General features: G+C 44.8%; 2 protein-coding genes across 5 annotated transcripts; both read right to left on the minus strand.

The window, feature by feature from the left end:
- Positions 1–1558: 1558 nt before the first annotated feature.
- Positions 1559–9450, minus strand: WAS (WASP actin nucleation promoting factor). 3 transcript variants are annotated; one of them, XM_087813565.1, is made up of 12 exons: positions 9289–9450; positions 8797–8937; positions 7405–7491; positions 7202–7304; positions 7048–7089; positions 6902–6955; positions 6068–6242; positions 5014–5056; positions 4659–4812; positions 4048–4457; positions 3702–3816; positions 1559–1614 (listed from the first exon to the last, which is right to left on the minus strand). In XM_087813565.1, exons 1-12 carry the CDS (start codon positions 9418–9420, stop codon positions 1559–1561), a joined length of 1512 nt encoding a protein of 503 aa, XP_087669691.1. In that variant the 5' UTR covers positions 9421–9450. The 3 variants fall into 3 exon arrangements, with proteins under 3 accessions (XP_087669691.1, XP_087669690.1, XP_087669689.1); XM_087813564.1 differs by having other exon boundaries at positions 4048–4303; positions 4661–4812; positions 9289–9420; XM_087813563.1 differs by having other exon boundaries at positions 7405–7551; positions 9289–9420.
- Positions 9451–49166: 39716 nt separating this feature from the next.
- On the minus strand, positions 49167–58511 carry WDR13 (WD repeat domain 13). Of its 2 annotated transcripts, XM_016218414.2 has the most exons (11): positions 58399–58511; positions 58024–58103; positions 57108–57348; positions 55605–55714; positions 55355–55485; positions 54450–54757; positions 53415–53595; positions 53180–53321; positions 51497–51615; positions 49801–51097; positions 49167–49505 (listed from the first exon to the last, which is right to left on the minus strand). In XM_016218414.2, the coding sequence occupies exons 2-10, from the start codon at positions 58062–58064 to the stop codon at positions 50913–50915; spliced, it is 1458 nt and encodes a 485-aa protein (XP_016073900.1). In that variant the 5' UTR covers positions 58065–58103; positions 58399–58511; the 3' UTR covers positions 49167–49505; positions 49801–50912. The 2 variants fall into 2 exon arrangements, with proteins under 2 accessions (XP_016073900.1, XP_016073901.1); XM_016218415.2 differs by lacking the exon at positions 49801–51097 and having other exon boundaries at positions 58024–58465.
- Positions 58512–67035: the final 8524 nt, after the last annotated feature.

Here is a 67035-nt window from a genome sequence, read left to right on the forward strand (position 1 = left end):
GCAGCGGGAGATTTCTAAAGGTACAAAGCTAGCTCCCATTCTCCATACCTACAACCTCACCGCCCCAGCTTCCCCTACTGCCTGGCTGTTTCCCTTCTTCCCCTAACCCCCCAACCTGTATCCCAATGGTTCCAAATTTCTTCCACTGCTCTTGAAGATGGAAGAAATCTGCCCTCTCTGGATTCTCCCTCACCTTTGTCTTTCTCCCCTCCTCCTCTTCTAAAGGTAGGCTACCTGAGATCTTCAATACACCAGATTTCAGAAATGGGAAGGGGTAGGCACCTCGATTCTAGGCTTTAATGTGCAAGGGTTGCTAATGACTCCATTGGCAATGCTTTAAACACCAGGTACAGTTTTGAGCTGCTCCTGTTTTCTGGAGGGCAAGTCCTGGAGGAGAAGGAGGAAGAGGAGGAAGAGGAGGAGGAGGGGTGACCCAGTGGGAATCCATGTTACATAATGTTACCCCCATTGTATAGATAAGGAAACTGAGACTCAGAAGTGTGGCATCTTACCTGGGTTCTAGAGCAGATCTATCTGATTAGTAAGTCTTTTCCTCTTCCTCTGCCATTGGCCAGGACTTGGTTTAAACTGGGAACTGTACAGAAACAAATTTTAATACTAAGAAGGGGATTCTGACCATTAGGATCTTGTGTGAGTTTTGTGCATGGAGAGTGGAGGAGTCTGACCATTGAAAGTTCTCTTCATTGAGTATTGTGTGAGTTGAACAGTTTTTTAAAAATAAATAAGTGAATGAATAAATAACTCTCCCACTCGTTCACCACACCTGGCCTCATGCCAAGCTTTTCCCCCAATTTAGGGCTTTTGCATAGCTCTTCCCTCTGCCTGGAATGCCCTTCCCCCAAATATTCACCTGGTTGACTCCTCTCTCTTTAGGTTCAGCATAACTACCACCTACTTCAAGCGGCTTTTCTAGAACACCTTATCTGAATGTCATTTCCCCTCAGCACACAGCACTTATCATGATCTAAAACTATCTTTTGTTTCTACTTGACTCCTCTTTTCTTGTCTGTCTCCTCCCCTGGAATGTCAGTCCCTAGAATGTCAGCCCCGCTAGGGCAAGAATTTTTGTCGACTTTTTCCACTGCTTTATCCCCAGACTCTAAAGTAGTGCCTGACAATAAATATTTGGGGAAAGAAAAAAAGGGCAGAAGGAAACAAAGAAATACAGGCTAAATGACTGAGGGAACAAGTGAATGAATGAATGTATATGTGTAAAGCTAAATAAATGAAATAGTATAGATGAATAAAAGGAACTTTTGGAGAAAAGGACCCCAAATTCCCACATTTAGAACATAAACAGATTTAGAGAAACAAAAAGACAGTTATTTTATTTTTGTTTTAAAATCTTTGACTGAGAACTGAGAAATTTTGTATAAAAAAGGGCTATTGCTAAGGCGACTAAGGGCCAGTCAGAGATAACAGCATTGGAGGGGTTGGTAGGGAAGAAACGCCTTGGGGGCCTGGAACCCAAGAGAAGAAGGCCTCGAGCAACAGCTGCCAGGGGATCAGGTGCAAAACAGGTGGGGATGGTGGTAACTCAGTCATCCCATTCATCATCCTCATCGTCATCTCCGGCCTGGTCCTCCCCTTCATCTGAAAGGGGACAGAAAAAGTGGAACTCAGATGGACACGAGGATTCACAAGCCCTGGAGAGGGGGTTTCCTAGGGATGGAGAAGTCAGGACTCGGGGTCCTGGGGTGCTAAGGTCTCCTGCTAGGAAATCAGATCTGGGGCCTGTGCATTGGCTAAGGATGAGGCCCCCTCAGAGGAGAGAGAATTAGGGTTTCTGTTTGGGACAAGATATAGCTGGGGTCTGGGTTCTAGTTGGAGTTGAAGTTAATATTATTGTAAAAAATGTGTGGTTAATTGGGATATTATTGTCACACAAAGGATTAACATTAACAGGTTTGTCCCTTAATGGGGTGAATTTAAATATTATTAGCAAGGGTGGGCTAAATTACAATGTTGTTTCATAGTGGGTTAATGTTAATATTGTTGACACATAATGGTCTTAATAATATCATTGTCGCCCGGCCGGGCATGGCTCAGCGGTTGAGCATCAACCTAGGATCCAGGAGATGGAGGTTCGATTCCCGGTCAGGGCACATGCCCGAGTTGCGGGCTCGATCCCCAGTCGAGGGCGTGCAGAAGGCAGCTGATCAATGACTCTCTTATCATTGATGTTTCTATCGCTCTCTCTCCCTCTCCTTTCCTCTCTCTGAAATCAATAAAGATGTATTTAAAAAAAAAATAAACTGTAATTGAAAAATAAATTTAAAAATTAAAATAATAATAATAATAATATCATTGTCAAAAGATATGAGGTTCAGCCCGGCCGGGCATGACTCAGTGGTTGAGCATCGACCTAGGATCCAGGAGATCGCTCTTCGATTCCCGGTCAGGGCACAGGCCCGGGTTGCGCTCCCCAGTCAGGAGCAGGTGATCAATGACAACTTTCTCATCACTGATGTTTCAACTCTCTCTCTCCCTCTCCCTTCCTCTCTCTGGAATTAATAAAGATATTTAAGGGGAAAAAAGATATGAGGTTCAACCTGGCCAGTGTGGTTCAGTGATTGAGTTTCCACCCATGAACCAGGAGGTCACAGTTCGATTCCGGGTCGGTGCATATACCCGGGTTTCGGGCTAGATCCCCAGTAGGGGGCATGCAGGAGGCAGCTGATCGGTGATGTTTCTCTCTCATCTGTTTCTCTTTATCCCTCTCCTTTCCTCTCTCTCTAAAAATCAATAAAAACACATTTTTTAAAAAAGATATGAGGCTCATTAAAATATTGTCATACAATGGATTCATGTTAATCTTGTGAACACACTCTGGGGTAATGTTAATATTATTGTCAAAGTTGGAGTTAATTATATTATTGTTACATAATAGGTTGAGGTTCATATTATCCTCACATAATTGTCATATAATAACAATATTGTTGACACATTAGGGGATTCCTGTTAACATTATTGCAAAAAGATTGAGTTATAATATTATCATACAATGAGTTAGTGTTAATCTGTTGACACATGGAGTTAAGGTTAATATTACTGTCAAAAATGGGGTTCTTTATAATATTATCATCACATAGTGAGCTAATGTTTATACTACTGAACAAATGGGATTAATGTTAATAGTGTGGACATACTGCGTCATTAATGTTAATATTACTGTTAAAGATAGAGTTAATTATACTATTGTTACATAATGACAACATTAACATTGTCAAAAAGGAGACTGATATAAGATTCACGTTATCACTATCAACAGATGGGGCTAATGTTACTATTGATGGAGACTGTTGGGGTTGTTGTTTTTGTTTGTTTGTTTTTTTAATCCTTACCCAAGGATATTTTTTCCATTGCTTTTTAAAGAGAGCAGAAGGGGGAGAGAGAGATAGAAACATTGATGTGAAAGAGACACATCAATTGGTTGCCTCCCACAAGTGCCCCGACCAGGGCCAGGGATTGAACCTGCAACCAAGGTATGTGCCCTTGGCCAGAATCGAACCCAGGACCCTTCGGTCCACAGGCTGACGCTCTAACCACTGAGCCAAATCAGCTAGGGCTGTTGGGGTTGTTTTTAGGCCAACACTAGCCCTGGGAAACAGGGTCACTGTCCTGGCAGGATGGGCTCTAGAGAGGGCAGCCCAAAGGTGGTGGGGAAGGCAGACTCTCACCTGAGGAGTGGATGGCTCTGCTTCTCTTCTGCATTACATGCATCAGGGCACCCACCAGTCCCTCTGAGCTCTGAGGTGGCGGCTGCAGCCCAGAACTCTCTGAGGCACCAGGGGTCTGCAGCAAGCAGGGCACAGCACAGAGAGCTCAGGGCCTGTGAGAGCACTTCTCACCCCTTCCAGTCCCCTTCAAGGCTCCAAGCCCGCCTCTCCGCATCAACCTCCCAAAATCACTGAACCCCAAAATCTTGGGACCCCATCAGTCTCAGCCCCAGACCCCTAACACCCTTATTTGCACAGTACACTCCCGAGTTCCAACCCCCCAGTCCTCTATCCTGCTGGTCCTCACCTTGTTCAGCTGAATTCCCTGCCGGATTTGATCCAAAAGGGCCCCTCGACCTCCAGCAGGGGCCGAGCCCCCCACAGGCCCCAGAGTAGGAGGGACTGGGGGAGGGACTGGCCCATTCCCAGAGAGGGGTGGTGGTGGTGGTGGCGGTGGTGGTGGTGGTGGCAGAGGCGGACCCCCAGCTCCTGGGAGCGGAGGGGGTGGTGGCCCAGAACGTCCTGTGGCTGGAGGGGGTGGTGGTGGAGGGCCCCCTCGGCCCGGAGGTGGGGGTCCCCGGGGAGTTGGTGGTGGCGGCGCACCTCCCAAAGGTACAGGGGGCAGTGGACCAGAACGACCCTTGTTACTCCCCACAGCAGGGGGCCGGGGGGGTTGGTTCCCTCCTCTGGATGGCGGTGGGGGTGGTGGAAGCGGCTCTGAGGGGGGAAAATAACACATAGCTATTATAATTTTCTTCCAAGCCTGGTTTGCTCATTTGTAAAATGAGTATCCAACTGGCCAACTCCTGATTCAAACAGTAGAGGGGTTTCCACGAGGACTAAGTGACTACAGTGTATCTTTTGGAAATCAGCTACCAGGGTTGGAGAAGAAGAGTGTGTTCAGAAGAAAGGACTCACCCTGCCGCCTCATCTCCTGCCGCACAGCTTCCAGCCCGCCCTGATCCTCAATGAAGTCATAGATAAGTTTGGAGGTCTCAGCATCAGTGAGCTGGGCCTCACTGATTCCAGCCCTAGAAAACAGGCTCCGCAGATCCGGGTCCAGGTTGTTCACCTGCTCCGGAGGAAAAAGTCAGAGGCAGGAGTGGGCGAATAAGGTGGGGAGGGAAGGGGCATGGATTATCACGGGGTCCACCCCAGAGAAGGATCTGAGAGGGGTGTGGGAAGGGTGGGGTCTGGGGGTAGGTCTGATCGCTGGACTAGGGAAGGATAGGTGGGAGATGAATGGAGTCCAGGGGACTTCAGAGTTACTCACGTCAAATCCATTCTGGGGGTCCCACCCCACGTGGCTGACATGTCTAGGGGAGGTGAGGAGACCCCAGTGAAGCCCCACTGTCCTTCCTTCCCTTCCTAGTGAAGCCCTCCTGCCCTCTCCTGCCTAGAGGGACTCTGAGGGACCAGAATTAATGAATGAGCCATAAGTGAATGAATGAGTGAATGAGAGCAGTAGTTATGGAATTAGAAGGGAGTCCATAGTTTGTGGTGCCCATTTGCCATTTCATCCCTTTTCCACCATCTATCTACCCATCCACTTGTCCAACTAGCCATCCACATTCACCTGTTAGACTACTGATCCATCATATATTTGTCTCTCCACTTATCTGCCCACACACATCTGTTTACCCATTTGTCCATCAATCTGTCCTCACACACTTGTCTATCCAGTTATCCATCTACCCATGTGCCCACCTTTCCATCCATCCACTCATTTGTCTCCATTCAACCACACACTTCTGTCCATTTATCCACTGAACTGTTCATTCATCCACATATCTGGCCATCTATCCATCCCCATCCACCTTGTCTGTGAACCAATCAGCCTATATATTCATCTGTCCATACACTCATTCACTCACCCATCCTTCTATCCACCCACTTTTCATTTACCCATCCTCCCATCCATCTAACCACCTATCCATTTATTCCCCAACCCACTTATTCATTCATTCATTTCACTCCTGCATCCATCTATCCATCTACTTACCCACCATCCCACCCAAGTTAGGACTAGGGTGAGGCAAGTTAAAGGCCTAGGGTACAAAATTTAAGAAGGCACTCACTCTCAGTGTCATGAACTGCACTTGCATGACCTTGAAACTGACTGTCTCTGTTAAGTTTGCAACCTTGGTGCCTCACTGCCTCTCCCTAGTCCCGGACTTGCACCCACCCACCCATCCACTCATCTACCCACCAGCCCACCCATCCATCTGCCCATCCTTCCATCCACTTAGCTCTCCTCCTGTCCACCTGCTCATCTGCTCCCCCCCCCCCCCAAGGCATCTATAGGCCCACTGGAAAAAGGTTCTCACTTGAATCCACTGGGTGCACCAATATCAGCCTTTCTGATCTTTTTCTTCCCTGAGCGTTTCTTATCAGCTGGGCCAGGCCCAGGTGCTGGGAGTCCACGGTATCGTGAATTCGTGATGTCCGGGTTCTGGATGTCCACTGTCAGCAGCCCCAGGGACAGTGGGCCAGCTGCTGGGCCTGTGGGGACAATAGGGTGACTAAACCATGGACCCACTTACCTACCAACCAAAGCATAGGGGCAAGAAACAGAAAAACTGTTAGGGAAATCTCTGTGAGTTTGATGGTCATGGAGGGAGTCCAAGGGGGTTTATGGAGAAATGGATGGGTGGTTCTCACAAACCATTCAAACATTCACTGATTAATTAATTTATTCATTCACTCATGCTTATCACTTAAGTATTGACTCATTCATTCACTGGCTCATTAACTAATTAATTTGTTAAATTAGTTGTTCACTCATTCATTCATTCAATCATTACTTTCTTTGCTGATTGAAATTTTATGTAACTTTTTCATTTGTTCACTGTTCAGTGCATTCAATTCGATCACTCACTCATTTACTCTATTTACTCAATCATCCCTCCATCCATTCACCAACTTATCCACATACCAATTCACCTATGCATCTATATATCTATCTATATTTTCATCCTCCCATCAATTCAACCCCTTACTCAACCATTTATCCACCACAAATCCATCCACCTACACATCCATTCATCCATCCACCCACCCACTCATTCACCCACTTGTCCCTGCACCCACCACATTACTCATACACCCACCCACTCCCCACCCACCTGTTCATCCAGGAACAAGGAAGAATTAGTACTCACCCCCTTGATCTCCACCTGGGTGTGAGGGCAGGGGTGGAAGCCCTCCTCTTCTCTCTGGGAAGATGGAGTGGGTAGAGAGCTCTGACAACTCTGCCACAGGTTCCTGGGCTAGCCTCTTATTACCCCTACTTGCCTAGAGGACTCACCTTCATTGACTGGTGCTGGTGGGGGGGGTAGCTGGCGTCTGTCTGTAGAGAGACAGGTAGACAGGAGATCAGAACCATAAGAGGGGCTTTTACAGCTCCCCACTCTTTCACTCACCTCTACCCAACTTTCTTTCCTCCCCCAAGGTCTCCTTACCTCCACTTTGCCTCTGATTCCTTTTTTGTATCTTCTCCTGCACCAGGGCCTGGAAGGCCTGGGCCTCGCTCTCATCTGCAAAGTTCAGCCCCACTTGGCAGTCCTGCACACACTTTGGAGTCAGCAGCCTTCCAGGACCTCCATACCTTTCCCATCTCCTCCCCACACCCCAAATGAGGCCCAGGGGTTGGGTAGTCACTTACATCTCCAGCAAAGGTGTGGAAGAAGGGGGTGGGAGTGGAGTAAATCAGCTGTGAGTACAGTTCCTGTTCCCAGAGCAGCAGGCCTGCCTGGAGAGGTAGGGAACACACTGGCACTGAGGCATGCCCTGGGTGGCAGGTCTCTGTTATCTGAGCAGGGAACATGGTGTCCAAATTTGGGGCCCCAGGATCTGATTTGGGTATTTCCAACTCAGCATCAGAGAGTTGGGGATCTAGGGGTCAGATGTGGAGGGTTGGGTTACAGTATGGGAGTTAGACACCACAGTGAGAGATTTGGATTTGGGGTTTGGGGCCTTAGGTGTAGGACTGGGGAGCTTGAGCTTGAGGATTTTGGACTCCAGTCCTAGGAAACTAAGCCCATTCTAGACCCCATCCCATATCCCCCCTTATAGAGGTCTTCATTTGGGCAAGTAGGGCTCCAGTATTGGGAGTTGGGCTTGAGATTTGAAGTTCAGACATACAGACTTGGGAGTTTAGGGGGAGGAGTTCAGCCAAGATATGTGCATTTTGAGATTTGTAGAACAGAATTGTGGCTTAGGAGTTTAATTAGTATTTGATGGTTCTGGAAGGTTGATGTGGTTATGCTGGGTTCATCTTTATGGGTTTAGAAAGATGAATTTGGGGTATGTGCCAGAGAGTTCAGGTTGGGGCTTTGTGGAAGAAATTCAGGAATTCTGTGGTCCATGTTGTGAAGTTAAAAGGATAGATTTGGGCCCAGCTGGATGTGACTCAGAACTTGAGCATCGACCTAGGATCAAGGCGATCACCATTCGATTCTCGGTCATTGCGGGCTCGATCCCCAGCCGGGGGGCGTGCAGGAGGCAGCTGATCAATGACTCTCTCATCATTGATGTTTCTATCTCTCTCTCTCCCTCTCCCTTCCTCTCTCTGAAATCAATAAAGATATATTTTAAAAAATAATAAGGATAAATTTGGAGTTCAAGACTCAGTGGCATATTCAGGTTTGGGGTTTGGGGAACAGATTTATGACTAGGAGCTAAGTAAACATCTGAGGTTCAGTAGTTTTGATGGGGGATTTCTGGGACTCAAAATGTTGAATTTAGAGTGGATTTGAGTTTCAGGTAAAAATATAGTGGGTTTTTTGGGTTGTTTTTTTTGGAGTTTATGGAACAGATTAGACTTAGGCAGTATACTAATATGTGTGGGGGGGGGTTATAGACATTGACTTGGAGACTCTAGGGTCAGTCATCACAGACTTAGAAAGGCAAACCAGAGTTTGACATCTGGATGAAGTCTTTGGTCCTGGGGCCCAGGGGTTCACTAATCTGTCCAAGAACTCAGGGCTAGGGACACAGATCTAGGCTTGCAGGCTTAAATGGGTTTGCATGTGTGGCGGGGGAGGGCGAGGATCACCTGAAGGTTGTAGAGGCGGATGAAGTAGGACTTCTGGGGGTTATCCTTCACGAAACACACAGCCCCACAATGCTCCTTGGTCCAACGCTCAGCTCCAGGGGGCAGCGCCAGGTACAGCTGAACAACTGTGGTGGCCAGTGTCTGGGAGGGGAGAGCAGGGGGTGGGGGCTCAGTGGAGTCTGGGAGGGGAAAACCAGAGGGTCTGGGAGCCAGACTTAGTCCTTCCTTACCACGGCTGTCGTGGCCCCAAAGGAAGAGCCGCAACCAGAGAGAAAGTGAATAGGCATGGAGACCTTCCTGGGATTGGTGAGTGGGGGTAAGTGGATTCTAGGAGAGGAGATGATGAAGAGGGAAAGGAGGAGAGGAAGAGGGGAAGAAAGAGGAGGAGGAGAATGGGGAAGATGAGGAGAGAGGGAGGATGAGGAAAAGGAGGAGGAGAGGAAGGGGAGGAAAGGGAGAAAGACAGGGAGGGCCAGGAGGTCCCCAGCTCACCCAGCATTTCCTTCCGAGCATCTCGAAGACTCGCTGGTTCTCATGGTCTTGGAGGAGGGTGGAGGGTATGTTCTGCTGAGCCGCCTGTGTTCCGCGGCCCCCAGGCCTGCCTCCCACAGGGCCCCCACTCATGGTGCCTCCTGCCCTTGTCCTCTCCGGCTAGGCTCTGGGTACAGGGTAAGAAGAGGAACTTCCGCAGTGAGCAGGGGAACAGGAAGTACAAAAAACCACAAGAGAAACAAGTCCTTCAGAGGCCCCTCGATGGGCCTGGGCTCCTCCTCCCTAGGACAGACTTGGACCCTCTGCTCTCAGACTGGGGCCCTCCTCCATTTGACTGGGTAGACCCATCTTTTGGATCAGCTCATATCCTGTTCCTTCTTTCTTACTCTCTGGAGCCCATCTCCCTCTGACTGGCTGAGATCCTCCTCCCTCTGATTGGCAGCAAGAGCTAGGCCTCTACCTCACTTCTGCAAGGCACTCTGCGGTCAGTCGTGGGGCTGAGCAGCCTCCTTCCTCCCCACAGTATCCAGTTAGCCTGGGGAGCCTGAGGTCCAAGGCCCTTAGTGCTGAAGGATTACTGTGCTAAAACTTTTCCTTTAATTACACAGTGAGTGGCGGGTGCCTGGGATCCCACCCCTCTTCTGAGTGGCTCACTTACCCATCCCTTACCCCTGCCTCCCCACAGCTCCCAAACTACTTTCTGCTTATCATCCCCTTTTTTGAAGAAAGGAATTTTATAGCATCTGCAAATGCCTAAACAACATCTTGTTTCTTTTTCATTGCTTTTGAACTTTTAAAGTATGTAATCTTCAGAGACTTGACTTTCCCCCCACTCAACATTCATTTTTATCTAACAAACATTCATGTAACACTCAACACGTGTGCCAGGCACTGTTCTGACCCCTTTGTAAATACTGACTCACTTAATCCTCATAATAGCCTGTGGGAACCACACTATTACAGTGTCTATTTGACTGAGGGAAGTGAAGGAATGGAGGCAGTGGTCGAGTGATTTTCCCAGTAGCTCCCAGCTAGCAAGTGGGAGAGCCCAGATTGCATGCCAGGCTGGCTAGGTCCAGAGGGCACACTTTTCATCACTATGTTCCACACCTTCTCTTTGCCTGTTACTAAGATTTGTATTAGCCTCTGCTACATTTGTTACTGCTATATAGTGTGCTATTGGGTAACTGTACAACCTGTTTATTCATATTCTCCTGTTAACAGCTATTTCCGGCTGCTGCTGTTGGGAGCAATGCTGCTGTGTTCACTCTTGTACACATTTACTGGTCCACACAGGTATGCATACTCTCAGGATGGGAGTCAGGGGGTTGTAAGGTTTGCATATCTCTAACTTTACCAGGTAATGCCAGACAGTTTCCCCAAGTGAATGCTAGCTCAGTCCCCCACTCTTCCTTGGGCCTCAGTCTCTGGTTTGGGGACACAAAGCACTCAGGCACACATAGAGCAGTTTGGGGGTGCTGAGTGTGTCTGAAGTGTGACCGAGATTCCTGGACACCTGGAGGGAAATGGCACATCTCAAAGTGGGACCCACAGTCATGCCTGGAAACCTGATTATCTCCCCATGCTGGCAGGTTCAAAGCTTCTCTCCTAAGCCTGAGTCTCAAAGCCACTTCTGGTGTGGCAATTCCAACCTATCTCGCACTTATCCCCACCAACTCAGCTTATGGTGCCTCCAACTCACCAGGCAATTTCCTACCTCCAGACTTGGGGCACTTCCAGACTGTCCATTGGGACCAGCCGCTGCTTTTTCTTAAAAGGCCACTGCAGCCCGGCTGGGTGTGGCTCAGCGGTTGAGCGTCCACCTGGGATCCAGGTGATTGGGGTTCGATTCCCAGTCAGGGCACATGCCCGGGTTGCGGGCTCGATCAATGACTCTCTCATCATTGATGTTTCTATCTCTCTCTCTCTCCCTCCCCTTTCCTCTCTCTGAAATCAATGAAGATATATTTTTTAAAAATAAAAATAAATAAAAGGCCACTGCATTTGTTCATGTTAACACTGTTCATTGAGCTCTCACTTTGTGCAAAGCATATCTCCAGTATCTGGCACAAACTAGACACTCAGTAAACAAAGGAATGAATGAGGGATTAATGTCTAATTGATTTAGTGTTTCTGAATTTTTTCTAAGTGCCTTTATTAATTCATTTCATATTCACAGACGACGCCATGACGTAAGCACAACTGTCACCACCATTTTACTGATAGGGAAGCTGAGGCCCAGAGCTTAGCTAATTTGCCTGAGATCACATTTGCCTGAGATCAGAGCTTGTGGAGCTGAGGCTAATTATGTAAGTTCTTAAATGTAAGTGCCATGTAGGGGCCAAGATAAAATTCTTCTGCTACTTCTCTGTGTCTTTTGTTCTCCACCTTCCTGCTCCTTCTTTCTCTGCCCCTACATCTGTCCCCTTTATGTCTACATCAGGGGGCCTTAAATCTCTGCTACATTTGCTGGCTCTTTTTAAAATTAACATTTAAAAGTATATTTCCTGCCCGGCCCACATGGCTCAGCGGTTGAGCATCGACCTATGATCCAGGAGATCCCGGTTCAACTCCTGGTCAGGGCACATGCCTGGATTGTGGGTTCGATCCCCAGTGGGGGGTATGCAGGAGGCAGCCAATTAATGACTCTCATTGATGTTTCTATCTCTACCCCTCTCCCTTCCTGTCTCTGAAATCAATAAAGATATATTAAAATAAAATAAAAGTATATTTCCTTTTCTTACTTCTAAGTAGCAGATAGGTTTAAAATTTATATTTTTCTCTAAATAAAAAACCTAAAGTAGATTTTTGTTATTTCAGTCCCTAATAGAATGAGTTTCTCCATCTTGGAATATAGTGATTTATAATCATCTTAATGCCATTTTTTATATTATTCAGATTACTGAATTCCTGTTGACCTACATTAATAATTTGGAGCTGGTTTATTTTACTTTTATGTGTCCCCATTGACTCTTGCTTTTCTGCACTGAACAACAGTATTTAGGGATACATTGAAGTGATAACCTCAAAGGTAATTTGCTCTCCTGGGTCTTCAAATAGATTTAAAAAGAAGAACAAAACCTTGCCCTGGCTGGGTAGCTCCATTAGTTAGAGCACCGTCCCGATACACGAAGGTTGCAGGTTTGATCCCCAGTCAGGGCACATACAAGAATCAACCAAAGAATGCATAAATAAATGGAACAACAAATCGAAGTCTCTCTCTCAAATCAATTTTTTTTAAGACACAGAAAAACAAAACCTTAATCCAGCCTTTCCTGTTGTCCTCAGCAGGAGAGTGGGTCGAATACAAGTCAGGCCACCCACCACAGCTGGGAGCAGGTCTAATTTACTTCTTAGTAATCCAGTGAGTGTCCAGGAACACCAAGAACTAGGATACACCCAGTAACTTACACCCACCTGATGCTCTCTCACTACCTCCGCCAGGAGTCACCAGATGCAGAGTCACTTCTTGTTTCTATCTTGTGCTTATTTGGCTTTATTTATTTATTTATTTATTTATTTATTTATTTATTTATTTATTTATTTATTTATTATTTTCTTAATCCTCACCCAGAGATATTTTTCCATTGCTTTTCAGAGAGAGTGGAAGGGCAGGAGGGAGAGAGAGAAATAGAAACATTGATGTGAGAGAGACACATCAATTGGTTGCCTCCCACACAGGCCCCAACCAGGGCCAGGGATTAAGCCTGCAACTGAGGTACGTGCCCTTGGCTGGAATTGAACCTGGGGCCCTTCATTCTGAGGACCGACGCTCTAACCACTGAGCCAAACCAGCTAGGGCTATTTTGCTTTATTTTGAGAGGATATTGCCTGCAAGATTGACTGCCACACCTCAAGCCCTGAGTAGGTAAGAAGACACAGTCGGTGATAAACATGGGGGTGTCTTCCATACTTCGGTCACACCTATGTGATTGAGTCCATGGAGGAGACTTACACAGGTAGGGTCCTACTGCTGTCTGCTAAGATCAAACTGAGGCCACGATGGCAGAATTTCTATTGCCACGTCATCCTTCTCCTCCCTTTACTTTCCTGCCCCTCCTGGTCCTCCGTACCCCTGACTGAGGGGTGCTTCCTGGGAACAGACCCAGCCTAAGGAAACAGCAGTTCTCAACCCTCTGACCCAATGCTCCGTTTTAATAAGAAACATCTAGGGAGCCTTCCTTTTACCATCCCGGAATGATATTCACGTACCTTACAAGTCTTGGCGATGTGGAGCTCTCCCTTAGCATCTCAGGCCCCTGCCCATTCAATGCTGAGGCAACTCCATCACTCTGACAACCAGAGTCTGCCTACCAGGCATTCCCAAAACACACCCCCAGGGCAGGAAGGATCAAGACCCGTGTCTGTCTTGTTCATTGCCATATCCCCCACCTCCCTAGCACAGGGCCCTGCATGCAGAAGTTCAACCAATATTTGTTGAATAATCATTGTACAGTCTAGATTTCTATGATGTAATTTACTGGCCTCTTCCCACAAGGCTTCCCCTGTCATCTCTTCACCCCCACACCTGGGGAAAGGGGAAAGAAAAACTCAGAGTGTGCAGGGGCCATCTCCTCTCACAGAGGTGTCTATACTGTTCACTGATGCTACAGGGAAATGGATGCTTTAAGGGCCCTTAGGGGAGGTGCTGATTTCTAGTCCTGGTGGGATGGAATGAGGACAGGGCATGCACAGAAAAGCAGAGATACCTGTAGAAATAAGAATTGCTCAATGGTTATAACCACAGATTCTGGAGCCCTACAGCCTGAATATGGCACTTACCAGCTGCTTAAAGTCTGGTAACCTCTCAGTGCCTCAGTCCTCTTATCCATAAAGTGAAGATAGTAATAGCAGTAAAGATTGTTGTGAAGACTAAATGAGATAATTCATGTACAGTGATCAGTACAGAGTTTAACACGTTATAATTATGTATTGTCGTTGTTTTTATGAAATAGCTAAATTGGATAAATGAACTATCATCCCTTCAGCCTAGCATTTTCTGTTCCCCCATCCTCTCCTCACCCTCCTCCATCAGACTTTCAGGTCCCACCACCATTGGCAGACTGTCAGAGACCCAGAACACATGACCACCTTCCCACTACCCTTTCTCTACTTCCCCCTGCTGCAAAGCCCATCTCAAAGACCTATTCTGTGCACCAGCCCATCCAGATTCCTCCAGGGCTGTGACACGTTTCTAGAGCCCTCCCTGCCAACCTCAGAGAACTCACCCATCATGTTTCCTACCCTACTCCCTCCACCTGCACAGGAAATCACTGTGCCAGCCAGCCCTCTCCTTCTCTTCTAGGCTTGTGGCTGCTAGCCAGGGAGCCAGAGGTCCTCTCTTAGTCCCTTCACTACCCACACCCTCAAAGTCACCACCAACTCTCTGTAGATGGGTATTCTCTATGGCCCTACACCCCAATCTGTGTGACCCCAAATGTCCATTCCCCAGCCTGTGACACCAGAAGTATCCACACCCAAGTGTGTGACCATAGGGGTATCTATTCCTGAATGTGTGTGACCCCATGAGTATCCAAACCCTTGTATGACTCAAGGAGTGTCCACTTCCCAAGGGCTGTCCACACCCTTGACTATGTGATCCCAGGGGTGTTTTTTTCTTTTCAAACTAAAAAATAGTGTTATTAATTCTGGTGTCTCCGCAGGCAGTGCAGGCCCAGAGGCCAAATCAGCCCATGGGTTTGACTCTTAGGGTGTGGCTGGGAGGCTGCCTGCCTCAATTTGGTGAGTCTAGGCCCTGGACTAGGGATGAGAGATCAGGAGTCAAGGTAAGAGGTCTGGGCCACTCAGTTATGGTGCTCTGGTTTAGGCAGCCACAGGTCAGGGTTCAGATGTGGAAGCCAAGGCCTCTCAGTTCTGCGGTCCAGCAGAGAGGGCCAGAAGACAGGTCCCAGTTACTGAGTCCTTCCTCTTCCAGAGGAGAGTAGGCCATTCAGTACTGATGGTCTAGCAGGGGCTCAACGGCCGGCTCTAGCGCTTCTCAGCAGGGTCAGGCCAGTCGCCCAAGCCCACATGGGCATGTCACTCTCAGGTGCACAGCTGTCCAAGCAAGGAATGTGCTGAGCTGCCGAGGGTGTGTGTGTGTGAAACATGGGTGCTGATATTGGGGCTGAGGTCTAGGGGTGCTTGAGATTTGGGGGTGCCTCCTTTGGGGCTCTCTGAGGCTGGCTCCGCCCTCAGATCCCCCAGCCCCTTCCGATCCCCCAGGCTCCACTTCCCACTGGGACCTTCAGAACAAATCAGGGCCAGGGGGCCTCAGTGGAAACAAGCAAAACAGAGGCCAGGGGTGGGGCCGGGGGTGGGGCCATGGGGGTGGGGGAGAGTCCAGGGAGCTAACCACTGCGGCAGAGGAGAGGGGCGGCCATCACCTGAACTGCTAAAGAAGTGTCTCGGGCGCCCCAGCTAGTGCCTGGTGGGAGAGGTTGGTCCCTCCCTGCCACTGTCTGCTGTGTTCTCAGGTGTGGGGTGTGCTAAGGGGGAATTATTGCTAAGGGAGGTCAAGCCACTGCCTCCACCACAGTCAAAATCGTTCACGTTCCCACCACTATTGCACCCGGCGCCACAGCCCTTAGGAAGCCCCTCCCAGCCGTGCAAAGCCAGGGGGCAAAGGCGCCAGGCTGACAGGTCCACCCCCACAGCGCCCGCATCCCAGGAGTCTTAACGCTGCAGCCTGGAACGGACCACAGCAGGCACGGGGAGGGACGCAAAAGCTAACAGTCCCCCTAGGAACGCACCACTGGGGAGGGGCGGCCACCTAGCAAGACCATTTTATTTGTGGGCGAGGAATACGACGGCTGCGCCACCCCTAGCGGGGAATGTCGCAATCCCGGTTGTCCCAAGACTCGCTACCCATCCTCCCGACTCCCACCCGCCTCGGCGGGTCTCTCCGGTCGCGCTCCCGGCCTCTCTCACATCCGCCATCTTAACCGCTCTCACCGCCCCCGCGAGGGCTCTCAACCAACCAGAGCGGGCAATAGGCTCAAGGATAGGAAGTACCGGATGGCCATTGGGAGCTCTGATTGGTCGACGGCCATATTCTCGTCCTTGCCATTCTTTGAAGCTACCTGGCCTGGGAGAACAACTAAGGTAGCCCCGCCTCCACTCCCGTGCGCCGGGCTCCCATTGGTCACGGGTTCTGGGCATGCGCAGTGGATGCCAGACCAGTGTGGCGGGCAGTTTGAAGTGGGACTTTGCGGACTTTGGGGACTTGGGGTGGTGAGTTGAAATACCGCCCCAGAGGGTCAGATTGTTCACCTGTAGAAGGGGCAGAAGGTGGTGCTTACTGCTGGGAGTTAGTGAGATCGCACACAAGGGCATGGCACCCAGTCCGCTGGGTGGTCCAGTCACACTCTTGTTACAAACCCAGTTCGGTTTTCGTGCCTGCACCCAGTGGTTCCTGCGTTCGTATATTCTCTAGTTTACGCAAAAAGTGTTCTTTGAGTTTGGGTTTTAGGAAAACTCTCGGAAGCTATAATAACAAAATTAAATCCTGCTGCAGTAGGACAGGCACAGTGGGGTGTCTGCTTTCCCAATACCATAAATCATAAAGTGAGCATCTTGTGGTCTTTGGATTCAATGTACTAAAATTATTAATTTTACTCCTGATCTCAAACTTTACAGCAGTTAAAAGCCCTAACGGTGAAGCCTTTGACAGAGTGTGTTTAAAAGAACACTTCTCCCAGTTTTCAGTGCACAAAGTGATGGTTATGAAGGATTAGGCCTGGTCAGACCGGACAGGGTTCCTGAAATTGACACGTGTTATTTACTATATATTGTAGGTGATATAGTCAGTTACCTCTTTTAAAGTTTGCAATTTTTACATTATATATAAAATGTGTTATAACATTTATGAATATTTACAAATAAATACATGATTTGTAAGGATATAGATATAGATGATATAAATGGAGCAGTGGGACCCCATTTAACTGCCCTGGATCAGTCACATGCTGAAAGGGAGGGGACTGTTGGTAATTCAACAAGGTGCCCCCAGTTTTAGGAAAGCCTGCGTCCTGAGCCCCCTGCCTTCAGCAGGCAAGGCAAATTTGGCATAATTCTCTTGAAAACTTCAACTTTATGCCCAGGGATGCCTCCGCTGTTGAAAACAAGCGGGCCTTAGTATCAGCTCTGATCCTGAGGAAGATTGTTATTTTAAATGTGTATGAGTGCTTGGGATGCTAGGTGAAACAAATCAAAGGTTCAGTTGATGTGTCATCACTGAATTTTTTTAAAAAATATGTCTTTATTGATTTCAGAGAGAGGAAAAGAGGGAGAGAGAGATAGAAACATCAATGATGAGAGAGTCATTGATCGGCTGCCTCCTGCACGCCCCTGACTGGGGATGGAGCCCACAACCCGAGCATGTGCCCTGACTGGGAAACAATCTGCCATCTCCTGGATCATAGGTCGATGCTCAACCTCTGAACCACGCCAGTCAGGCGTCCCTGAATTTTTTTATGGTGACTGGGTTTGTAACTCAGGGGCCATAATTGGTGAAGGGTGCATTGTTTTGTTTGAGATCTTGGCCTAATGGTTATGATATGGTATAACCCAACACTCAATAAGCTACATAGTTTCTTTTACAGAAATCCACCCAAAAGTGATACAAATGAAGAACACAGAGAGAAACAAAAAAAAAAATTATCTTTACCTTATGAATAAAAGGATGAGTCTATTTGAATAAAATAAAATGCTTTTTAAAAAACTTCCAATAAATATAGCTTACATTGTATGTCTGTAGACCTTTAAATTATACAGATTTCATCATCATCATAAACCCCAGTTTAGACCTTTTTTTAAAAAAATGTTTTTATGGATTTCAGAGACAGAGGAAGGGAGAAGGAGGGAGAGAGAGAGAAACATCAACAATGAGAGAGTTACTGATTGGCTGCCTCCTGCAGGGCCCCTACTGGGGAGGCCTGTAACCAAGGTCTGTGCCCTTGGGTGGAATCTAACCCAGGAACCTTCAGTCCTCTGGCTGACGCTCTAACCACTGAACCACACCAGCCAAGCCCCAGTTTAGATCTTGATTACAGACAACTTGAAGAGAAAAAGAGGGTTGGGGGTTTTTTGTGGCTAAGTTTGGCAACTATGAGAAAACACAATGTGTGTTTACAGTCTTATGATCAATGGAACTTTCAGAAAACTGGGTGATAAATATGTACATATACATAGTATTAGCATAGTTTATGTGAGTGCTACAAGTTGGTCCGGAAACTTTAAAAATTTATTTATTGCCAGTGATGGTCTTCTTCTATATTTGTCTTTCTTTCTCTCTCCCTTCCACTCTCTCTGAAAGCAATGGAAAAAGTATCCTCAGGTGAGGATTAAAAAAAAAAGGTAAATGGTGTAAAACATCTTATAATTGGTTTATAACTAAATGCATTTGGGTAAATTGTTTGCAAAGATAATGTTGTAGACCAAATTGTGTCCCTCTAAAATTCATATGTTGGCTCCCTAACCCCTAATGTGACCCTATTTGGGTATGGGGCCTTTAAGGAGGTAACTAAGGTTAAATGAGGTAATAAGGGTGAGGTCCTAACCAATTAGGACTGGTGTCCTTATAAGAAGAGGAAGAGACATCAAAGATGGTTTGTGCAGCTCTCTTATCCAGCAGGGGTGTCTATTTCATTTCCTCATCCCTTGAACTTGTGCTGGCCTTGTGACTTGCTTTGACCAATAGAATGCAACAGAAGTGCTGCTATATGACACTCAGATCCTTCAGCCATGGCCCTAGTGGAGCATTGCCCTGAGCCCTCCAAGTGAGGAAGCTGGTCTGAACTGCTGCAAGATGACAGGGGTTGTGCCAGAGACCCAGAACATCCCTGCTGACAAAGAACACAAATTGTCAGACACGTGAGCAAGGCCATTGGACCTTCTTGCCCAGCCAACCCTCCAGTTGACTGTAGCCACACCAGTGAGCTAAGGGAAATCCAAGTAAAGAACCACCAGCTGCTCCCAGATTAAATTGCCAAACTATAAGATTGTGAGCAAATAGAGTAAGTCCTCACTTAATGTCGTCAACAGGTGCTTGGAAACTGTGGCTTTAAGAAAAACAACCTATAACGAACTCAATTTTACCACCATAGGTTAATTGATATAAACAAGAGTTAGTTTCCTGCAGCATATTTATGGTCACAAAAACATCACCAAACTTCTAAATAAAGACCCAAAACACTTCTAGTATTAAATATTGACATAAATTTGAGCTATACATACATTTGAGAAAGAATCTTAGCCCAGCCAGCGTGGCTCAGTGGTTGAGCATTGACCTATGATCCAGGAGATCCCAGTTTGATTCCCAGTCAGGGGACATGCCTGGGTTGAGGGCTCGATCCCCAGTAGGGGGCGTGCAGGAGGCAGCTGATCAATGACTTTCTCTCATTGATGTTCCTACCTCTCTCTCTCCCCCACCCTTCCTCTCTCTGAAATCAATAAAGAAGGAAGGAAGGAAGGAAGGAAGGAAGGAAGGAAGGAAGGAAGGAAGGAAGGAAGGAAGGAAGGAAGGAAGGAAGGAAGGAAGGAAGGAAGGAAAAGGAAAGGAAAGGAAAGAAGGAAGGAAGGGAGGGGAGGAGGAGGAAGGGGAGAAGGAAGAAGGGGAGAAGGGGAAGGAGAAGGAGGAAAAGAAAGGAAAAGAATCTTAGCCCTGGAAGGGTAGTTCAGTTGGAGTGTCGTCCTGATACACACCAGGGTTTGGGGTTGATCCTGGTCAGGACACATGCAGCAATCAACCAACGGATGCTTCCACTATGAATAGGTGGAGTAATGAATCGATCTCTCTCTCTAAATTAATAAATAATATTTTTAAAGAAAGAGAAAGAATCATAAAAAGAAGAAGATCGTTCTTTTCCAACCCGCTTATTTCAGTTCAGGGTCTCTGGTAGCAGGACTCTATCCCTACTGCTCAGGATGCCAGGAGGGATCCAACCCTGGACAGGTGTCCGACCATTGCAGGACACACTCACACCCACACCCACACTCACTCAGACCGGGACAATTTAGACATGCCAATTCACCTCATGGGCACATCTTTGGGATGTGGGAGGACACTGGAGTCCCCAGATAAAATCCATACAGGCGTGGGGAGAATGTACGAACCCTACACAGTGGCCCCACTGAGAATGAATTCTTTTTCTCATTAATGTTATAAGGAAACAACATTGAATGAAACGGTGTTATTCAAGGATCCACAGTATATCGTAATTCAAAGCGATTAAGTTTTGCAGTCGTTTGTTTTGTAACAGAAACTAAGCTGACACAGCATTCTTCTTTTCCTAGCCAGGGCTGAGTGAACCTCACAATATTCCTACAGGGCAAACTTTATTTTGGCAGATAAAGGACCAGTCCTTGTTGGTAAGCCAGGGAAGTCCAGCAAGGAGGCAGAGAAGACACTCCAGCCCCCGGGATGGGAGCCCCACTGTCACATTCGAAATTTGTCTACTTTAATTCTCTTCCCCAGATTCAGAACCAATAGCCTTTGCTGTCTTTGAAATTGTAGTAATAACTACTGGAAATTAAAAATATATATTTTTAAGCAATTATGAGCCTTCACCAAAGAAGTGTCACTGCAAGGTATACTATGGGCAAGTGACAGAGGATCATTTGTTTGCCTAGTTATTAGTCTAAATAATCAAGGTAAAGGTGCTGTATAATTTCAGATGTAGAAACAGCTTCCTTCAAGCTCTGGAGAGCAAAGATTATTAAAATTGCCTGACTAGCCCGGCTGGGCGTGGCTCAGCAGTTGAGCATCGACGTAGGATCCAGGAGATCGCGGTTTGATTCCTGGTCAGGGCACAAGCCCAGGTTGCTGACTCAATCCCCAGTAGGGGGCGCGCAGGAGGCAGCCGGTCAATGACGACTCTCTCATCATTGATGTTTCTATCTCTTTCTCTCCCTCTCCCTTCCTCTCTATGAAACCAATAGATATATTTTTTAAAAAATCGCTTGACTATTTTAATATATTTGTGACTATTTTAACATATTTAGGACCCGAAACACCAAATCTGCCCCCTTATTAGAACAGGAAGCTGCTGGTGGAGGTGATAACTAAACCAACCAGAGCACTATCAGCCTTTAGAGATTTCTTTAGTGCATCCCTGCATCCACAAATTGGAACTTTCAGGATCAACTTCGCTTTTGTTCTAATATATAATTTTCAAAACAAAATTATTTGGGCTCTGATGTCCTGCATATGTAGTAACCACCTACTGGTTTGGTCAGCTGTCATCGATAGCTGAATTCTTGATGCCTTCCTAGTCCACTCTTAGTCTAATCTTCTCAGTTTGCAAAGCCAAAGTGAGTTGGATCCAAAACTGGATATTTCCCCCCAAATAAGAACACTTTCCCTGCTTCAATACACAGGGATTGACCCAACAAATGACTGAGGTATCTCTACTCCATCACATGCCAGCATTCTGCCAGATGCTTTACATATATTCTCTCTTTTAACCCTCAGAACAAATACATGAGGTAGTTACTTTCATCCCCATTTTACTACTGAGGAAACTGAAATTCAGAGAATTCAGGTAACTTGTTTGATCAAGGCCACACAGTCAGCACAAATAAAACTGAGAATGAACTATGTCCTCTAAAATCTGGCCCCCAGCTCCCCTACCCCCTCATCTCATTCATCTATCAAATTCCTATTCATGATTTGGGTCTTAGCTGAGGCCTCACTTTCCCTGAGACTTGTACCCTGACACTCTAAGTTCAAGTTCTGTGCCTCTCATGTATGCTCTGGTGGCCCCTTGAACTTACCCCATCACATTTACTACACTAATGTATTCCTCCTCTGTAATCCCTAAACTGCTGGCCTTATTTTCCAATTTCAGGTGTGCAGCAACTGGTCAGGAAATAGTTGGGACACATGAAAAGATGTTTGACTAATCCTTAGGGAAATGCAAATCAAACCACAATGAGATATCACAATGAGGATTAGATGTTTGACTAATCCTTAGGGAAATGCAAATCAAACCACAATGGCTATTATCAAAAAGTCAAGAAATGTTTCGGAGAGGATGTGGAGAAAAAGGGACACTCATACACTCTTGGTCGGAATGTAAATTGGTGCAACCACTATGGAAAACAGTATGAAGATTCCTTGGAAAATTAAAAATAGAACTACCATATGACCCAGCAATTCCACTTATAGCTATTTGTCCTAATTTGAAAAGATATATGCACCCCTGTGTTCATTGAAGCATTATGTACAATAGCCAAGATATGGAAGCAACCATCGATAGACAAGTGGATAAAGCTGTGGTACACGTACACAATGGAATACTACTCAGCCTTAAAAAAGGACGAAATCTTGCCATTTGCGGCAACATAGATGGACCTTGAGGATATTATGTTAAGTGAAATAAGTCCGATGAAAAAGGACAAAAATCTTATGATTCCACTCATTGTGGAATATAAAACAAAAAAAGAGAAAGAAATGAATAAACAAAACAAAACAAAAACAAATTCATATATACAGAAAACAGATTGGTGGTTACCAGAGGGGAAGAGGGGTAGGGACGGTAAAATGGGTAAAGGGAGTCCAATGTATGGTGACGGATGGAAACTAGACTCTTGGTGGCAAGCACACTACAGTGTATACAGATAGTGAATTATAATGTTGTACACCTGAAACATATGTTATTAACCAATGTTACCTCAATAATAAAAAAAGATATGAAACAAAAGAAAGAAATATCCGTTGGATGAGTGAATAAATGAATGCATGAGCGATGCATTCCAAAGGTTTCCATAGCCCCCCGTAGTTTCCTATCGCACAGAGTGCCTCCTTATTTAGGGCTGGCCCAGGGCTGAGCCCCCTGGGGTGGGGTACAGAGAACAGAAATGAATGAGTCTCACCAGGTGGGTTAACTGCTAATTAGGGAGACAATCCAGAAAACAACTGAAGGTAATGCAGTGTGGTGGGGAAAACAGTGGGGTGGAGGGAGAGCTGCTGAGGGAAGGAAAATAAACTGATGTCATGGGAGATGAGGCAAATAAAGTTTGGTTTGTCCAAATTAGTTTCTCAATTCAAATATGTATGAGAAAAATTACATGAATATAAATTATGAACTGGAGAATCGAACCTGACACCTTTAGAGTCAGATGCTGAAGAATAGGGTACACACACACTTTTACCTGCTAGTTATTATCCAAGTGGATTTTATTACAAGCGGCTTATTATTTGCTGGCCCCTTTGTTCCCTTCTCAAGCCCAGGTTCTCCAGGGAGTCTGTGCTACTCAGTCACACATTCCCTTCCCTCCAGACTCCCAGCTCCTGTCCTCGCTCAGCCAGTTCTCGGGAGAGTACAGGGCTGAGCTCCCAAGAAGGCTGGAAGCAGTTTAAGGACAAGAATAGTCAGTGACTCATATTTCTGTGCTCCTTTCACAGTGCTCGGGTCAGATCTGACCAAAAGATAGAGAAAGGTATATATATGTGTGATAGGTATATATATGTGTAATGTACTGCTTCCTTATAAATGTGTGCAGCAATCTGTTTGTCCCTCAGACCCTAATTCAGAATTTCCTGGTCTAATAGTTTCAGGTTTCAGCGCTGCAGGTAGACATTAACTCCAGCTCGGGGCCGAATAGCACATCTCTCATCACCCGCTGGGCAGCCCTAAGGCAAGCGGATGAGCCAAAGGAATGTTTAGAGGAAGTAGAATTAGAACTTTGATGAGTGGTTTCTGTTTCAGGATTTGGGAAATATTTGGAGCTTAATTCTTTCTGTGTGTGGTTTTGTTTTGTTTTTTTTTTTTTGTGATCCTGAAAGGAAAAGAACTATCTTATTTTTTATTTTACTTTTCCTTCTGTAATGTATCTTTTTGCTTTGCTAATAAGAATAGATAATATCCTGCCTTTAATTAGGGAAAATAAAGGCAATTTTGGCACATTGCTTCAACTTTGCAACTCAGAAACCAAATTATAAGGAAAAAGAAGAAAATCTCCTTTGAATCAGTTATGAATTCTTAGGATTTATAGATACAGATAAGGATCGATACATTTTACTGTCTGTAGTTGTTCTAAAATGCATGAAAGTGAGATAAAGGAGGGGTTGAGGGTCTGGATTTTCGAATGGTTGGTTTGAATATCAAAGGCGGTGCCCCAAGGTCAAATTTGTTTGTTTGCTATCTCTAGGAATTAGCTAGCCTTGGGAGGGGCAGTCTCTCCAGAATTAGCAAGGCCCCAAAATGTCAATGCATAAAATACACAAACCATAGAATACAGAAAAAATTCAGAAAATTTTTAAAAAATGATTAATACCTAACTTCATCATAGAAAAGTGATTTGTGCAGAAACCTCTAGATGTCTCAACTTAGTTTACTTCATTGTCACTTTTCCCACAGCAAGTTAGCATTCTGTGCTAAATGGACGGAAATTGCTTTGCGAAAACCAAAGTCGCTTTGATGCAGCTTCTAAAACAGAACTGGTGCTGCTCAGTGGAGGATGATTTCAACCGCCATGCCCTTCAACTTAGAGATTTCCACCATTTCTTTTCATTCATGTTTCTGAAACTCTACATACCATAGCTTTTGTTCTCATCAAATAAATATTGAAATTAGTATTGAACAATTTTATAACAAAATTTCCAAGACCTGTTTTAAACCTCTTATGTTTGTTATGTTAATTAATTTAATTTTCACAGCAACCCTCTGAGGTAAACACTATTATTATCCCCATTTTAAAGATGCTGAAAGTGCCGCACAGAGACACTAAGCAACTTGCACACCCAAGTGGCAGAACCAGTATTCAAACGCAAACTGACTGATTCTGGAGGCCCTCCCTCCACACACTACCTCTGCAGGAATGTTGTTCCTCCTGCAAAGACAGATTTAGAAGTTGCTAATTTTCTTTCATTTCTTTTTTTTAAAAGGTGATCAAAAGAATGAGAAAACAAATCACAGACTGGGAGAAAATATGTGCAAAAAAACATATCTGATAAAGGGCTGTTATCTCAAATTACAAAGAATTATTTAAAACTCAACAATAAGAAAACAAATTAAATTTGTGGTGATCATTTTGCAGTGTATACATATATAAAATCATTATGTTGTACACCTAAAACTAATAGATATGTGTCAATTACATCTCAGTTTAAAATACAATAATAATAAACTTTTAAAAGAAAATAAGCAACCTGATTAAAAAATGGGCCAAAGACCTGAAAAGACATCTCACCAAAGAAGATACACAGATGGCAACTTAAGCATATGAAAAGATGCTCCACATCATCTTGTGTCATCAGGGAAATGCAAATTAAAGCAACAAACCACTAGACACCTATTAGAATGGCCAAAATCCAGAATACTGACACCAACAAATGCTGGCAAGGATGTGCAGCAACAGGAACTCTCACTTATTGTGGGTGGGAGTGCACAATGGTACAGCTACTCAGGAGGACAGTTTGGTTGTTTTTTTATAAAACTAAACATCTCTTAACCATACAATCCAATAATTACTCTCCTTGGTATTTATGCAAAGGAGCTGAAAACTTTTGTCCTTGCAAAATCTTCATGCAAATGGATGTTTACAAGAGCTTTGTTCATAACTGCCAAAACTTGGAAGCAACCAAGATGTCCTACAGTAGATGAATAGATAAATAAACTGTGATACATTGAGACAATGGAACAGTAGTCAGTGCTAGAAGGAAATAAACCATCAAGCTATGAAAAGACAAGGAAGAAGGAAATTTAAATGCACATTACTAAGTGAAAGAAGCCAATCTGAAAAGGATACCTACTGTATGATTCCAAGAATATGACATTATGGAAAAAGCAAAACTATGGAGACAGTAAAGACATCAGTGGTTGCCAGGGGTTAGAGGGGAGAGAGGGATGAATAGGCAGAGCATAGGGATTTTTAGGGCAGTGAAGCTACTCTGTAGGATATTATAATAATGGATACATGTCATGATGTATTCGTCCAAATCCATAGAATGTTACAACACCAGGATGTGTCAGTGTACTTTCATCGACGGTAACAAATGTATCACTCTGCTGTAGGTGCTGCTGGTGGGTGAGGCCCTGCCTGTGTGTGAGCAGGGAGTATATGGGAATCCTCTACAATTCCTGCTCAATTTTGCTATGTACCTAAAACTGCTCTCAAAAAGTCTATTTTTCAAAACAACTATTCTATAGTGATTTCAGGCATATCGACATGTTGAGATTACGAACAAGGTTATGATTATAAATAAGGTTATGGTTTTGATCAATCAAAACTATGTGATTTGTAGCAAACTGTTCCCTCAAAAATTCTCTAAACAGTACATTTGTGAGCATTGATCAAGCTGAATGACAATGCAGTGAAAAACCCTTTTCATCTGTTCTTTCCAAAATAGAGTAGTTAATGGTAAAAAGGGAGCCACCACTCTTCTGTCTTCTTCATTCATTTCGGACAGAGAAGAGCAATTCTTAAATTGTCTTTGATGGTATTTGTGTGACACCATTAATTCTTGTCATTCAGCATTTTTTTCTTTCAGTTCTTTGCATGGGAAAAGAGGTGGAACAAAGAGAACCCCAGGCCAGGCCCTGTGAGTCTTCCAGGCCTCTTGTTAGTCAATGGCTGCCTAATTGGGCCACAGGTGGGGAGGAGCCCCCCTGCATCCCCTGACTCCCTGCCCCCCGCTGCTCCCCCTGCCCCTCTTCCTGCTGCTTCACCTGCCCCCTACTCCCCGCTGCTTCCCCTGCCCCCCTTCCTGCTGCTTCATCTCCCCCCTGCCCCCTGCTGCTTCACCTGCCTCCCCCTGCCCCCTTGCTTCCCTGATCCCCCCTTGCCCCCCACTGTTCCCTTGGCTTCCCGCTGCTACCCTGTCGCTCCACCTGCCTCCCCTGCCCTACGGCTCCCCCCTCCGCTCCTCTCTAGGCAACTCCGGGCTAAGAAGAGATTCCTGCTGCCACCTTGTGGGAAAGTGAAAAACCAAAGTCAATGTTTGATCGCAGTCAAAGGGGAAAACGTCGGATCTTGCTGAAGATTCATCGTTTTAATTAATTCTTTCACTCAGCAGTTGACGTGTTTGAAATCTTCACGGTAGAAATAGCATCCGTTTTAGGCCTTAATCAGCCGCTGAATTCTACCGCCTTTGGTTGGCTGCAGTTCTCCAATGAGTGCAAAGGGGTTAGAAATTGTTTTTTGTTTTTGTTTTAAATTTATTGACTACCTTGTTGCACAAGGCGGTTTGCCAGGCAATGTGCAAGGGTAATGAAGCAGGCCTGGCTTCTCCTCTCTAGAAATGTATCACTGAAGAAGGGCACAGGGGTGCAAGAGGAAGAGCAGAATCAGGGTGAGCCAATACACACGAGGGAAGCTATTTCCCTGAATATACTTGGACCAGAGACACATTTTGGAAACAGGGTTCAGAAAGGGTGGAATGCATTTATATAATTTACAAAGTGATTCTACTGATAAGTCTAGTACCCACCAGGTACCATGCATAGTTTTTACAATATTATTGCCTATGCTGTACTTCACATCCCCATGACTGTTTTGTGACTACCAATCTGTCCTTCTCAATCCCTTCACCTTTCTCACCCAGCCCCCCACTCCCCTCCCATCTGGCAACCATCAGTTTGTTCTTTGTGTCTATGAGTCTGTTTCTGCTTGTTCATTTATATTGTTCTTCAATTTCCACATATCAGTGAAATCATATGATCAACTGTAATTGAAAAAATAAAAAAATAAAAAATAAAAATAAATTAAAAGGAAGGCTAGAATACAAAGAACAGGGCCGCTGGAAAACAGAATTTTGACAGAGGCACTTGCCATTAAATCCCATGTAGTTAATTAAACCAGGCCCCTTAGCCAAAAGCTCAAGTTTTCCTACTTTGTATTCTTTCTGTCTTCATCATCATCATCACGTTTGTTTGTTTTTTTTAACATTACGTATTATTTCATTCTTGGCAGTTCATATCACTGTCTCCAAAATTCTTGTGCTTTTCTGGTTATATATGTTCGTGGGGCCACAGGAGAAGGATGATAACCCTGGGCCACACAGCAGAAAATGTAACATTAAACACAGGACATTCATTTTCTTTTTTCTTTTAATCCTCACCCAAGGACATGTTTATGATTATGTTTTGTTTTATTTTTTTAAATCCTCACCCTAGGCAGTTTTTTCCACTGCTTTGTAGAGAGAGTGGAAAGGAGAGAGACAGAGAGAGAGAAACATCTATGTGAGAGAGACACATCGATTGGCTGCCTCCCCCACGTGCCCTGGCCAGTGCCGGGGATCGAACCTGCAGCCAAGGTACTTGCCTTAAGCTGGAATTGAACCCAGGACCCTTCAGTCCGCAGGCCAATGTTCTAACTACTAAGACAAACCGGCTAGTGCTGTTTATTGATTTTACAGAGAGGAAGAGAGAGAGAGAGAGAAACATCGACGTAAGAGAGATACACTGATAGGTTGCCTCCCGTACTCACCCTGATGCGGTGATCGAACCTCCAGCTTCTTTTTAGTATACCGGACAGACAACGCCCCAACTCACTGAGCCGCGGGCCAGGGCAGAACATTTACTTTCTTACAGGTCTCCTCAGTTCCTGCTGCCCCCAGTATGCTGGGTACCAGGCTCCCATTATTTCTTCCCTTCATTCCTCCAAGATTGCCTCTGGCCATTTCCTTGAGGCCATGCTTGTGACAGGACCCATTTTTTAGCTAATATTATGTTTTTTCCTATTATTATATTATGTTTCTTTAAAAGATCCACCCTTCTGTAAAGGCTGCCATTTTTTAGAGACAATACGGAGAATATTGTTGACTTCATTATAAAGCATTAATTTATGATAAATATTACACACATTTTTAAAGTGTAAGAAATAAATTTTTAAATATATATTTTTTTATTGATTTCAGAGAGAGGAAGGGAGAGGGAGAGAGAGAGATAGAAACATCAGTGAGAGAGAGCCATCAATCAGCTGCATCCTGTATGACCCTGCCGGGGATCAAGCCTACAACCCGGGCATGATCGCGGGAATCGAACTGCGATCACCTGGATCATAATAGGTTGATGCTCAACTGCTGAGTCATGCTGGCTGAGCAAAGTGTAAGAAAATTTAAATACATAATCTTTGTTGGACTAAGGAATCACACACACACACACACACACAGGTGTGGCCATATATGGGTCTGTGTGGGAGAGGGCAGAAGTTGGTCAACTTTCAATTTTGCCAACTTAGGACACTAACAAATTAAAAAAGCCGCAACTTGTAACTATTCTCACCATCATTTTACAAAAGAAAAAATGCTTTTCACATAAAAAAAAAAAAAAGAAAGAAAAAAAAAAGGACACAAGTTCAGAATATAGCCTCGTCATCCTCTAGAGCTCCAGAGAAGAAAGGAAGAATGGGTGTGAAGATGTAAAAAAATGAACAGGAAGGAGAGAAGAAAGACAAGGAAACTTCTACTTTTCCAAGTCATGCAAGATGGGATATCTGCTGAAAAGATAGGAAATAAGCTGGGGAGTACTGGTAAAACTTTGCAAGAACTTTTTAGGGAAGTAGCAAGGAAAGGTATTTTTCATGGTATTAAGTTAGGTCCAGGAGCACCTGTGATCCCTTCTTGGTTTAAGAAACTGGTGTGACTGTACCTCACTTGTTATTGGTGATGATTTGGGGGGAAAGTGGGAGCTAGCACAGAAACCTCGGTCTATTTGTGAAAGCCTGGAAAAAATCTGATTCTAAGCCAAGAAAATGAAATACTTTTTTTTTTTTTTGCAAAGACTCCTAGAAAAGCTTCTCATAAGTCTAAGAACAGGTCCTTGTGGAAGTCAGAGCATGGCGATGGCAGCATCATCTCCCAGTTCTCGTTTCTCATCTGTGGCATGAGGGTGAACCCAGAGCTTATCTTCAGGTCACAAACTCTGGTTGGTGTTGCTGTGGCTTCTGGGGCAAGATAAAGCCTGCCCAGCTCTCCTGGTTCTCGGCCAAGGCTACATTTTTATTTTAAAATGGTAAAATACGCATTCACAAGTTATTGTTACTGGAATACTGCATATTATGTAACAGTACCTGCAGAAGTGGAAGTGGAAAAGTATGATCCAAAATGATATGTATAAGTAAACCCAATTTTATATAAATATAAACATGGAAATTAAAAAATATATAAATGTACAGAGATGAGAAACTGTTGCTAGGATGTTGGGTTTATGTTTGTCATTTATTTCTACAACATAGTTCCATCTTTTCAGAAAAACTTGTAAGCAGTGTGGATGACTTTTCTAATGGTAAGAGAAAACACTATTTCTGAAATTAATGTAAAAGAAATAGGAACCCTGTGTGTGTCCTCTGGGTGAGTATTGTATGGGGTACACTGATGGACTGATAGGGGCCTTTTTTTTTTTTTACTTTTTAAAAAAATATGTTTTTATTGATTTCAGAGAGGAAGGGAGGGAGAGAGAGAGATAGAAACATCAATGATAAGAGAGAGTCATTGATCGGCTGCCTCCTACATGCCCCCCACCAGGGATCAAGCCCAAAACTCAGGCATGTGCCCTGACCAGGAATCAAACCGGTGACCTCCTGGTTCATAGATCAATGCTCAACCATTGAGCCACGCCGGCCGGGCTGATGGGGACCTCTTGATTGGTCCTCCCAGGACTTGCCCCCAATAGCTACTTCCCATTTAGCACAACTGGCCTAGTGCATTGGTTTTCAGAATTCCCAGGAGGGGAATGTTAAAACATAGGCTGGGGGGCCCATCCCCACAGTGGGTCTGGGGTGAAGGTCTCAGAATTTGCATTTCTAATAAGTTCCCAGTGTTGTGGCTGTATCCAAGGGCCACACTTTTGAGAACCACTGGCCTAGTATCTGAGTCTGTAAATGGAGGAGGCCACCTATAGCCCTGGCCAGGTAGCTCATTTGGTTAGAGCATCATCCTGATATGCCAAGGTTGTGGATTCGATCACCGGTCAGGGCACATACAAGAAGCAAACAATGAATGCATAAATAAGTGGAACAATAAATTGATGTTTCTCTCTCTCTTTCAAATCAATCAATTATATATATAAAGTGTATGAAGCCCTATACTTCAGCTTAGTGGCTGCGGATGCCCCACTCTTCCAGGCCTTTAGCTTCCAGCATTTCCTGATAACACAAGAAACAGGAAAATTGTGGGATCTTATGTGGAGTTAACTAGGGCAGGCTAACAAAGCCTAGGTCAAGCAAAAATGGAATTCTGGAAATGTAAAAAATGGAATTCTAGAAATGATGTCTGATGAGAGATGGCAGTTTAGACCTCAGATTGATTTCTAATTCAAAGAAGAAATGCCAGTACTGCAGCAGTGAACAGATTTCCAGCAAACCCCACAGCAGGCAGCCTCCTTCCCAGAAGCCTTTGGGGCTGGGTGGCATTTTTCCCCCAGACTCTAAGGGTGGGGGGAAAAGAGGCCTTGTAGATGGGGGTGGGGTTAGGGAAGGCGGGCTTCTTGGCATTTCTGTAGCAACACTGTCACCAAGAGGAACCTCTGACAAAGCGATAAGCCATGTGAACCAACAGGATGAGCCTGCAATACGGGAAAGAAAGGCATGCTTTGTTAGAGCTGAAAATCTGGGAGTCCTGAGAAAAGGCTCCAGAAGGCAAGCTGAAGGTGATCCCACTGATTGCAGATGGGACAGTCTGAACATCAACAAGGATTATAATTGTAATGGCTTGAAATATAAACAAGTTTACAATCCACAATGATACAAATGAAGATCGCTCATTTGATCACCTTGGGAAAGATGCTTAGGAAACTACTCTTTATAATGAAAACTGATTAATACAGGGAAGAATCAAGCATTTATCCTGTTTTTCTTATACGAGCCAAAGAGTTGGCAAGGGGGAGTTCTCCTTTATAAATATATTAGGGTTAAGGAATGAAGAAAATAAGAGAGATCAGAACATTCCATTTTGTTACCCCCTGTGAATAGATAGATCCAGGGACTGCTCACCAATGACCCATGGCATCACTAAGACATCATGGTTAGCAGTGTGGACCCAAGTCTGGCTTTCAATATAGCTTTACGTCCATAAAATTATATTTCTACTATGGAAAATTTCAAACATATAGGAAAGTACTGAGAATAATATAATAAATCTCCATGTATCCATTACTCCATTGCAACAGTTATTAATTCACATCCAATCTCATTTCCTCTACAGCCTCCACCCTTTTCCCCATTCCCACTGGAATATTCTGAAACAAACCAGATATTATATCATTTTAGCTATAAATATTTCAAGATGTTGCTATAACTCTTTAGAACAAGTTAGCTATATATCATTATCATATCTAAAAAATTCAACAATAATTCTTTAATATCACCAATTATCTAGTCAGTTACTTTTTCTCTAGTCTCCAGTTTTCAGAATAATGCACTGGTTCACTAGTATCCTCCAAAGGCAGCCAGTGATATTTTTTAGCCTCATCATGATCTCATGGCTAGTTGATATATTTCAATCCATCATAGTTTTTCTTTTTTGATGCTCAAATCGCTCCATCTTTGGCAAGTGGAAGCCTTTTAAACTTGTTTGATGTGATCTCAGTAATATTCAGTAACTTCCTTGCTTTGGAGTATGACAAGACTTTTGAAATAGAATATAATTGTGTAACATAATTATTATATATTTACAAGGTTCCAAATATAATACTATGCTGTTATTCAGAGAAATCTAGCTTCTCTGTCTCCTCCTTTTCCCCCTCCTTCCCTCCTCCCATACGAAATCATTTTATTTTCCTTTTTTAATTGATTTTCTTTTTTTTTTAAGTCTTTTTTAAAAAAATGTTATTGACTTACGAGAGAGCAAGGGAGAGGGAGAGAGGGAGACAGAAACATCAATGATGAGATAGTCCTCATTGATCAGCTGCCTCCTGCACGCCCCCTACTGGGGACTGAGCTACAACCCTGCATATGCCCTGACCGGGAATCAAACCGTGATCTCCTGGATCATAGGTCAATGCTCAACTGCTGAGCCACACCTGACCCAGCTTAATTGATTTTCTTAAAAACAGCTGTTTATATACTTCTCTGGTTTATCCTTCCATTAAAAAGATGTAGACAGCTAGATATATTTTTTAAATGTTTTTATTGATTTCAGAGAGTGGAAGGGAGAAGGAAAGAGAGATAGAAACATCAGTGATGAGAGAGAGGCATTGCTCGGCTGCCTCTTGCACACCCCCTGCTGGGGATCCAGCCCGAAACCTGGGCATGTGCCCTGACCTGGAATCGAACCATGATCTACTGGATCACAGGTTGATGCTCAACCACTGAGTCACGCCGGCCAGGGAACAGCTAGATATTTTTATTTTATTTTTTAATTAAATGTATTGGGGGGATATTGGTTAATAAGATTATATAGTTGTTTGTTTTTTATCCTCAGTGAGGATATTTTTTCCATTGCTTTTCAGAGAGAATGGAAGGGGGCGGGGAGAGAGAATGAGAGTAAGAGAGAAACATCGATGTGAGAAAGACACATCAGTTAGTTGTCAACTTGGGCCAGGGATTGATCCTGCAGCCAAGGTACGTGCCCTTGGACAGAATTGAACCCAGGACCCTTCAGTCCGAGGGCAGACGCTCTAACCGCTGTGCCAAACCAGTTAGGGTGACAGCTAGATATTTTTTTAAAATAAATTTTAAAATAACTTCCAGGTAATGGAGTTATGCTGTCAAAATGTATATAAATTGAAAACTGGTAAATATTGCCCAACTTCCTCCAAAACTCTTGTTTAATTTTATACCTTAGCCTACTGTGTATTATCACACTTCCTTATATTCTTATCTACACTGGATATTAGAAAATGTATACATTTTTATCAATCTAAAAAGTGAAAATAATCTCTCATTGGTTAGAATTTCTTCACTTATGAATAAATTCATATTTTTCATGTTTACTGGCTATTTGTTTTTCTTTTTTCCTTTTTGTGAACTTTCTGTTCATATCTTTTGTCTGTTTTCTATTCACTTTTTTGTCTTTTCTTATTGATTTATAAATTAAAGAAGTTGGCCCTTTCTTTTAAGTTCTGGACCCAATTCCACTGTGAGGGGGAGGTTTCCTCACACATCCAACAAGCAATTTTCTGACACCAGTTGGGTGTTCTACAATTCAGCTCAATTCTGACACTTTCTACCCAGAAATAGCATCAGATTCCACAGGTTGAGGGCTCAGTTCAGATACCAGTCGCAGGTCAGGTTATCAACTGTGTTTCTGACCGACTGATTATAAAAAGGAGGTTCTCACAATCCCAACTTGGGTTTGATTAATTTGCTAAAGTGGGTCAAAGAACTCAGAGAAACATTTTACTCACTAGATCACCACTTTATCATTAAAGGATATAACTCAGGAACAGCCAGACGAAAGAGATGCATAGGGCAAGGTTTGGGCAAAGGGTACAGAACTTCCATGCTCTCTTTTAGCACGCCCCTCTCCCCAAATCTCCTCGTATTCACCAACAGAAGCTCTACGAACCCTGTCATTTTTTTTAAATTTTTTTTTTATGGAAGCTTCATTACAGAGACATGGCTGATTAAATCACGGTCTTGGGTGATTAAACTCAATCTCCAGCCCCTCTCTCTTTCCCAGAGGCCAGGGGGTGGTACTTGAAAGTTCTAATCCTCTAATCACTTGTTTCTCTGGCAACCAGCCCCGATTCTTAGGTGATTTGCAAAGTGACATTAACATAACAAGAGACACCTTTATGGCTCTCAGCACTTAGGAAATTCCAAGGGTTTTGGGAACTGTGAGTCAGGAACTGTAGACAAAGACTAAATATAAATATAAATCACAATATCACACCCTTTGTCTTTCATGTGTTGCAAATATTTCCCCCAGTTTATCTTTTGTCTATTGATTTGTTTTGAGTATATTTAGTTGTTTAGAATTTTTCAACTATATCTTGTATGTATTAAATATGTCTTTTGCTCTGAGATCAGATAAAGAAAATTCAACATTAGTGTGTATTGTTTAGCTAATTGTATTAGCTAAGTTTGGTCTCATATGGTTTTGGTATTTGTTGCATCACCTGTTATACAGGAAATCAGGGTTTTGTTGACTTTACAAAAAGACATGGCATGTTCATTGTGTATTAAATATACCTGTATTTAATATTTTCTCTTAGGCCAGGAAAGTATACATATTGTACTTAGCTTTCTGTTTTATTTTATTTGCCATTCAGATTTGAATATAACAAACTCTTTATTAATACAGATGATAAGAAATGAAAAACCTGTAAGAATACTCATTAATCTGGGCAATATCCTATATATATATATATTTAAAACTTAATTCAGATGTCTTGGTCCTTGAGTCAGCCTTAGATTGTTTATTTTGCTCCACTGTTAAACATTGTAGGGAACTAAAAAAACTGACCTTTTTTTGTAGAAAGTCAGTGGTGCATAGGAGAATATACTTCTGAAAATCCATGAGTTTATTCCTGTGGAGAAGACCAAGAAAACCTGTATTTGCCCATTGCTAAATAAGACATATACTGTTCTAAAAAAAAAAAAAAATTCAACATTATTACTCTAGATGTCTGCAAATTTTGGTTTACTTATACATTGATGCAAGAGTTGCTTAGGAGAGATAGTAAACTTTTTTTTCAAAGCTATTGGAGTTTTGTGATTTTGTTTTTGTTTTTAAATATCCAAATTTATTACGTCATGGCCAGAGAATGTGATGTGTATCCATTCTTTTTGAAATTTATTGAAATTTTCTTTGTGGCCTAATACGAGGGTCAACAATTATTAATGTCCTATAGTTACTGACTAAAAGATGTATTCATGGTTATAAGAGAATAAACTTGCTAGTGCTTTATTAATTTTACTATTTTTGCTGTGTCCATTAGATCTATCCTAGGCTGACAAAGGTAAGTCTGCTGCTTCTGTGTTTCCATGATCTATTTCTTGCATTTCCTGGAGGTTATACTTTTTGTATCTTGCCACTCTATATTTGGTACATTCAGGTTTATGACACAGCTTATGAACTGTTCCCTTCAGCACTGTAAGTGCTTGTGGAGTCATTCTGCATCTCCAGTGCTAAATTTTATTCAATGTCATACTTTGCCCTCTGGCCATTTGACATGTTTTCAGTTAGTGTTTATTTGTGTGTTCCTTCTCTTTGGGCTTCCAAGAATCCAGCTACTACAACTATAAACATATTAGTGCTGGAGGTTTCTTGCAAGGATTCATGAGAATATATGGTAAGATCTGTATTCTTATTGTTTCATCATCTACCCAGTCATTTGGAATTCTGTCACTTCCAAAGCTGATGGCTTAGAGCAGCATCGCAGGGAAATCACCTGCACGCATTTGACTCTTAGCTCATAGTACTTCATTCCCTGACTATTTATAATGCTAATTGTCCTTTTTGCAGCACTTACTCTGGGCCAGGCATTGTGAAAAAGCACTTTAATTACACTAAATTATTGAATCTATTGAACAATTATTATCATAACTTTTCCAGATGATCAAACCAAGACTTAGAGAATTAATTTCACCAAGGGTAAACATTCATTTAAAGCAGTCTTCAGCCCTGGCCGGTTTGGCTGGCCGCTTTGCTCAGTGGTTAGAGCATTGTTGGCTTGCAGACCAAGGGTCATGGGTTTGATTCATAGTCAAGGGCACGTACCTTGGTTGCAGGTTCCCCACCACGTGCGGGAGGCAGCCAATCTATCTGTCTCTCTTACATCGATGTTTCTCTCTCTCTCCCTCGCCTTCCACTCCCTTCCACTCTCCCTAGAAATAGATGGAGAAAATCTCCTTCAGTGAGAATTAAAAAGAAAGAAAGAAGAAAGGAAGGAAGGAAGGAAGGAAGGAAGGAAGGAAGGAAGGAAGGAAGGAAGGAAGGAAGGAAGGAAGGAAGGAAGGAGAGAGAGAGAGAGAGAGAGAGAGAGAGAGAGAGAGAGAGAAAGAAAGAAAGAAAGAAAGAAAGAAAGAAAGAAAGAAAGAAAGAAAGAAAGAAAGAAAGAAAGAAAGAAAGAAAGAAAGAAAGAAAGAAAGAAAGAAAGAAAGAAAGAAAGAAAGAAAGGAAGAAAGGAAGAAAGGAAGAAAGGAAGAAAGGAAGAAAGGAAGAAAGGAAGAAAGAAAGAAAGAAAGAGAAAAGCAGTCTTCAAATATTCACTGAATAGAAGCATGGGTTGTGCCAATAAGAGCTTCAAAGCCAGAAATCAAATCCAGCTTGAACTTCAAACTGCCTTACTCCAACCTTACTCCAAAGTCCATGTACTCAACTGATGACCAACGTGCCTTCCTTTCATGTCATTTCCTGAAGAGAGGCTTTGATCATGGCCACCAAATATGGGTGCCTCTGTTGGTGTGAGTTGTTAGGCTCTTTCCCTGTAGGATTGCCTTCTGCTCACACATCAACTTCTGGTCTCCTCAGCTGCGGCCAAGGTGGCAGGAAGGTACTCAATCTACAAGGAAAGAGCTATTGTAATTTGAACCACCAGTATCAAATGGGAACCCCTTCCTCCCAGGGAGCAATATAATTGGCAGCCCTGTCAAGGCTTCTGGAATTTGGTACAGAACTTGAGCAGGAAAGAGCATAGCAGGCCTGAGATTTGTCCTTAGAAAGGCCTGCTTGCAAGTTTGGCCCTTGGCTATTGTTATGGACTGAATTGTGTTCCCCTACACCCCAAATGTATATGTTAAAGCCCTAACCCCCCAAAGCAACTATATTTGAAGATGAGGCCTTTAAGAGGTAATTAAGATTAAATAAGATCATAAGAGTGGGGCCCTAATCTAATAGGACTGGTATCCTTATACGGAGAAAAGCCCAGAGATCGTTCTTTCTCCATGCAGGCACAGAGGGAAGGCCATGTGAGCACACAGTGAGAAGTGGGCCATCTATAAACCAGAAGGAGAACCCTCACCAGAAACCAACCTTGGTGGCACCTTGAACTAGGACTTCTAGCCTCCAGAAGGCTGTGAGAAAATAATTTTCTGTTGTTTAAACCATCCAGTCTGTGATATCTTGTATGGCAACCTAAGCTAATACAGCTGGCATCTGGGAACTCGGATTTTGGGAGGGTTTTCCATCACTCTCTAAGTGAGTGGCTCATTGTGCCTAAACTGTACAAACACTGTGCTTTATGCTGAACACTCGCTTTCCTTCTGGGGATCTAGGACTATGCTAGCCAGAGGATGACTGGCCCCTGATAAAAATCTTAGACTCTTCGGCTCAGGTGAGTGTCCCTGTAGACAATATTTCCAAAGTGTTGCCACAGTTCATTGCTGGAGGAATTAAGCATGCCCTGTGTGACCCCCCTGGGAGAGGAGTCATAGAACTCGTTCCTGGTTGCTGGTTCCCTCCAGACTTCGCCCTTTGCTGATTGTGTTTGTGTCCTTTCACTGTAATAAATCATAGCTGTGAGTATGACTACATAGGGTGCTGGAGTCTTCAAAGCAAGTCATCGAAACTAGGGGTGGTCTTGAGGACCATTGACCCAGAACCTCTTCTACAGGGTACTGCGCCACTATTCTCCAAAGCTCCTCCATTCATTGCTTAACTGCTTGTATTGCTGCCAGCAACTTGGGGCAGGATCCTTGCCTTAATCACCATTGTATTCCCAGTGCCTGGCACCCAGTAAATGTCTGCTGAATCCTTTTTCTGGATTAAAAAAAAAGAAATTTATTCTCTAGTGGTTTTGGAGGTCAGAAGTCTGAAATCAAGGTGTCGGCAGGGCCATGCTCCCTCTGAAAGCTCTAGGAGAGGATCCTTTCTTGCCTCTTCCAGCTTCAGGTGGTTGCCAGCAATCCTTGGTGGTCCACAGCTTGCAGATGCATCGCTCTAATTTCTGCCTCAGTGGTCACATGGCATTCTCCCTGTGTGTGTCTCTGTTTCTTCTCATAAGGATACTAGTGAGCGAATTTAGGGCCCACCCTAATTTGGTATGACCTCATCTTAACATATCTTAATTACATCTGCAAAGACCTGATTTCCAATAAGGTCACATTCATAATTACCAGGGGTTAAGACTTGAATATATCTTTTTGAGGGGACATAACTCAACCCACAACATCCTTTCTCAACTGTACCAAGATGCCTCACTGTTCAATAATGATTATTGACAATAACTTCTAATTTTCACTGAGCACTTACCATGTTGCAGGCACTGTGCTAAGTACTTTTTGTGCATTGTCGAATGTGATTCTCTCTCTACACTATAGGCACTATTATTATACTCATGTTACTGATGAGGAAACGGAGGAGCAGAGAGGTGAAGCAACTTGCCCAGTATCTCATACAGTTAGTAGGGTATCTTATAATCTTCAAAAATGGTCACAGCAATATTTCTGTTCCCATGTGCCTTTCCAGAACCTGTTACTTCTCATCAAGAAGCAGAATCTATTTCTTTTCCATCTGAACTTGGGCAAGACCTTGTGACTGCCTCAATGAATAGGATTTGGGGGAAATGATGCTATGTGATGTCCAAAACTAGGTCATGAAAGGTGATACAAACTTCAACCTGCCTCTCTCTTTGAGGATGCTTGGAACCCAGAAATAGATTCTGCTTCTTTTAAAAAAATAAATAAATAAAAATTTTTTAAAATTTTATTTTAGAGGGAGAGGAATGGAGAGGGAGAGAGAGCTAGAAACATCAATGATGATAGTCATTGATCGGTTGCCTCCTGCATGCCCCCTGCTGGAGATCGACCAAGCAACCTGGGTATGTGGCCTGACTGGAAATCGAACCCTGATCTCCTGGATCATAGGTCAATGCTCAACCACTGAGTCACGCTGGCCGGGCTAGATTCTGCTTCTTGATGGGGAGCAACAGGTTCTGGAAAGGCACATGGGAACAGAAATACTGTTGTGACCATTTTTGAAGATTATAAGATACCCTACTAACTGTATGAGATACTGGGCAAGTTGCTTCACCTCTCTGCTCCTCCGTTTCCTCATCAGTAACATGAGTATAATAATAGTGCCTATAGTGTAGAGAGAGAATCACATTCGACAATGCACAAAAAGTACTTAGCACTTAGGAACCCAGCTACCACACTGTGAGGAAGCCCAAACCAACTGCATGGAGGTCCAGGAGTTCAGGAGTGCCTTAACTGGGTGGTTCTAGATCCAGCTCTCTTACAAGGATGGTGGTTGAGGCTGTGGTCTCACCTGAAGGCTCTTTGGACAGGAGGGTCTGCTTCCAAGTTAACTCACATGGCTGTTGGCAGGAAGCCTCAGCTCCTCACCACATGAGCGCCTCCATAAGGCTGCTTGATATGTCCTCACGACATGACATTTGGCTTCCCCCAGAAGAGTAGGTGACCCGAGAGACAGAGAGAGAGAGGAGCTTCAATGCCTTTTAAGTTACATGTTGTCATGTCCCCAAATTCTCTTTGTTAGAAGTGAGTCACTGCCCTGTCTGGGTAGCTCAGTTGGCTAGAGCATTGTCCCAATACATCAAGGTTGCAGGTTCGATCCCTGGTCAGGGCGCATACAAAAATCAACCAACTAATGCATAAATAAATGTAACAACAAATTTCTCTCTCTAATCAATACATTTTAAGAAAAAAAATTAAAATGAAAAGAGAAGTGAGTAGCTAAGTCTAGTCCACTCTCAAGGGGAGGGGATTTAAGCATCATCTCTTGAATGGAGGAGTACCAAAGAATTCACAGACATATTTTAAACCCAACACACTAATATATTACAAGCTAATGTTCTTTAATAATTTCCTAATGAAAGATTATATGGAAACTAGTATATCTTGTACCAAGCCACAAGCAAGCATTTAGGACCCCTGCTCTGGGTCCCGAGCCAAGGGGGCCCATGCTTTGGCTTGCCTTCCTTAAAGTGGTCTAAAACCCCCTCTAGTGGCTGGGACTGGCTGAGGCCAGAAATACCATTTGAGTGAGGTATTCTGAGTCTGGCCCAGGACTCAAGTGGGCCCTGATCCTCACTTTTCCTTTTTAGAGGTGCTTTCTCTTACCCTCTACCTTCTGTATGGGGTCAGACAGTTCCCCTGATGAACTCTGGTACTTATACCTATGGGACTGCTCAGGGCTCGGTGGCCAGCTCCAGGGGGTGTGACATAGCAAGTGGATGGCTTCTGCTGGCTAGTGTGACTTTCTTTCACAGGATCTCATGAGATTGGGCCATCAATATGGCAGTGACATGTTGGTTTTGAGTGACTCTCATTCATGTCCTTTACAGGCCATGTTCAAATCCCCGGATCTGAACAATCCACTGCCAACCTTTGGGCCTGAGCTGCATGCAGAGGCCCTTGTATCAGCTCTCACATGTCAGTATTCCAACTGTGGGGCCACTTCCAGTCTAGAATACCCAGTGGCGGCAGAGGTAGTAGCACACGGCTTTGTGTCTCTCCTTGCCACTGGCACCCAGGACAAGTCATTCCCTCTACAGGCTCTGCACCAGGTATCAGGCAGTCTCTGAGCCATGTTTACCTCCTTTAAGGACTTTCGAGACTTGCTGCATGATTCCAGTGGGGTCTCTTGGCTCATCAATGTGGGAGTATCATGCTCCCCAGGTAAGTCTCAAGCCATGCAAGATGTGGAATGTACATTCTTTGTACAAATGGACTTCTCATTCTGCTAGGAGCCCCTTGCTTTCCTCCCCACTGGTGGTGGCGTGTGGAAAGTAAGGGTGCCGTCAAGCTCACGATTCTAGGAAAGCAGTGATTACTGTTTAAAGAGTTTAAGAGAAGACCCAGTTAGAAGATGTGTTTCTCTACATTTATGCTATCAAATTCCAAACAGTAAATTTTTTAAAGATGTATTTTTATTGCTTCTAGAAAGAGGCGGGGAGAGAGAAATATCAATTGGCTGCCTCCTGCATACCCTTTACTGGGGATCGAGCCTGCAACCTGGGCATGTGCCCTGACCAGGAATTGAACCATTGACCTTTCAGTGCATGGGATGCTCAGCCAGCTGAGCATTGTCCTTATCCTGCACCCAAACAGCAAATTTAACATGACCAGAAAATAAAGTATTGTTCACATTTTCTTGCTTACTCTGCATAAGGTTTGCTTTTGTGGTCCTTATCAAAAAAGCACCATAACAATTTCTGAAGGAGGCGTCTTTGGAAGCCAGTATTTATGGGCAGCCCAATGGACGGTGCAATGAGTGTCACAAGTTAAGATGTCACCAGCATTAAATAACTGGTATTAGGGGCCTACAGAGGCAAGAAGGTTTATATTTTCCCAGTACAAACAGGTTCTAAATAGCCATGGCACTGTGAGTAACAAAGGTGTTGCTACCCTCTTGTGGTGGAAGATGAAGTTAGCCAGGAATGTCACAATTGACAAAGAACATAAAGGACGTAAGGAGGTGGTTCCTGGACCTGAACAGGAAGAGATGGAGCCTGGACACTACCAGGATTGCTCAGGTGCATTAATTGGACCATAAACAAATAAGGAGGCACTTCTCTGCACTTTGTTCTAAATCTTCATCAATAAATCATAATAGCTCATATGGACCCATGATTTTGTAAAAGTTTTTAAAATTCAAATTGCTGCCCTGGCCAGTTTGGCTCAGTGGTTAGAGCGTCAGCCAGCAGACTGAAGGGTCCCAGGTTCGATTCCAGCCAAGGGCAAGTACCTCGGTTGCAGGCTCGATCCCCGGCCCCGGTCAGGGCTCGTTCGGGAAGCAACCAATGGATGTCTCTGTCACATTGATGTTTCTCTCTCTTTCTCTCCCTTCCACTCTCTCTGAAAAGCAATGGAAAAAATATCCTCAGGTGAGGATTACAAAAAAATTAAAATAAAATTGCTTATATAGACACAAGTCCTGCAAAAAAATATTTGTCTAGGGCCCAACACACCTTAGGGACAGTGTGGTAGGCAGCCTCCAAGATCGTCCCCCATGATCCCCTGCCTCCTAGTGTTCACACCCATGTGTAATACTTTCCCTTAGAGTGTGACCTGGATTTACTGACTCATTTCTAACAAATAGAATATGGTAGAAATGATGGGATATCATTTCTGAGGTTAGTTTACAAAAAGATTGCAGCTTCCATCTTAGCTGTACTCTCTTTCACTTGTCGGTTCTCTCTCCCCTCTCTCTCTCTCCCTCTCCCTCTCTCTCTCTCTTTCTCTTTCTCTCTGTCTCTTACTCCCTCCCTCAATTGGAGCCCAGCCAACATGTAAAGAAGTCCAGGCTATCCTGTTGGAAAAGCCATATGGAAAAGAGAGGCCCTGGAGGATGAAAGGGCACATGGAGGAGAAGGAAGCACTCCAGCCAGCACCAACCACCAACCACGTGAGAGGGCCTTCTTGGCAGTGGCCCCTGCGGCCCCAGATGCAAACTCCTGATAAACCCTGAGCCACAACTATCCAACTAAGCTGCACCCAGATTTCAGACCAATAGAAACTGTGAGATAATAAGTGTTTGTGGTTTTAAGCCATTCCAAGAAAATTGTTTAGACAAAATGTCTCTAAGGCCAGTGATTAAGCTTATTTTCAAATAAGTCATTGAGTACTATATCTGATCTATAAAAATGGGTGAATAAAATTTTTTATGAAGAAAAAAAATCTTGAGATATAATATATAATAATCCTGAGACATAATATACATAATATGCCAAGAATATTAAGTAAAAGAGTTCAGTAAGCCTGGAGTAGGTCCTAAATATCTGTATTTTAATAAAACTTTCTGGGTAAGTCTGATGTGCATTGAGAATCGCTGGCCTAGAAGATACTAGATTAAATGAAAGAGGTACGATTGGGACCAAGAAAACATTTACAATAATAACTGATACTGTGGCTGATAATTCTTTACTGCTGTTGTCTTAGACCATCAGGCAAAGTACCACCAGGACTAACAATATAGGGAAACTAAACGAAAATGTTTTATGAGTTTTGATCAGTGTTTCCTCTGAGTTTCAACATTTTTATGAAAAGCAAGGGCACAAATCTCTAGGGTCTTCCCACAAATCATGCACTTTCTAAAATATTTATGTTAATAACATTTTAACCATACAAATGTAACCTAGGTAAAGCTGAGGATCTCTCCCGATTTACCAGCTCTTCCCACGCAACTCATCAATAGTAACACATCAGATAAGCTGAACTATTTCTAGCATCTTTTTATAAAAAATATGTTTTTATTGATTTCAGAGAGAGGAAGGGAGAGGGAGAGAGAGAAACATCAGTGATGAGAGAGTCATTGATGAGCTGTCTCCTGCACACCCCCTACTGGGGATCCAACCCGAAATCTGGGCATGTGCTCTGACCGGGAATCGAGCCATGACCTCCAGGTTCATGGGTCAACACTCAACCACTGAGACACATCCGCTGGGCTCTAGCATCTTTTTGTATAAGGAAAGAGATCTTGGTGAATTTTCAGGGGTCCTGTGTGAAATCTCAAAAGTAGTTTTAGGTGCAAAAGAGATCTTGAAAATTAATTTTATTTTGTTGTTTTTTCAATATTTAAGTCCAATTTAGGGAAGGCAAAAATAAAAAATGTCAGAGGAGATTGGGACACCTGATGAAGATAGGATCACAGGTGCCTGAGAAACAACACTGGTTACCTTTTTCTGTTTGTTTGTATGTTTTATTAAGCCTCATCTGAGGATATTTTTTCCATTGATTTCTAGAGAGAGTGGAGGGAGAGAGGAGGAGAGAGACAGAAACATTGATGTGAGACACATCAACTGGCCACCTCCTGCCTACAACCTAGGTACATGCCCTTAACCAGGAATTCAGCCTTCGACCCTTTGGTGCTGCGGGAGCCGGTGCTCTAACCACTGAGAACACCGGCCAGGGCAATGCTGTTTATCTATTTAACAAAGTGACAATAAAACATAAAAAGAAACATAGAAAGCAATATTATTATAAAGAACTTAAGTGAGAAAACTTTGTTCTTTTAATTTTTTCCTTCAAAAATTAATAACATAATAAAGTCCATATAAAGCAAAGGAAATTATTCTGGGAAAAACAGTCTTTGCTGTCTAGGCAGATTAGATTGAATGGAAAAAATAATCATCCATGTTGTGGGCAAAGGCAATAAACAGTAAACCAAGGAGATGAGCACATAAGTCCATCAAAACTGAACAAACTATGATAGGAACACAGCTTCCAAGTCTCAGGTATTAGCCTTGGCCAGGTAGCTCGGTTGGTTAGAATGTTGTCCCGATACTCCAAGGTTGTGGGTTCTATTCCTGATCAGAGCACATACAAGAATCAACCAACAATGGACAAATAAGTGGAACAACAAATCAACTTTTCTCTCTCTCTCTCCCTCTCCCTTCCTCTCTCTCCAAAATCAATAAAAACATATTTTTAAAAAGTTTACAAAAATTATGTTTAGCCCGGCCAGGATGGCTCCGTGGGTGAGCATCGACGGTGAGGAAGTCACGGTTTAAATCCTGATCAGAGCACATGCCCAGGTTGTGGGCTTGATCCCCAGTAGGGGGCTTGCAGGAGGCAGCCGATCAATGACTCTCATCATTGATGTTTCTCTCTCTCTCTCTCTCTCTCTCTCTCTCTGAAATCAATAAAGATATATTTTTTAAAAAAATTATGCTTATTAATCAGTGTTTCTGTTTTCTACCTTATGTAGAAATACCCTGGGCATCTAATGAATATCCATTAACTAACTCAATCTAACATCAAAGTTTTCAGTTACTTAAAGATCTTGGAAATTATCTTCAAGTAGACATACTACAAAACACAATTGCTGTTGAAATAAATTTATCAGAATAATGATTCATTTGAGTCAAACACAAATATATATTTTTCATAATCTTAAATATTACATTGGAGTACTAGCCACTTATTTTATCAGTAAACCGGCATAAATTTAGGAAAAAACAAACCCCAGTACTGTCAAATAAAATGTACACTTATGTTATACTTAATATTGATAATCAGAGAAAACATAATTGTTTTTATTAAACCAAAGTTACTAAACTGGTTTCATTTGCTAAAGATTTACTTTAATTACATGAATCTGGATTCTTTAAAAGTCTCTAAATTAGTTTCTGAAAGAAGAATTTTTTCAAGTCTACCACACTTAAAAGTATTAGAAGTTTAATTTCCTCATTTTCTTGGAATTTAGGAATATTTGATTTGTATAAGTGCTTATTTCTGTCCATATGCCAATCAGAACAGAGCTCCTTTAATTTAAGAGGCTTCACAAAATAATTTGTTGATGCCTTCCGGAGATAGAAAAACAACAGTGCACACTCAGACATCATATTGAGTGACACACAGACACAGAGTTTAAAGCTTCAATTCTACATTGTTAGCCCTCCGGGCAAGAGCTGCAAGAGGTGCAGACTAACAAACCAGATGCCCTGTTATCTTTCACCCATCCATTCATTCACAGAACTCACTAAATGGTCAGATCATAAACCAAAACCCCAATCATTGTTGCCACAGATGGGCAATAACTTGGCTACAAACAAACCAAAATGAACATTTAACACCCAGCTGGACAGGCAGTATGGCCTGGCCTCGGCTATCTATTTTTCTGCACTTTGGCTATTGACTGCTGCTGGAATAACCCTTCTAAAACTCCACACTTATCTCATTGGACTCCTGCTCAAGAACCCACTGTGGCTCCCTCCCTCCTGTTACCATGTTAATTCAGCTGATTATGTCCTCAACTTCCATGCCAGCCAGTCATCTGTCTGAATATACATTGAGGCCATGGCGCTTACTGTAAGTCAATCATCACAAGAAAGGCCAGAGATGACCTCTGCTCTGAGTCTGTGTCATTGGATGGACTTTAGGGATCACTGGGAACGTCAGTTTCCTGAGGGCAGAAGTTTTGCCTGTTTTGTTCACTATTATATCTGACACAGTGCTTGGCACACTGTAGAGACTCAGTCAATATATGTCAGAAGAATAAATGAAATGACTCCTGAATCCTCAGCTGAGTCTGGAGGAAACTAAGGCACAGAATGGTGAGGTGACTGGCTTGGGGCCATGGGTTGAGTAATGGAGAAACCAGGATTTAACCTGGGTCCCCAGTTACTTACCAAGTGGCATATCTGTTTCTTTTCACAGCCCCTTTCCTCATGCCTTTCCTGGCACCACCCACACCCATTTCAAGGAAACACTCACTGGGCAGCTGTCAGCTTCACAGGGTGGGCCTCAGCTTCACAGAGCTACCTTCCCTGAAGTCACACCCTGCCTGCGCCAGCCCACATCGTGACTGAGCTGAGCAGAGGTAAAAAGCTGGGCATTTCCTCCCAACAGGGCTGAGCTCTGACTGGCAATGCTTGCTCCAGAGCTGACCACTGGGCTGCCAAGGCTTCGTGGGGTCTGCATTGCAGTTCAACTGTCCCACACTTGGGGTAACACAGACTGGGATGAGTACCCCCATGTAGAATTGACACCATAAGGGCATTAATGGTAAAATAATTAACAGAGGCTCAGATTCAAGGTCACGACTGAGTCCTCAAGGTTGGAATGGAGCAAAAGGGCACTGATCACAATGAACACAATTCCAAAATTCAAGATCAGATCAGAAGACAATAGCTGGTAGAGTATCATACAGAGGCCCTGGTTTGAGAATTGACCAGTGGTACACTGATGGGGTAATAATTAACTAAGGCCCAGCTTTAAGCTCAGACCAGAAAGGCTCTTGAAGTAAACGCACAGATTCCAAGTCAGACAAAGGACATGGAACAGTTAGTGGAGGCCTGGAATTGAGGCAAAACTAGAGTGGCATTGATGGCGGAATGGTTAAGAGTTCCAGATCTGATGATAAACCAGAGGCACAGTGATGAGGGACAAATTGACAGAGGCCCAAATTTGACCAATAAGATTTTTATTATATGCTCATTATTTATTTCCCCTTGGGTTGTAACTCAAGAGAAGCTGTCATGAAGATTACTTTATTTATTTTTTAAAGTTTTTAAAATTGATTTTTAGACAGAGGAAAGGAGAGGGAGAGAGAGAAACGTCATCAATCAGCTGCCTCCTGCATGCTCCCTACCGGGATCAAGCCCGCAACCCGGGCATGTGCTCTGACCAGGAATTGAACCAGCAACCTTTTAGAGCACGGGATGACACCCAACCAACTGAGCTACACCTGCCAGGGCTGAAGATGATTTTAAAGCAGAATGTCACCTCAGACTTTATCAATTAGAAAACCCCCAAAGTCATGTATAACAACATCCATAATCAGCCATCTTGAACTCAGACTCAATAAAGAACATGAAGTGTGAAGAAAAGAAAGTGTTAGAGAAAAATGAGGTTCTCCCAAATGATCTTGCCCATCCACTGACCTTGGCTGGAATAGAGAATCCTTTTGGTTTTGCATGCTGTGCAGAAGAGTTAACAGAGCAGGTCTGAACTGCTGTCCTTGGAAAGGTCTTGCTGTCCTGCTTCAAGGTTAGTGCTTGGCTGGCATTTGGAAGCTTAAGACTTCAGAACAGTTCTCACCACTCTGTTCATACAAGCACTGTGGTTTATGCTGGACATCTGCTTCCCTTCTGGGAATCTGTAAGTTGCATATGTGCCAGGAAGGGGCTGTCTAGGTGACCAGCCACCAATAGAAACCTTGAGAGCTGAGTCTCTAAGGAGCTTCCCTGGTTGGCAACATTTCGCACGTGTTGTCACAACTCAGGACTGGGGGAATTAAGTGTGTCCTGTGCAACTCCACTGGGAGGGGATCCCTGGAAGCTTGTGTCTGGTCTCCCCTGGACTTCACCCCATGGGCCTTTTTCCCTTGCTGATTGATCTCTGTATCTTTTTGCTGGAAGAAATCATCGCTGTGTATATGCTGAGACTGAGCATCCACCTAGCAAATCATTGAGTCTGGGTGGTCGTGAGGACCTCCAACACACATACATACATGATCTTGATCATGAACAGTCCAGCTCTCCGCTGTCCCCATCTCATCACCATTTACCTTAAGCTCTCTCAGATGTAAGTACAGTAAGTCCTCACTTAATGTTGTCAATAAGTTCTGCACTTTAAGCAAAATGACATATAACAAAACCAATTCTACCACAGGCTAATTGACATAAACACGAGTTAAGTTCCTACGGCATCTTGTCAACATTATAACAAAACGACATTGAACAAAACAATGTTATTCAAGAACCTGTTGTACTAGGTAGAAATGCTCTGGCTACAAGTAACCACATCGTCAATAACAGTGGCCCGAACAAACAGGAGGTTATTTTCCTCCCTCAACAGACTGCTGGTGTTAGTTCAGTAGCTCAACAGTATTGGGCCAGGTTGGAGTCTGTGACTCTGTGGACTGACCCTGAGGTCTCAAGATGGTAGTCACACTTCCCATTGATGCATCTGGACATGGCAGCCTACGGAGGTGGAGGGAAGAGAGCAGCTGGACCAAGAGCCTCTTTGACATTTCCTGGTGACTCAGGTCATTGATAAGGGATTTTGGTTATCTATTCCCCTGTTTATACCCCAAGCTTTCTCACCACACTCAGAGCTCCCCTCAAATACTGGAACATCACTTGGTAGCCTCTGAGCAGTTCTAGGCCTTGACTTTGGGCCTTGGGTGGGCATGAGAGAAGCTATAGGTGATTTGAGGTTTCTTTGTGGTAGAGAAACCCCATCCCCTCCACTCCCAGTAAAAGCCACTAGCTCAACCTTAGAGTGCATGGTTGATCCGGCACCAGCATGAACTCCAAGTCCTCAACACCTCTGCTCTCTGCTTCTGGACAACAGTCTGATGCAGACAGGTGTGGGGCCCAGGCAGTAGCTGCCCTGGGGCTGGGGGGAGCCTGGGCCTCCCTGAGGCAGCAAAGCCCTGTGGACTCATAGGATAAAACCTTGTGGTAGAAGCCAACACTTGCCACCTCAACTCCTCCAGTGCCCCCACCCTGGCACAGGTCCCATCATGCCTGCTTCAACTACTACAGGGTCTCTTGACTGGCCCTCCTACTTCCACCTTTGCCCCTCAGTCTGTTCTCTTTACAGCACCCAGAAGGATCCTCTGCTCAAAACCGTCCAGTGACTCACCCCTCACTCATACAAAAGCCCAAGTTCTCACTATGGCCCACAAAGTCCTTCAGGATCAGGCCTGGCCAACCTCATCACCTCTCACACCAGCCTCTGCAACCACCCTTAGGGCACACTCCAGCCTCAATGCCTTTGCACTGCCTTTTCTCTGCCTGGAATGTTTTCCCCCTCACACATGATGGCTCCCTCACTTCATTCAGATCGTTGTTTAAATTTCACACTGTCAGTAATGTCTTCCCTGATTACGGCACCCAAAAGAGCCCAACCTCCCACTCCTGCAACTCTATCTCCTGTCCTTAGTTTATTTTTCCTCACAATGCTCATTTTTAACTGACCTATTATATATTTCTGTTATCTATCTGCTTCCACTAGAAAGTGAGCCCCACGAGGGCAAGATTTATCAGTTTAGGTCACAGCTGTACCCCAAAAGCCTAGAAGAGTTCCTGGCACACAGTAGATACTTAGTAATGTCTGTCCAATGCATGATTGTAAAAGTGGTGCCTATGACATGGCAGACATTCAGTAAACGGTTGTTGAATGAGAGAAGAAATCAACACATGCATGAATGAATGAATAAGTGAATCCCATCCAATTTTGATCCCAGAGCTGCCCTCTCCCCTATCCCACCTCTAGCAGCCCTGGGAGCCAGCCACCGGCACAAGCACAGGAACTTTATTTACAAACACAAGGCTGGAGCATGGGCCAGGTGAGAAGGTAGACATGGCAGGGCCGAGAGGCTCCTACTTCTGCTCCCGCCTCCAGACGATGACCATGCCGCTGGCGTCACTGGAAGCCAGCAGGCTCTCATCGCAGTTGAAGCTGACATCCAGCACAGGGGCGCTGTGGCCCTGCAGCTTGTTGACTGCAGCCTTGGCTGCCCGCTCGATATCAAAGAAGTGTACGCACATATCCTCGCTGCCCGTCACTGCCCAGGTGAGAAGGAGAGGCCATCAACAGGTGTTGTAGGAGATGGGGTGACCCAAGTATGAAGTTTCTGAGGTGACTCAGGTGTTGAGGGAGTCATGTGCAAGAGTGCCTGGGGGGTGTCTAGGGGGGCCCATCCCTAGATGAGAGGTTAAATAGCTGTTTTGGTTCTGTGTCTAGAGAGCAAGGTCTCAGATCTTTGGGAGGTGTGTCGCATGCTGTCAGGTGTTTGGGCTGGTTTGGGCTCTGTGTTCAAAGTGGAAGGCTGCTGGGGTGTGAAAGGTCTCTAGGCCCAGTAAGTCAGGACACCAAGGTGCCATGATGTCTGAGCCAGATCAGCACCAGCCCTAGTGTCTGCTACTCCCTAGCCACCCAGATACCCCAACCCTATGGGACTCACCCACACAGGCCCCCTGGCGGAAGGACATGAGGGGGCAGAAGATGCTACGCACGGGGTGTGAACTCTGCTCAATGGGGAAGCTTCTCTTCAGCTGCAGGGTCCCCTCATTGTCCACCACCCTGAGGGGAGAATGAGAGGGGGTCAGAGTGCAGCTTCAACCACAGAGAGGGACGCGTAGTACGCTAGTCTGTGTCCCTGCCTTGCACTTGAGTTCTTTTCAAGGTTCATGAAATCGTTTTGAGACAACTGCATAAACCTGTAAAGCATGGGCTGGTGTGTGGTTTAGTGACAGTTTGGACACTATCTGTTCCTATAAATGGGGAGCCTCTGCAGTGTAACTCACTAGTTACTCTTCCTAAGAGTCTCTAAGAGCTCTGGCATTCAGATGGGCACAAAGAGAAGAAAAGGCTGACCAAACTACAGTACCCCTTTATTGTGGATACCACATGGCCATTCAAAGGAATGAATGGAAGCTACTGCAGGTGACCTATGGCACGTCCATGGGCATTGTCTGATGAGAAAAGTGAGATGTGGGAAAGGATGTAGAAGGAACCCACTTCTGTAAATCAGTGACCCTCCCTCAGAAATGTGTGGGTGTGTGCACACCAAGGACTATGGGAGAGGGAACAGAGTGTGGAACGGTACATGTGAAGTCGGTAACATACTTGACTGTGGCAGGGGGAGGCCAAGGTGGCAGGAACAAGGAAGAGAAGGCAGAAGATGGGGGGAAAAGGCAAAAAACTTAGGAGTATGCTTAAATTAAAAATATAAGTTTGTGTGTATAAGTTTTTTAAAAGGAGAAGAAAAATAAAATAGTAAAATGGTAAGTATCCTGTCAGGCAGTGGTCTTCAGACCTGGCTGGATGACACTTGGGGAACTTTTTGATATAACAATGCCCAGCCTGCCCCAGAGCTTCTGAAATCCCTGGCCTGGAGTAGGGCCTGACCATGACTTAAAAAAAAAGAAAAAAAGAAATATATATATATAATTTTTTTTCTTTTTTTAGAGAGAGAGTAAGGGAGAGGGATAGAGAGACAGAAACATCAATGAAAGAGAAACATCAGCTGGTTGCCTACTGCATGGCCCCTACTGGGGATCGAGCCTGCAACCCAGGCATGTGCCCTGACCAGGAATCGAACTGGTGGCCTCTTGGTTCATGGGTTGATGTTCAACCGCTGAGTCACACCGGCCTGGCCTGGCTATGACCCTTCAGGTCACTCCAGCATGCGGCCCAGGCTGAGAACTGCAATTGGGTAACATGACATATGTGAGTGGGGACATATGTGAGTAAACTCCCTGCCTCAAAAAAAAAAACAAAAAGGAAAACAGATCACTGCTAGAAGGGGCTCTAGTCCATTTTATGTCTCAGTTTGCTCATCTATAAAATGGACATGATAACGGCACCCCCTCACAGGGTTGTTTATGAGGATTAAATGACATGATACATATTAAGTGCTCTGAATAGGACCTGGCCCCAGCAACTTCTGCCTAAGTGCTAGCTATTGCTATTACTATTACTGCTACTATTAAGGTCATCATATTATGATGAGGACAAGACAGAGGGAGAGGAGACTGCACCTCCTCGCTCAGTGAAATTAATCTGATGGAGACAGGCCTCCCTTCCCAGTATGATGGAGGTAGCAGGCCCTACATCGCCAGGTGGCTAAATAAGGGAGACACACCTGTAGAGCAGCAGCTTGTTGAGGCAAGCGTTTATGAGTAGCGAGGGGTCCCGGGCCTCGCGGCTGACCCAGGAGCGGGCAGAGATGCTAGTCACCGGGCTACCCTCATGTACCACCAGACGCTTAGCTTTGGTCAGCTTCCCTGCAATAGAGAGGAGGCAAAAGTAAGGGCGAGGGCTGTGTACTAGGAGGGTGGGAGTGCGAGCACTTAGATGCAGGCCTGGGGCCTGCCTACCTGTGGCCATGTCGAAGAGGAAGGAGAAAACACTGCCTCGGTCATCGCCTGCCCAGAGCAGCCGGCCAGGGGCATCAAAGGATAGAGCGAGGACACGGCCTGTCAGCTTGCTGGAGCCACCCTTCACTTTCTTGCCCGTGGAGATGTTCATGACATGCACATTGTGCTTGGCATTCCCCACCTGTGGGTGAGACCCGCACACCATCATCCTGCTCCCAGCCAGTCCCTCCTGACCACTATGGGGCTGCTATTAATGGGACCCACTTCTCTACTGGCATCTAATCACAGTAGGGATGTGGCAGGTAGACAAGAGGTGACTCAGGCCTGTAATCCTCCCAAGCCAGCCCCTTCTTGTAATCTGACCAGAGTAGACAGCTGCTACAGGGACTACAGGGGTCACAGACCCATAGTGTTGCCCCTCAGCCAGTGCCCCCTGTGCTCGGCAAAGCACAGGGCCATCCTAGGTCCATGATAATAACTCCTTGGCTGGTCCTTCCTGGAACCTTGATTACACTGGGGCTGCTACAAGGACTACAGGGGTCACAGACCCATAGTGACCCCTGAGAATAGGATCCCAGAGAATGGGCTCACTCAGCCTGTTCCTCCTCTACTCACCACTCAGGGCCAAGCCAGATTTTTCATTTCCTTCCCTCATTGCCCACCCTCTGACTCTCTATCCTGAGGTCAGACCACAGTGGGACTTCCACTGAGATGAGAGGAGGTCTCCATCTAGTAATCCTGCTCCCCAACCAGCAGCCCCTGCAGTTGGAAAACAGTAGGATTACTGCTGATGGGACCAAAGGGGTGGCAGACCCATGACCCTACCCCTTGAATAGTCACCCCTGGAGTCTACCACAGTGAGGCCATCCCAAACCAAGAACTGCATGTCCCCCTTCTGACTTGTCTTCCTCTAAGTCTGACCACCAGGGGACTGTGGTGATGGACTAGGGGGGGACCCCCATATTGATGCCCTTGAACAGCCCTCTTGGCCCAGCATCCCTGCCCTCAGCAAGTGGGCACCCTCTGGAGCCTGACCACAGTGAGGTTGTTGTTGACTGGCTGGAAGGTGCAGCAGAGCAATTCAGCACCATCGGGGTCAGGGATCTCCCGGATACAGCGGCCGTCATCAGAGGCCCAGATGCGCATGGTAGCATCGAGTGAGGTGGACACAAGGATGTCATTGGAGAGGGACCAGGCGAAATCAGACACCCCTCGGGTGTGACCCCGCAGCACTCGGAGAACGGTGGGAGGAGCAGGAACCAGCTGGCACAGTGAGATGCTGCCGTCGAGTGAGCAGCAGGCTAGGCGGTGCCGGTCGTCATTGGCGAAGCGCACCCTTGGGACTGCAATGCCAAGAAGCCACTTGTGGGAGTCAGCACACTCACCAGGTGCTTTTGTTTATATAAGGTTCTGATTTGTGAGCCGAGGGTGGGAACCCACCATACCAGGCACAGTGGCCTCAGCAAAGGGCTTTCCTTGACTGAGAAAAGGAGCTGGACCCCCAGAAAGCCCTTTGCCAAAAGCTCTCTGCATCTTAGCAGGTGCTTTATGGATTGCAAAAGACTTCTGCAATGTGAAAAGGCCTCGTCTCAGCAAGCACTTTACAATTACCAAAGTCTTAGCAATTTGCAAGACTCACTCTGTCCTTTGCAAGGGGATTTCTCTGCAACAAAAGCTTTGAACTTGTTCAAGCTACTCATGACCTCAGCAGCCTTCTGCAAAAGGCTCTTTTAAGCTGCTGAGCCCCTTTAGAGTAGACAAAATACCCGAGATCTTGCAGACCACTTTGCAGAGGGCTTTTAAGTATGTGAAAGGTTTTACATATGGCAATTCCTCCTTCGGAGGTGGGCCAGAGACTGCGTTCCAGAGCAGGATACACTGGGTGGTTGTCACAGTTTGGGCAAATTCCTGGTGATAGGACCTGCCATCTACTGGCTCACCTGCCTCGTCCACGTGCTGGTCAAAAACATGGTACATGCCCGCAAAGGCGTAGTTCTCACTGAGCGATGTGTCCCCAGCCATGGCTCGACTTGCTTCTGCTGCTGACGTGGGCACCACACTGCCGGGGGGCCTGGGCCCCAACAGGAGTAGGAGGTGAGAGGAGGTAGGTTCTAGCATTCAGCCTGCCATTGCCCAGTGGCTCCTCTCCTTCTCACAAACTCCCAGCCCTGAGCTGCCCCTGGCGCATACCTGTCCTCATAGACAGCACGATTCATCTGTGCTTGCAGCTGATAGGAGCCTCGGCTGACAGAACGGCGGTGTCCACGGGCCCCCAGGGCCCGAGGATCATCCTCAAAGTCCTGCAAACAGAGAGGGTCAGGGTGTGTGCATCTTAAAAGCACCTCTCAAGAACCTATGAGGTCCAGCCCACCCGGCGTGGCTCAGCGGTTGAGCATCGACCTATGATCCAGGAGATGGTTCGATTCCCGGTCAGGGCACATGCCCAGACTGTGGGCTTGATCACCAATGGGGGCCGTGCAAGAGGCAGCTGATCAATGACTTTTTCTCATCATTGATGTTTCTGTCTCTCTCTCCCTCTTCCTTCCTCTCTGAAATCAATAAAAATACATTAAAAAAAAAAAAAAAAAAAAGAACCTATGAGGTCTGGAGCCTTCAAAATATACCCAAAACTAGATCCCTTCTCACCCCATCCACTGCCACCACCATCACTTGTACTGTGGTGGCCTCTGCACTAGTTACCCTGCTCCTGCCCTTGCCAGGCTCAGTAGATGCTCAATAAACATTCTCTGAACAGAGAATGAACACCTTCCAGAAAACCACTCAGTTTAAGTCTGTTCAATTTTCACCTCCTCAGAGAAGCCTTCCCTCATCCTCATCAAAAATAGCTTCCCTTGTCCAGCTGGTGTGGCTCAGGGGTTGAGTGTCGACCCATGAACCTGGAGGTCACAGTTCAATTCCCAGTTGGGGCATGTGCCCAAGTTGCGGATTCAGTTTCCAGTAGGGCATGTGCAGAAGGCAGCCAGTCAATGACTCTCTCTCATCATTGATGTTTCTCTTTCTCTCCCTCTCCCTTCCTCTCTCTGAAATAAATTTAAAAATATTTAAAAAATAAAAAGAAAGAAAAAAACATAAAAATATAGCTTCCCTTGCCCAGTCAGTGTGGCTCAGGGCTTAGAGCATTGGCCTGGGCGCAGAAGGGTCGTGGGTTTGATTCCTAGTCAAGGGCATGTACCTGGGTTGCTGATTCTATCTTGGGGTGCATGTGGGAAGCAACCAATCCATGTCTCTCTCTCACATGGATGTTTCTCTCTCCCTCCCCACCCTCCCTTTCACTCTCTCTAAAAATCAATGGAAAAAAATATCCTCCGGTGAGGATTAACAACAAAAAATTGCTTCCTTTTGTTCCCCACACCAGTCCTGTTTTATCCCCCAAGTCTGCTTTATTTTTGCATCTTAGCATGCCTCACTATAAGCCATGGTAATTATTGACTTTTTTATCTGATTTGCTATGTTTATTGACCTATTTATCTTGTTTATTGCCTACTTATCAACCCATTTATCTTGTTTATTGTCTGTTTATTGACTTATCTCATATATTATCTCTTTTTGCCCTCTACTTATCCTAAGAGCCAAGAACAGTGCCTTGCACATAGCAGGGGCTTGACAGGTCTGTTGAATGAATATTCAAGGAGGCAGGTAGTATGCATGGCAGGCGGCGTGGAGGGAGCTCACCTCCATGCGGTCAAGGGTAGTGCGGCTGCTGCGAACGATGCTGTTGCTATAGGCACGAGCACTGCCTGGCTCAGAGAGGGGCCCGTAGCGCTGGCCCAATAGCTGCCCACGTAGCCTCAGGTACTGCCGACGCAGTGCTGGGGGGTGCCCAGCCTTGGCATTCTCCCGCAGTAGCTGGCTGCGCCTTCGGATATACTGTGTCCGAAACTGTGGAAACGTTGGTGTGCGGTATGCGTTGTACCTGCGATGGCAGGAGGCAGGCAAGCAGCAGGCACAAGACAGAGGGAATCAATCAGCTCCGAGGATAGGGAAGGAGAATGAGATGTGTGGCAGGGAGGGGTAAGGATGGTAAGTGATCAGCAGTGGTGATGGGGGTTCCTCTGGTAGTGTGACAAGGGTGAGTTTACAGTAATAATGGTCATGGAGAAGAGGTTACTGTAGGGACAATGGAGGCAGTCTGCAGCTTTGCTGAAGTCGGTACGGGGTGACTGAGTCAGTGCAGCCAATAATAGGGGTCAGTCTGACATGGTGATGGGGGTTACTGTGGGGCAACTGCGGGGTTCAATATGTGATGGTGATGGGATCAGACGGGAAATGATGGTGGTAAGAGAGGTCTGGAGGGCAATGGCGGGAAAAAGGATGTCACCAGCCTGAAGTCATCACTTCCCCGCCCCCGCCAAAGGTTTTCTTTGCGCATGCCCACATCGTACTGCATTTTCCCAGCGTGCTCTTTATGACCCTCTCTGGCCAGCCCTTCTCACTGAGGGCCAGCTCCAACAACCTGATACTGCGCATGTTCACCTCCCGCAGGCCCACGCAGCCGCATAAAGCAAGGTCTCCGCCCAGCCTCACTTATTATCAATGCGCATGCACCACAGTAACTTCCGCTCCCACGGGATCTGACCCCACGTCTCACCTCGCGTCTACTGCTAAGACCTGCTGCCACACCGCGGCCATTACCCAGCCTCCTCTTCTGCCGTGTCCGCCCGCGGGCGCCTGCAGGACAAGGGCCTGGAATGTCAGCGTCTCAAGTAAAGGGGTCTAATTCCGCCCCTTCTGCCAGGCGATCCTTGCCATAGACACTGAGTCCCTCCAAGCCAAGATATCGTGAAGTCACACCCGGCTATTAGCATGGTCAACACCCCAGCCCTGCCCTGCCAGCTCCCGGAAGACTCAAAGCGGCGATTCAGACCTCAGTCTGCCCCTCCCAGGTTGCCATAGCAACGCCCCTCCCCCAGCCTAGCAATCCTTCTTGGCCTTCCCCACCCATCTTGCTCCCACCGCCCGCCACCTTCTCTTTTCGGGTCCAATAACAGGGCCCGGGATCAGGGACCACCTCCGGGGCCGCCTCCGGCTCTTGAGGCCCCCGGGGCAGCCCTGAGACCAGTGTCGCCCTTTCCTTCTGTCTCTTCTCCCTCTCTCAGGCTCCAGGCAAGATGGCCGCCTGCTGTCAGGAAGAGCTGCCAAGCGTAGAACAAATGGATTGGAATCTTCCCGAGTGTGGGAGAACCACGCAGGCGCACTAAGGAACAGTGGCTTCCGGCACAAGGGCGGGGACTCCGCCCCTTAAATTCAATCCACCCCCAACCCCTACTGGCACTTTTTGTATACACAATAATGTCTCGTTGTCACAGGGATAGGGGCAAGTATGCGAATCACTCGCTGAAAATCAGAGATGCGACTTTCAAAAACAGAAACGATTTTCTTTTAAAGGAGCGGTGTATAAGGGACTTTTGAGCTGCGCAATCTTGAGCAAGCAAGATTTGAAGCATAGAATAAAAAAAAAAATCACAATGCAGAGGCCCTACAAAGTTCTCCAGTTCTTAGAGTAACTGCTGGGCCTCCGGACTCCTCCCACTCCGCCCCACTCCGGATGAAAAGAGTGGAGGGAGGGAGGGTGTGTGTCTGTGTGTGTGGCGTTGGGCTTGGCGCTCCTAGGAAACTTGGTCTGGCGTGAGTTATAAATAATTAGGCACAGCAATCCCAGGAGCCTATCCGGATCATCCTTATTTCAACTTCGACAGGAAGCTGCATCTCTATTCATCTTAACATGGTCAGGATACATAATTTACAAGGTTGAGATACAAGGTTTAGTAGCTTCCTATTGGATTTTAACATCAACTGATACAATTCTCAAAATTGTTATTTTTTTACAGGATTTTTTAAATCACAAATACTATAATCTGAAAAATGTTCTAAAGCTATCTGAAATGAGGAGACACATCCAAAAGCATATTGCCCTTTTTGTGTGTCCTAACAAAAATAGACTACACTGTATTCTATTGATTTGTCACCTCCCTTGCCATGTAACTAAGTTATGGGTGTCTTTCCAGGATATTAAATACCCTTCTATTTCATAATTGCTGAAGAATAAACCATTTCACTGCACAAATGTGTAACCGTTAACATTTACGGGACAATGTGCTGGATACTGTTCAAGGTGATTTATATTTATTAATCTATTTAATCCTAATAACTGAATGTCGTGGGTCCTATTATTACCCCTATTATACAGATGACAAATCTGAAGCCCAGGGAGTTCAAGGGTGAAGTTTTTATTGAACTCATCCCCTACCCCTATTTGTGACCAGCACTGGGGTCTATTTTGCCATAAAGGATGCTGTGATCAATGCCTTTTCCATTCACCTTGACCCTCTCTGGACAGAGCCCTGCCCCTTCATCCCACTACTCACCTTCTTTAGAAAATATGTTAAAATTTCAAAAATTATTTTAAATGTTTTTATTGATTTTAGAGAGAGAAGAAGGGAGACGGGGGAGAGAGAGAGAAAGGAGAGAGAGAGAGAGAGAGAGAGAGAGAGAGAGAGAGAGAGAGAGACTGATGTGAGAGAGAAACATCGATAGGTTGCCTTCCATAAGCACAATGACCAGGGATCAAACCTGAAACCTGGGTATGTGCTCTGACCGGTAATCAAATTGGCGATCTTTTGGAGCATAGGATGATGCTCAACCAACTGAGCCACGCAGGTCAGGGCTCAAAAATTATTTTTAAAACCTCATTTTTATAAGGCTATAAGATACTAGATAAAACAACCTAATTACAGGGTTTTAGCTAGTTGTAAATTAACTAATGCATAAAAAGCGTTCATAATACTTGCTGCATGAACATTTGCTATTGTTCTGAGAGGTAGTACAGTACTTTTCACAAGGCAGTATAACTTGGCCACTGGCACAGGCTCTGCCAACTAGGAGCTATGTGAATTTGGGCAAGTCACTTAACCCTTTTGTGAGTCAGTCTCCTCATCTGAAAACACTGCCTCATAGGGTTATTGGTAGGACTAAATAAGTTAATACATGTAAAGCTTAGAGTAGCATCTGGAACAGAGAAAATACCCACTAAATGTTGACTACTGTTAGTTGTTTTAAAAACTTTTCCCAATAAGAGATCCGTCTGCCAGAGGTAGATCTGGTGCAGAAATAATATGAATTAGAATGACCACAGCTGCCTCTTGCATCTGTTATGTGCTCTGCATTTTTTCAATTTTTGTTTTTAAGCATTTACACACTCCCATTGGATTAAAAATAGGTTTTGAACAACAAGCTGATGATAGAAGTCACTTTCAGTTTTTTGGGAGCTTGGAGAGAAAGGGACAGAGTTTATCAGCATGAATGGCAGGTCAGTGGGTGAGGAAAGGAGGTTCTCAGGCCTGGAGTTATCAAGCCATGAAAATCAATTCCTGGAGGTTGTGAGTGACCTTGGTTATAATCATGACCTCTAGAAAATAAGCTTAAGCCCATAGAGGACCACAAGTCCTATTCACTCTAATAGGATCAGACTGTTTCACTGTCAGAGTGACAGTTGAGGGTTGTAGCCAAATGAAAAAACTAAAACAGATTTGGACAGAAAAGACAGGTAAGCCAGACCTGTTTGAAGATCACGCCACATCACAATAGTGGCTCAAATGGTGGCAGAAAGAGGCAGGGCCCATGTCTGTTCTGTACTTCTTCCTACATGTACCTCCTGCTTATTTGGCCCCCTGAATTTAGAAATGCAAAGGCGATCAGTGGACCACACTGGTTGTGTCCACTTTTCATTACTAACAGAGGCTAAAATGAAACCTCAAGTTGGGCTCAATCCTTAGAAACAAATAGGAGCATGATTTGAGGGAGAGCCTGGGTAGTTTGGGGGTGACAAGAATCAAAGCCAGAGAGAGAAATGGCGGAAGACATGGAGCTGAGGTATAATTGGAGTGCAGACTCTGAGTCCATATTCACTTAGCTCATCCCTGAAGTTTCTTCCTAAATGGGACAAGTGGGGTTTGGGACATAAGGTCATAACTTAAAAATTTACCATTTCCTGATGGGGAAACATTTGCCTTTGAAGCCAAAGTTCTTACAATTCCCAAAGCCTGAATGGTGATAACTCTCCACGGCATGAGTCAGAAACAAGATTCCCGCAGTTAGGAAAAGCCTCACAGACCACTTGAACATCCCCAGCAAGCTGAAACAGGGAGCTAGCCTTCCAATACATATCAATCAAGCCCCTACTAGGTGCCAGGCACTGGGGAAACAACAGTAACTTATGGCCTCCACTTTCATGGAGCTGCCATTTTATCTGGAAAGATAAACAATAAAGAAGATCATTTAGAAATTGGTACTATCATTAAAATAATTCTCTTAGTGTTGCTGAGCTGTGGGGGAATGGGGAGGGATGAGAAATAAATTTAAGCTGGAACCTGAATAAAAAGAAGCCAGAGACACAAAGCTCCGGATGCTGAATGTGTGGATAAGGCCAGTGATGCTCATCAGTGACTAATTCCAAGAGGGGGAGAAATCACTTTGCAGGGCTAGAACTGGGGCCACTCTGGTCTTAAGATCGCAATTCCTTTTACTTAGTGAGGGATCCAGGGCCAGACTGTGGGCCTGGGAAAGACTGGAGCCTGGGTTTGGTACCTCAGCCCCAGGCAATACAGCTAAACTGGCACAGCCCTTGGTTCTCTCTCTCTCTCCCTCTTGCTAATACACTGAACTGCATTTCATTGCTTTTTTTCTTTTAAAATATATTTTTATTGATTTCAGAGAGAGAGGAAGGGAGAGTGAGAGAGAGATAGAAACATCAATGAGAGAGTCATTGATTGGTTGCCTCCTGCATGCCCCCTGCTGGGGATCGAGACCGAAACCCGGGCATGTGCCCTGACCGGGAATCCAACCGCTATCTCTTGGATCCTAGGTCAATGCTCAGTCGCTGAGTTGTCTCTCTTTCAACCTCCTGCACTGGTAGATCCACCCTGAAATTCACAATGGCCCCTAGCTGCTATGAGGAGAAACTGATCTCTTAGGTCTCCTCTCCAAATTCATCCCTTGTTGCTCTTCCTCAATCAGGGTATGATCCACCCACACTGACTTAATTGCACAGCCTTTGAAAACTGCACAAACTGTTCCTGGGATCTGGAATGCTCTCTTCTGTATACTCATGCAGCAAACATGTGAACTCATCCCACAGTAATATTACTAATACAAAGCATGCCGTGCCAGGTACTGTTCTAATCGCTTTACAGACATAGAAAACCTTTAATCCTCACAACCCTATGAAGTTGGTACAATTATTATCCCATATCACAGATTGGGAAATGGAGGCAAAGAGTTAACTGCCCAAGACCACACAGTAAGCAACGTAGTAGAACTTGCACCCAGGTCGCCTGGCTCCAGAATCCTTGTTCTTAATCACTACACTATGTAACACCAAATGCTGAATTACTCTGTGTGAGTTCCTCCAGTGCAGATTCATAACAAGTACTTTCTCTCCCTCATCCTCCTCACTTGATCTGTCAGCAAATCCTGTCAGTTCCACCTTCAGAATTTATCAAGAAAAAAAAAAAAAAAAAGAATTTATCAAGAATCCTATCTTTAGCCCTGGCCAGGTAGCTCAGTTGGTTAGAGCGTCATCCTGATACATCAAGGTTGCGGGTTTTGATCCCCAGTAAGAGGACGTACGAGAATCAACCAATGAATGCATAAACAAGTGGAACAACAAATTGATGTTTCTCTTTCTCTCCCTCTCAAATTTAGAAATTAAAAAAAGAGAAAAAAATGCTCTATACTCTGTAGTAATGTGATTTGAGCTTTAGAGAAAAAAAATAATCTGACCTCTCCTCTCTATGTCCACTGCCTCTATCGCCTGGACTATTGCAGTGGCCTTCTCACTGCTTTCACCCTGGCCCCCTCATTTGTCCTCAAAACAGCCAGAGGTTCCTGTTACAACCCAAATCAGCCCAAAGCCCTCCTCTGCTCAGGCCCCTATTGTGACTCCAGCTCTCTCAGAGAACAAGCCAAAGTCCTTCCTGTGGCCTGAGAGGCCCCACAGAACCAGGCTTCTGTCACCTCTCTGACCTCACCTCCTGCCATCTTCCTTCTGGCTCTCTCTGCTCCCTCTGCATTGACCTTGTTTCTCACACAGACCAAGCAAGCTCCAACCTCAGGGTCTTTGTACTTGCATGCTTTTCCTTCTGCCTGTAATCCTACTTTCCCAGAGGCAAGGCTGGCAGACTTGGCCAGTAAAGAGAGGAGCCCTTGTTCAATTCAGGTGTTTGCTACTTACATAGATAACAAAAGCAAGAATAGCTACAGATGCCAGCTCGTGTTCCTTGTGTGGGTAACATTGAAACAAAAGGGGCCGGATGACTGCAGCACAAGTGGTAGGACACGCTGCTGCAGAGGAACTAGTTTCCGCTGATAAACATTTTGGTTTACGAATGCCGTAAACCCAGAAGTAAATGCTTCGGTTTTTGAACTTGCCTCGAAAGTCGAACATGCCGTGCGGCTTCCGCTGAGTGCAAGATCCTGAGGCCTAGCTGTCCGCTGTTGAGTCCTGAGCACTCGCACAACATGGAGGTGATATTTGGGCTTATTTGGTGACTGTGTGCAATCAATCTGTGCTCATGTCATCTCAGGAGCACTCTTGTAACCAATTTGTTTTTGCAACTATGTGTGCAATCATTCTGTGTTCATGTCATTTCAGGAGCCCTCTGTCAATCACCCCTTGCTGTGAGAAATGGATAAAAGCTGCAAAGCCAAGAGAGTCATTAACAGAACAACACTAGAGGTCAAGAAGGAAATTATTTCCAAACATGAAAGTGTCCGTGTATGTGATCTGGCAATGCAGTTTGGTATGGCCAGACCTACAGTTTGTACCATCTTAAAAAATAAAGAAGCCGTTAAAGGAGCCCATGTTGCAAGAGGTGTTAAAACACAAGACAAAGAACACAGACAACTGAAGAAGTGGAAAAATTGCTTTTCAGGTAAATGAAAAAGAGTTGGCCGGTGACAGCATTTCTAAGAGCATGATTTATGAAAAAGCTTTACATTTGCATGCTGACCTCATCAAAAACACCCCTGGGACAAATGCTGAGAGTGATATTTTCAAGGCAAGTAGAGGGTGGTTTGAGAAGTTTAAGAGAAGTGGCATACACAATACAGTGAGACACAGTGAACTTGCCAGTGCCAACAAAGAAGACACTCACCAATTTGTTTTGGAATTTAAAGATTATGTAGAGGCAGAAGGTTTCCTTCCCCAACAAGTTTTCAACTGTGGTGAGACAGGCCTCTTGGAAGAAAATGCCAAAGAGGACCTACGTAACAGAGGAGGAGAAATAATTGCTAGGACACAAACCCATGAAAGACAGGCTAACCCTTTTATTTTGTGAGAATGCAAGTGGGGATTTTAAGTTGAAACCTTTGCTAGGCTACCATTCTGAGAACCCCAGGATATTTAAGAAAAACAGTGTCATAAAAAGCAAACTGCATGTGATGTAGAGGGCAAACAGCAAAGCTTGGGTAAACAGGCAATTTTTTATTGAGTTCATGAAGTGTTCAGGCCAAGCGTAAAAAAATACCTCCAAGACAGAAATCTTCCTTTGAAGCACCAGCTTGTTATGGGTAATGCTCCAGCTCACCCTCCAGGCTTGGAGGAAGAGTTGATGGAAGAGTTCAGTTTTATCAATGTAAAGTTTTTGACCCCCAACATGACTCCACTCATCCAGCCCATGGACCAGCAGGTCATATCTAATTTTAAGAAGCTTTACACCAAAGCACTGTCCCAAAGGTGCTTTGAGGTGACCTCGGACACAGAGCTAACCCTCAGAGAGTTCTGGAAGAATCATTTCAATATCCTACATTGCTTACATCTCATAGACAAAGCACTGAGGGATGTGTCTCACAGAACAATGAAGTCAGCATGGAAGAAACTGTGGCCAGAAGCTGTCTCTGAATGTGTATTTGAGGATGTTGAAGAGGTTGCTTGTATTGTTGAGGTTATTGTGTCTCAGGAAAGTCCATGGGCTTAGAAGTGAGTAGTGATGATGTGAAGGGGTTAGTGGAGGACCACAGGACTGAACTCGCCACAGAACTTCAAAACATTCTGACAGAGCAGCAACAGGTGACAACTGAGGACTTGTCTTCGGAGGAGGAGGGAGGAGAAAGTGTTTCTATTGCACTGATCAAATAAATGTGTGCAAAATGGGTTGAAGTACAAACTTTTGTTGAAAAATATCACCGATAAAGCTATTAGTCATGCCACTAACACTTTCAATAACGATGTGTCACACCTTAGATAAATTTTAAAACATTGGAAAATGTAAATGTCAATTGAAAAATTTTTAGTGAACCAGGTGTCAGTGGTGTAAAAAAATCAAGAGACGGAATGGCAGGAGAGGAGTCACCTCAGTGATTATGGAAGAGGGCTACAAAACACCTGAACAACAGTCACCTATTGTGATTATTGAAGGGGACCCCCCCCATCCAAACCATGACTATCATCATTGCAGGTAAGAAAAAACTACATTTTCATTTTTATCATTTACAGTACTGTTTTTACATTTTGCTTATCGCTTTTAAAGCTTTTTTTTAAAAAATATATCTTTATTGACTTCAGAGAGAGGAGAGGGAGACAGATAGATAGAAACATCAATGATGGGAGAGTCGCTGAACGGCTGCCTCCTGCACGCCCCTGACTGGGATCGAGCCCGCAACCCGGGCATGTGCCCTGACCAGGAATCGAACCCCAATCGCCTGGATCCTAGGTCGACGCTCAACCGCTGAGCCACGCCCGGCCGGGCTTATCATTGCTTTTACAGTACAGTATATTTATTGCTTTCATTGTGTATCATTTTATGCATCTGTGGTATGATTAGATAGTAAAATTTATCTTAAGTTGCTGATTTAGGGGTTGATTTTAAAGGTCTGGGACGGATTAATCCATTTTGCATTATTTTCTATGGGAAACCGTGCCTTGGTTTTCGAACGTTTCAGAACTCGAAGTCTTTCAGAATGGATTACATTTGAAGACTGAGGTACCACTGTAGTTCCACACTAAGCAGTTCTAAAGCCCTAAGTCGGGGGAGGAGAGGGACAGAATCAGAACGCCTCCTACCTCATCAGAACCTCAGGTGATAAGAAACTGACTCATGATAGCCTCTTTGGTAGATAGGGAGGTTGAGAGCTGGCCTCAAAACATTTCCTCAGAAGCCTCTCGTGCTGTGTGTTCCAAAGATGACAGAGTGTTCTACCAATACTTAGATAAGCTTGCCTACCTGGCCTACATGGAGACATGCAAGGCAGCCAAAGCGCCAGAGCACCATGGAAGAACCATTGGCCTACACCAGATATCCTCCTCCTTGCTTGCTCTCCATCTGCAGGTCTCTATTGTCAAGTCTCCTCCTCTGAGCTGCCTTCCCTGACCACCCTGTGTAAAACAGCACATCCCACCACTCTCCATCTCCCGTTTTATTTTCCTTAGTGCTTGCCACTTCCTAATGTTAGTGTGTACTACTTTACTGCTTTATTGCCCATGGACCCCAACAAGACATGCATGACTCCTGAGGGAAAGAAATTTGTTATATTCTTTGCTGTGTCCCTACTATTATCTGGCACACACAACATTTACTGACTACATCTACCTACCAGATACTGTTCT

Source organism: Miniopterus natalensis, chromosome X (assembly GCF_054644295.1).
Source record: "Miniopterus natalensis isolate mMinNat1 chromosome X, mMinNat1.hap1, whole genome shotgun sequence".
NCBI classification, from domain to species: Eukaryota; Metazoa; Chordata; class Mammalia; order Chiroptera; family Miniopteridae; genus Miniopterus; species Miniopterus natalensis.

What these genes read in the sequence shown, in the direction of transcription:
- WAS (XM_087813563.1), bottom strand. Translation starts at nt 9,420, where the DNA reads ATGAGTGGGGGCCCTGTGGGAGGCAGGCCTGGGGGCCGCGGAACACAG. An exon ending in TGCTCGGAAGGAAATGCTGG is followed by an intron (nt 8,938 to 9,288) that starts GTGAGCTGGGGA and finishes CTCCCCTCCCAG; the next exon opens with ACACTGGCCACCACAGTTGT. An exon ending in ACCCCCAGAATGGATTTGAC is followed by an intron (nt 4,813 to 5,013) that starts GTGAGTAACTCT and finishes CCTCCGGAGCAG; the next exon opens with GTGAACAACCTGGACCCGGA.
- WDR13 (XM_016218414.2), bottom strand. Translation starts at nt 58,064, where the DNA reads ATGGCCGCGGTGTGGCAGCAGGTCTTAGCAGTAGACGCGAG. An exon ending in GTCTTAGCAGTAGACGCGAG is followed by an intron (nt 57,349 to 58,023) that starts GTGAGACGTGGG and finishes CTGCCATCGCAG; the next exon opens with GTACAACGCATACCGCACAC. An exon ending in CTACCCTTGACCGCATGGAG is followed by an intron (nt 55,715 to 57,107) that starts GTGAGCTCCCTC and finishes CTCTGTTTGCAG; the next exon opens with GACTTTGAGGATGATCCTCG.